The sequence below is a fragment of the Equus asinus genome, chromosome 13 (assembly GCF_041296235.1).
Source record: "Equus asinus isolate D_3611 breed Donkey chromosome 13, EquAss-T2T_v2, whole genome shotgun sequence".
NCBI classification, from domain to species: domain Eukaryota; kingdom Metazoa; phylum Chordata; class Mammalia; order Perissodactyla; family Equidae; genus Equus; species Equus asinus.
In genome coordinates this window covers 29,774,195-29,845,198 of record NC_091802.1, presented here as the reverse complement: position 1 = coordinate 29,845,198, position 71,004 = coordinate 29,774,195, and the positions used below count along the sequence as shown (strand labels likewise).

The 71,004-nt window shown below is 45.0% G+C and overlaps 2 protein-coding genes and 1 long non-coding RNA gene across 6 annotated transcripts in view; 2 read left to right on the top strand and 1 right to left on the bottom strand.

The window, feature by feature from the left end:
* SRSF1 (serine and arginine rich splicing factor 1) overlaps positions 1-4,884 on the bottom strand; it is a 5,899-nt gene extending 1,015 nt beyond the window's left edge. The window contains exons 1-4 of one of the 4 annotated variants that reach the window (XR_011493757.1): positions 2,430-4,884; positions 1,834-2,018; positions 1,303-1,475; positions 423-1,102 (exon numbers count right to left, since the gene is read on the bottom strand). Coding sequence is in view for 2 of the 4 variants with exons in the window: in XM_044745686.2 (XP_044601621.2) it covers positions 908-1,102; positions 1,303-1,475; positions 1,834-2,018; positions 2,430-2,623 (747 nt within the window). In the remaining 2 variants the exon portion in view is untranslated. Of the gene's footprint in view, positions 1,103-1,302; positions 1,476-1,833; positions 2,019-2,429 lie in introns of all 4 variants that reach the window. The other 3 variants (XR_006512648.2, XM_044745686.2, XM_044745687.2) reach the window with 3 other exon arrangements.
* Positions 4,885-43,761: 38,877 nt separating this feature from the next.
* Positions 43,762-51,688, top strand: LOC123276035 (uncharacterized). Its single transcript, XR_006512276.2, has 3 exons — positions 43,762-43,897; positions 45,643-45,704; positions 51,313-51,688. It is a non-coding gene; the product is annotated as an uncharacterized lncRNA (long non-coding RNA).
* Positions 51,689-62,704: 11,016 nt separating this feature from the next.
* On the top strand, positions 62,705-69,978 carry DYNLL2 (dynein light chain LC8-type 2). The gene is made up of 3 exons (XM_044744805.2): positions 62,705-62,980; positions 65,797-65,935; positions 67,908-69,978. The coding sequence occupies exons 2-3, from the start codon at positions 65,804-65,806 to the stop codon at positions 68,043-68,045; spliced, it is 270 nt and encodes an 89-aa protein (XP_044600740.1). The 5' UTR covers positions 62,705-62,980; positions 65,797-65,803; the 3' UTR covers positions 68,046-69,978.
* The last annotated feature ends 1,026 nt before the right edge of the window (positions 69,979-71,004 follow it).

The window sequence follows — 71,004 nt, the reverse complement described above, 5'->3', positions numbered from 1 at the left end:
AAAAAAATGAAATAGCAACGCTATATCAGTCACACAGAGGACATGCAGACTTAGCAGTATTGATATTATACTCTATCTGGTTGGAATTAAAGACACCCTGTACCCACATGTACACCAACAGCAGGTCACACATTAACAGTTGTAACTAAGCACTGTGACAAATTAGCCAGTTCTTCCCACATTAGTCCCTATTAAAACAAAAAAGGGGGGAAGGGAGCAAAATAAATTGTTACAAAATGGGCAATGTAATTCTGCCACAATTGCCAAGGTTTAAAGAACAAAGCAATTGTAGCTAAAGATAACTGCGTAAGATGTTTGCAAGTGTTTTAAGGTAGATGTATATAATCATTTTTAACCCCTGCCTTGTAGTATAAGGTCAATACTGCCAATTTCATCTGTGACAATAGCACTTGGAGTCATACCATTGCCTCCATTATTGATCTGATCCTCCTCAATCCTCCTTTTGACAATCCTAAAATGATTGAAATGTGCTCCACAATCCTTAATCCAAAGCATTCTTAATCCATCTCTTCAGATATGTCTACAGAAAGACACATGAAAAGCAAGATAAACATAAGAACTTCCCCAGGTAAGATAACCACAAACTCCCCCAACATCCCAGTTCACACAAACCAGAGCAGAATAGACATTTACACAATATCACAGTCTGAAGAGCATGGAGAGTTAACTAAATTAAACAATCCTGTCTATGACATCACTTAAAATACAATTTATCAGACATGAGGGGAATGTAGATGTTAGGAGCAAGGGGATATTACACAAGAATGCAATTCAACACTTTAGCCCATTCTGAACAAAACAGTTTGAATTAAAAAATGAAAAGATTGTACTGAGTAAAGGAAAACTGTATACAACATGGGTTCTACAAAAAGTGTCACCAATCATCTTATGTACGAGAGCGAGATCTGCTATGACGGGGAGAATAGCGTGGTGATCCTCTGCTTCTCCTTGGGGAGTAACTGCGACTCCTGCTGTTGCTTCTGCTACGGCTTCTGCTACGACTACGGCTTCGAGATCGAGATCTTCCATAATTTGGACTTCTGGGCCCATCAACTTTAACCCGGATGTAGGCAGTTTCTCCCTATTGAATAGACAGAACTTTCGATTGAAAGATCTAAGCTTTCACCTGTCTTCAGGCATGCTGAATGAATACAATGTAACTACAGCCAGAAATGTGGCACTTTTACTCGGACACCCTTGCCTGAATCTTACCTTCAAATTCCACTGTTAAGACCACTGTATCCAATTCTGGCCAAACAAAAGAATAAGTGTATAACCTACCTCATGAGATCTAAACTTAGTGTTATCCAGTTTTCGAACTGCATAGGTCATATCTTCTTTCCGTACAAACTCCACGACACCAGTGCCATCTCGGTAAACATCAGCATAACATACATCACCTGCTTCACGCATGTGATCCTTCAAGTCCTGCCAGCTTCCACTTGGAGGCAGTCCTAAAAAAGTGTTTTTCAACACCAATTACCCTATCTTTCACATTAAAGTTTACATTAGAACAAAGACTACTTTAAAATTTATGATTATACTTAAGATCCTAGATAAAGAGCTGTTAAGATTCTGGAATCCAGAGTCCAAAGTTATTTACAAAGTAAGAATCTTCATATTCTGGGTACCGCAACCTAATTTGGTCCATCTCCATTACTTAGAGTAATCTTTGTTTACTAAATTCCCCTAAGAAACTAAAGTAACTTAAGACCCAGCATAAAAACTTGCATTTGTCAAATTGGGCATGCAAGTAAAATTTTAAAGTGGCTCTTGTCCCTTCTCATCAACCCACACGAACAAGAAACTCACCAGAGACAACCACTCTGTTTTCAGAACGCCTGGATGGCGGGCCATAGCGGCCTCGGGGAGCCCCGCCACCTCCACCCCCGCCGCCGCCTCGGCCGGTACCACGGCCGCTTCGAGGAAACTCCACCCGCAAACGGTATCCATCGTAATCATAGCCGTCGCGACCGTACACCGCGTCTTCCGCGTCTCTGCGTGATCACAGAAAGCAAAAGGGATGAGAACAAGGGCCGGGAGGGGCAGCCAGCTCGGCCGGGAAGCAGAGGCCCCGCACATGCGCACCCAGTGGGGAAGAGCCCACATGCGCCGCATAATAGGAATGGCCCCTCCCCCACCCAGAAGCACGCCAGGCGCCCGACCACGACACCAGCCCTCCGCGCCTCAGTTTCCCGCTCCGAGCCTGCCAGTCGGCTCTGGGGACGTCCACGGGCCCAGCCACCAGAGAAGCCACACCGATTCGGCTCCTTACTCGACTCCTGCATGGGCGACATTGTCTTGCCCCCACCTAAGAGCCCACCTCCCCATCTCTGTTTAAGGCCTTGGAGCCTTCCCCAACTCCTCCAACCTATCTCCTCAAGGCCACAAGCCCCAGGCCGCCTCACCGCGGGTCTTCGAACTCAACGAAGGCAAAGGGCGGTCCTCCGCGGCGATTCTTGAGATCGATGTCGCGAATAGCACCGTATTTGTAGAACACGTCCTCAATGTCCTTGGTTCGGATGTCTGGAGGTAAGTTACCCACGTAGATGCGACAATCGTTGTTCCCTGCCGGGCCACGAATCACACCACCTCCCGACATGGCGGCGACGAAAAGCGCGGACTCGAGAACAGGCCTTCCCACCAAGCCTAGCGCACCGCAGAGCGAACCCGCAGCGACACCACGTCTTCCGCGGCCCCTCCAAAATGGCGCCTTTATCAGCTCGGCGCACGGATATGGGGGGAGGGAGGAAGAGAAGCGGGAGGAAGCGGCTATTCGATCTCAGTACGCACGCGCAAGAGCGTAACGGGTGCTGCGAAAACTACGTTCGCGCACGCGCGACGTCACCCTCCGCGCGAAGGGGAAAAAAGTTCCCCGCGTTCCCGATTTGGGGAGTCGTTAGCCAATGGAGTGACCCGCCGTTTGGTAAAAATTAAATACAGAGGCCTCGTTAAAGGGGTTACTAATCCCTGTAGAGTCTTAAAGGAGAGCCAGTTTCCCCAGGAATGAGCCTCTTTTAAAGCAACTCGGCGCCTTGAAAGGAGTTGGTGAAACCTAGCCTAGAGCTTTGTCCCACCATGCTCTGCGGTGTTAACGGCCTTTGGCGGGAAAGACTCCCGGGGGCGGGGTCAAAGGGGGAGGGACCGGCCGGTTGCTCCGGAAACGGGGGCATCCTCGTAGAGTGCCCTTAGTCCGGGAGCTGTGTTCCTGGTGATTCAGCCGACAGCCAAGGCGTGCCTCTGTCTTCCCTCCTCTTCTGCGGAAGGCCGTGGACTGCTTAGACACGTCTCTAATTTAGGGGAACCCCGCTTAGATTCCTTAGTAAATATTCTGCGCTCGTACGGTTCCACCTTCGATTCAGAACTTAACTCTGTATAGCTCAATTCAACACTCACTGTACTAGTGGCAGTGGTTCGTGCCCTGATCGACTAGTCACTGGTGGTACCTGCCAAGTAGGACCCAGGCCTCTGCTTCTCTCCTTAATCGCCTGTCACTAGGCGTAGCGCAGAGGAGAGGTCCAGTGAAGGTTTGCAGAGTGGATGGTGTGTGTTATGTCTCCAACCCCTTTCAAAGAACGAGATGAAAGTGCGCGCGCGTGTGTGTTTGCAGAATCCTGAAGTTTGTTCCTTTTTTAAAACTCATTACCGAGCCTCTCAGGTAATATAAATGATCAAAACGAATGTGTGAGAACTGTGACCATTGGAGACCGCAGTCGCTGCTCAGGACTGATCCCGCTTGCATGCTGGCCCAGGGAGATAAGAACTTTTTACATTTTTTCCAGAGACATCTGAAATGTGAATTTTTATGTGAAATGCTGGGATTTTTAAATATTAGAAATGAATTCAATTTTTTTTTAAAAAACCCTGCAATCATAAGTATGCTAAAACAAATCTGCACTCTGAGTTTAAAGGTGATTTTCTTCATGTTATATGTTTATTACAACAATCCCTCTCCCCAAGGCTGTGAAGCAGTTTGCAGAGATACCATAAAACATTATAACTGGATGAAGAAATCAGGAGGAATGGGAAAATGAGGGGGGAGGATTAAGATGAAGTCATGGGTAAGGTTAGAACAGAAAACGCCTGCAGTATTAGCCTGGTGAGTTCCTAGAGATGAACTGCAAGTTTGACTCTGGTCATCCCAGAAGTCGCAGTAAAGAGGGGAACATAAGTATATTTAAAATCCAAAGTGCCTTTGAAATTAAAAAAAAAAGATTGTTTAGGTGAAGGGCATGTTTTCTTAGTTCTAAAAGTTAATTGAATGTATTTTACAAATGTCTTTCAGTGATCGCAAAATACAAATTCAGTTTGGTCCTCAGCAGCTCCATAGAGGATCTTTAGTAGTCCTTGAACTCTCTGTAATAGTTTCCAAAATTATGTTTATATGTGCATGTGCTTTTTTCTGCAAAGAGTATTTGAAATTTTAATCAGATTCTTAAAGGAGTCTATAGATCCCAAAAAGGAAAAGAATCTCTGAAAATTTTAGAGGGAAGGACAGATTGTTTTTCCTTTCGACCATCCTTCAGTAATATTTTTTGAAACTGAGCTTTCAATAAAAAAGGGAAGAACCTGATAATTTTAAAAATGAGAAGCTGACCCAAAAGGATGCTATTTCAACAAATTGATTCAGTTTCTAGCACTGTCCTATTTGGTTAGTTGCAGAAGAGATGGGAGTTGTTAAAAAACTGCAGGCACATAATGTATTGATTCTTTCATTCAATAGTTATTTACTGAACACATCTTCTTTCTGTTCTAACTTTTTACCCATCAACTTAGAATTATTCAGGCTTGTCTTCTGTTGATTAATGTTAAGTCAATGATAAGTGATTTAAACATAGGTGCTTTTAATTTCTAGGCATTTTCATTCCAGAAAAATAAGAAAACCATGAATTTACCTTGATTTATTCTTGTCTGTCCAATTTAATGCAATCATTTCTGATTTTGTTCTGTTCAGAAATTCAAAGTAGAATTTAATATAGAGTAAATAGGGCATTCTTGTTTTTCTATTGGACTCTTTTATTGTATTTGAATGTAACCAAATTATAGGTTCTGGGATTCATGATGAGGTCAGGATATAACAGGAAAGGTCTGGATGGCTATTTATCAAGGTCTCCCAGGATGACAGTTAAGAGTGTGATCTTAATATTATTAGTCTCCCAGAGTTGATTAACATATTTTAGTTCACAATAGTAAAAAACAGGAAAGCAAATAAACCAAGCCATTTGTTCATTTGTTGGCGGCTAAGGCAGATTCATTTTTGATAACCAGGATGCTCAAATTGTATGTGCCAAGATAACTAACTGTTTTGGCAGGTCTGGCAAGCAAATTAGGCAGTTGCTTAGTAAGTGAGGGATCAAAACAAAATGAGGTGAATCATTTTGGGAGATATTTCATTCAGGTTATGGTGGAACCTGATAAATGATCCCTGGCCCACAACAGAGTATACCTCTTCAAAGACAGGAGAATTCATACCTCCTGGGTTTTGTGCCTCTGTTCCCTGGACCGTGCTTGGTAAAGTTTGGTAATTCTCTTTCTGTAGGCTAATCTTCAGGCATACTTTCTCTAAACAGTGTACTAGACAATTGATTAGATTTCTGCTGACCCCATTACAACCACTTCCAATTTTGCCTCCCGAGATTACATCCTCATTTTAATTAGGGGTTTAGAGTGTTCCTAAACTCCTCAGCTACACATTCAATTCACAGGCAGTTTTATGGATTGCTCCCACAACTAGCTAATTTATTGAGTATGGATTTTACCAGTTTAATTTTCAGAAGCTGCCTTATTTTCAACACTATTGCTAGTTATGAAAAGTTACTTCCTCAAAAAGAAACTTTAAATGCTTTCGATTCAAGCCAGTAAGTATATACCAGTGTCAGCTCTAAAAATACTTTACCCTACAAATAATAACTTGGGAGGAAAAAAAGAAAAGGAAAATTCAGAGTTAATCACTGTGAGGCTTGAAATCACAAGACCCAGTTTTTCAGTGATTTGCCGAACATTTAAAACTCTGTACCTGTGGTGATAGTTACACAGCTCTATAAATATACTAAAAATCATTGAATTGTACACTTAAAGCGAGTAAATTGTGTAGGACATAAATTATAGCTCAAAACTGTTTTTAAAAATGACTGGGGAAAAATATCTCCACAATCAACCAAATCACTCTCTAGTACCATTTCTCTAAGGGCATTATTGGGAGTGGGGACTGTTCTAGAGTAATTCGCACTGAAATATGGCTTCCCTAACCTGGAAATTCTGTTTTCAGTATTCATGTGTCCATCCCTGCTGTCTTCCCGGGGCATAACTGTTATTTTTACTAGGTAAAGAGACACAAAGATTAGGAATACTTGATTCCACTGTGTACAGGAGTTACCTCCAGGAACAGTTCACTTGCGTAATTCTCTGTTCCCTTGCTCCACGTGTTTTCGTGGAAGTGGTATAAAAGGAGGCAATAGTATATATCTTTTAATTTCATTTATATTTGTCTCATCTTCCCTAGTAAACTATGTTGAGGACAGATTTCTGCTGCAACTCCTTTTATTACCGGTAAATCCTCTGTTAAGACGAATATTATTGACTATTTACTGACTACTCTTTGAAAAAAGAGACATTAGATGAGCAGAATGTTGTTTCTATGGAAACTTCGTCATGTTGCTGTCAGTGGATAGACACAATGGGTACAAGGATTGTTCTTCATTTCACTGAATAATAAAAGATGGCCACTTTTCAAGCCCAAACAAGTCATCTAATAATATAATCTTAGTAATCTTATTTTAGGACTGGCCTCACTCATTCTTGGATTCTTCGTGTTTTGTTTTTGGCTAATTCTTCCCATCTTTATTGTCCCATGATTGATAACAATAGGATATGATTTTGCCAGAAAACAGCTCTTAAAATGATCTATCACAAAGAGAGAGATTTTCACCCTGCCTTCCTCTTCCTATTATTACTCCCTCGCTCCCTCTTCCTGCTTAATTCTTTCTCTTAAAAATTAAAACTCATAATGTAAATTTTCTAACTGGAGTAAATGGCTCTTTAAAGGAATTATATTAAAATATGGCAGATATGCTTTATTTGCTAAAAATGTTACCTTTTTGGCAATTTAATCTTATAAGGTGAGTCTTACATAAGCGTTAGCTATTATTGTTAGTAGTAATAATGGTACTATATGTTAATAATGCTGCCAAGTATTTTAGAAATAATTCCAATAAAAATTTTTTTATTTGAGCTTTTGAGAGTGTGACTTTTTTTTCTCTTTATTGTTTATTTCTCTTTATTGTCTTAAAAGGTATCCTAGATTAGCTGAAATCTCTCAGAATTACTTTTCTAAATTTGCTTGCAGAGTTGAGAAGTTGCAACATAGACTACATGGCCCACAAGCCTGAAATATTTACTATTTGGCTTTTTACAGAAAAAGTTTGCCAACCTCTGACCAAGAGGAAAATAACCTGCTTTTACAATTTTTGCTTAAATCTAATTTAAAAATTCAATCTTGTCATGTTCTCTCTCTCTTTTAGGTGTTTTGTCATGGGTAATGTATTAAATTGTTAATATTGTAAACATAAGTGATACCCTTTTTCGAGTGATGTATTGTTTACACATGCTTCATCAGCATTACTACAGTTTAGTGATAAGGTATGAAGAGCTGGTGGAAACAAACTCCCCTGCCAGTCTGCCCAGCCTAGAAGATGAGGTGTTGCTCTCCTCCAATTGGTTGCTTTTTTTTTGTAGTCTAGTTGACTCAAAATTGCTCAGTGCAAGAGTGCAGGTTTCTGTAACCATTCTTGCATTGAAGTAATGTTGCATACAAAGAGTTCATAACAGTTTTTTTCATTGAGATAACAGTTTATAACGTTATGTACATTTCAGGTGTACATCATTATAATTTGACTTGTGTGTACACTACATTGTGTTCACCACAAAAAGTCTAGTTTCTATCTGTCACCATACAAATGTGCCCCTTTACCTGTTTTGCCCCCCTTTCAGCTTCTTTCTCCCACCTGGTAACCGCCAATATGTTCTCCATCTGACTTATTCCACTTAGCATAACACCCTCAAGGTCCATCCGTGTTATCACAAATGACAAGATTTCATCTTTTTTTATGGCTGAGTAGTATACCATTAATATGTATACCATGTCTTTATCTATTCATCCATCAGTGGGCACTTAGGTTGCTTCCAAGTCTTGGCTATTGTGAATGATGGTGCAAGGAACACAGAGGTGCATATATCTTTTCAAATTAGTGTTTTCATGTTCTTTGGATAAATACCCAGAAGTGGAATAGCTGGATCATATGATTGTTCTATTTTTAATAGAATTTGAGGAATCTCCGTACTGTTTTCCATAGTGGCCATGCCAGTTTACATTGCTACCAGCAGTATACGAGAGTTCTGTTTTCTCCACATCATCTCCAACATTTGTTATTTCTTGTCTTTTTAATAACAAGCCTTTCTGATGGGCATGAGGTAATGTATCATTGTGCTTTTGATTTGCATTTCCCTAATAAATAGTAATGTTGAACATCTTTTCCATGCCTGTTAGCTATCTGTATATCTTCCCTGGAAAAATGTCTGTTCAGATCCTTTGCTCACTTTTTAATTGGATTGTTTTTTGTTGTTGAGTTGTATAAGTTCTTTATATATTTTGGATATTAACCCCTTATTGGATATATGATTTGTAAATATCTTCCCAATCAGTAGATTGTCTTTTTGTTTTCTTGATGGTTTCCTTTGCTGGCAGAAGCTTTGTAGTTTGATGTAGTCTCATTTGTTTATTTTTGCTTTCATTTTCTTTGACTGAGGAGACATATTCAAAAAGATAGTTTTAAGACCAATGTCATGGGGGCTGGCCTGGTGGCACAGCGGTTAAATGCTCACGTTCCGCTTCCGTGGCCTAGGCTTCGCTGGTTTGGATCCCGGATGCGGACATGGCACTGCTCAGCAAGCCATGCTGTGGCAGGCGTCCCACATATAAAGTGGAGGAAGATGGACACAGATGTTAGCTCAGGGCCAGTCTTCCTCAGCAAAAAGAGAAGGATTGGCAGCAGATGTTAGCTCAGGGCTAATCTTCCTCAAAAAAAAAAAAAAAAAGACCAATGTCAAAGAGCATGCTGCTTCTGTTTTCTTCTAGGAGTTTTATGGTTTCAGGTCTTAGATTCAAGTCTTTAATCCATTTTGAGTTAATTTTTATGTATGGTGTAAGACAGTAGTCTAGTTTCATTCTTTTGCATGTGGCTGTCCAATTTTCCCAACACCATTTACCAAAGAGACTGTCATTTCTCCATTGTATGTTCTTGGCTCCTTTGTCGAGAATTAGCTGTTCATATATGCGTGGGTTTATTTCTGGGCTCTCAATTATGTTCTATTGATCTGTATGTCTTTGTCTGCCAATACCATACTGTTTTGATTACTATAGCTTTGTAGTACACTTTAAAATCAAGGAGTGTGATACCTCCAGCTTTGTTCTTTTTTCCTCAGGATTGCTTTAGCTATTTGGGGTCTTTTGTTCATAACAGGTTTGGTGTAAGTAAATATCTATTGTTGTCATTCACTGTGGAATTTGCAGGTGGAATTTCCAAAATTTGCATATTGTCTTCTACAGTTGTGGGATCTCACCAGCTTTCAGACTGGGTCCTGGTACTACTATGCTGTCCCCAGAGGGCTATTAGATATAGATACCTGTGTGGTCTACAACCTAGACCCATGCCCAAGCCTTTCTTGTCTGGATCCCACCTGCCTTCATGTGGCCTGGAGCCACTCTACCTCACTGGCTGCAAAATTGTTTTTCCCCTTGGCTCAGAGTCTCCATTTCCTGTCTTGGGATCTATGTTTATATAAGATGATTGAGAATGAGAGTGTTTGACTTTATAGGAATTTCCTCTCTTTTCTGCAGGAATATAACCTCTCCCTCTGCTTCCAACAGAATGATTTCATCAGGTCATAATAGGCCAACACTGATATATTTTCTGAAGTGTAGATTGGTCACAATTAACACCACATGTAGGACATTCTCAGTACATAGTCAAGATTGAACTTTGCCAGACAAACATGGTCTATCTAGTACATTTTTCCTTTTCCAGTTCCAGTTCCAGTTCCTAGTAAATGATGAGAAACAAGTCTTCTGGATCTCAGTTTCTGATACAGTGCAAGCACAGCTTAAACAAGAGCGTACACATTCCCGCAAAAACATATCTGCATCATATAGAGATAAATATTTCATCTATACATTCCTAATCCCCTATAATAATTTTGCAGTGGCATAGCACGTCTTCGCCAAAAACATAATTTATATGCCCAAGTAATATATTCAGCTTCTCAATCTAGAATATCTGCATTCAGAAAAAAGCTTTCCTATAGTTTTTCCCAAGATGAATCTGTCTTGTGACTAACTTGATATTGTGGATAGATAGCGTAGTGGAGAAAAAGGTTGAAGTTCTTGTCTAAATTTTTTTTTATTTGTTTGTTTTTGTGAGGAAGATTGCCCCTGAGCTAATATCTGTGCCCATCTTCCTCTATTTTATGTGGGATGCTGCCACAGCGTGGCTTGACGAGCGGTGCTATGTCCATGCCAGGGATCCAAACCTGCGAACCCTGGGTTGCCGAAGCAGACTGCACAACCTTAACTACACCCCGGGCCAGCCTCTGTTTTTATGGTGTTTTTAGAGAGGAGATAGGGCGTATGCTAAAAAAAGAGTTGAGAAATTCCCTCCACGTATCACACAGAGAAATAAAAGTGTCCCTGGCCACACAGGACACAGCCTCTAGTCCACCCAAATATATAACTAGAGGGAATGTGATGGAGCTCTTCTGCCTTTCTACGTTTCTGGAGAATGCCTCCCTTATGGAAAGGCTGGCAGGATGATAAAAACCTCCTGATTAATGTAATGCTTTTCTTTGTTGCTCGGGGCTTATCTATGTGTGTCTTTAACAACCAGCTAGTTGGAAAAACGTCTCAGGTTTCTCCATGCTAGTCCGTTTGATGTGCCGGGCAGCAGCCTATTTTGGAAGAGTACAGACTTTGGAGCTTAGCAGATCTGAATTTGAATCCTGACACCTCCACTTACTAGTTAGTTGTATTATCCTGGTCCTTTATTCATCAATTCATCTGCTCATATATTCATTCTTAGTCAGAACATTTATCGAGCTCTCTCGCTGTGCCAGGCCCTAGGCTGGACCTCAGGGGTACAAAGGTAAAGAAACATGACACCTGCCGAGGACACTTTGCCCTGGGTCTACCACAGTAGCTTAACAAATGTTCCTGACCACTCATGCCATCAATAAAACATTTCTGAGTGCAAACCCCTCATAAATACACATTTTTATATATTATGTACATGACTTCTACACCAGTATATTGTGTACATAATAAGATATTTGATTAAAAAATACATAGTATTGGGGCTGGCCCAGTTGTGTAGTGATTGGGTTTGCATGCTCTGCTTTGGCGGCCCAAGATTCGCTAGTTTGGATCCTGGGTGCAGACCTGTGCACTGCTTATCAAGCCATGCTATGGCAGGCATCCCATGTATAAAGTAGAGGAAGATGGACTCGGATGTTAGCTCAGGGCCAGTCTTCCTCAGCAAAAAGAGGAGGATTGGCAGCAGATGTTATCTCAGGGCTAATCTTCCTCAAAAATAAGAAAAAAATACATACACAGTGTTGTATTACATGCCACCTGGTACATATACCCAATTTTAGAGACTACTGGTTTAGTGGTATGATTTCTGAACTTTGTTTTCCTCATTAAAATTGTGATGATGAAGCCCTTCTCATGGTATTTCTTTTCTATAGAACTATTTTTTATTGAGATATAATTGACATGTAACTGTATTAATTTTAGGTGTACAATATAATAATTCGACATATGTATTTATTGCAGTGATTATCACAGTAAGTTTAGTTAACATCCATCACCCCATGTAGTTACAGATTTTTTTTCTTGTGATGAGAACTTTTCAGATCTACTCTCTTAGCAGCCTTCAGATATACAATACAGTCTTGCTAACTATAGTCACCATGCTGTGCATTACATCCCCAGGACTTATTTAACTTACAGCTGGAAGTTTGTACCTTTGACTACCTTTGCCCAATTCTCATAGTATTGTTGCTCATTCATTCACTTAACAAATTTCACTGATCACTCTCCAATATTAGATTCTGCCTGAGGGACTAGAGATAGAGTGCTAAATGCCACTTGTATTTTTTAATGTCTAAGAGGAGACGTCTGTTAGAGAGGGACACTTTTATACGTATACTTTCATTGATATTCAATATATTAAAATTCTTAAATTTAAAAAATCTAGCTTTTCTTAAATCTTAAAGCTCAACTTAGTCTTGAAAATGATTAATCTAATAGGTTATATAAAGATAAGATCCATTATTTTTACTTGTTCTATGATTAATGTTCAGTTAATACTTAAGTTTAAAAGATTAAGTCCTCAAACATTTAGCATATTGTGTAAGTAGTTCACCAGACTTCGTGAAACATTTAAAGTAATTACACATTTAATATATCTGATTCTCTCAAACACTTCAAATTCCTAACATTAGTCCTACATTCATCAGGGTTCACTGCAGGAAACAGAAACACTCTAGGTGTTTTAAGCAGAAAGGAGTTAGATACAGGAGATTAGGTACGTGCAGAAGAGTTGGAAGCAATGGAGGAGTGAGCTCAAGGCATGCCTCCAGGTGTGACTCCCGGAACATTGCAGGACCCATCTATCAAGAACGTTGTTTCCTCTGCCTCAGTCGGGAAAGTGGAGATCAGGAGGCCAGAACCTGTGTAATTGCTGTCAAAAAATTCCCAGCACCCTGCCTAAGATGCCATTCAGGGATCATAGAGCCAGGATCAGGAAGCTGTAGTGGCCGCTACCATAGTTGCCTCATCACCGAATTGTGCTTTCTGGCTGCCACTACTGCAGTTGCTTCTCAATACCCAAGAAACTAGAGACTGGACACTGGCAACCCCAAATTTCACCAGCACTATACACTGCAAAGTGTCAGGATGATGGACATTGCCACGCTTCTATCTTCTGTTTTATGTGGTCATTGTTGCTCATGTGTACGTTCTGATTCTTCTAAGTGAATTGAAATCTCCTTGAGGAAAGGTGTCATGACTTCTTTTTATTTTTCAGCCTGTAGCACAGGCACACAGAAGTTGCTCAGTAAATATACATTGATGCTTGGGTATTCAACATATTGATAATTGAGACTGTCCTCTTGATGCCTTGGTTTTGATTGAGTATTCTAATCTTCCTTCTCCTTCAGCTCAATTTCCAGTGTGCCAACCATAAGCAACTGAGCATGCACAGTAAGTACTATTGAAGTGGAAAGGAAGACCTGGATCACTTCCACTGGCAATTGGTCAGAGACATCCATTGTAAACAATTCTATGTAGCTATTATGCTGCTGATAATATATGTGTAGTAGTGGTTGTCTGTAACAGACAGTTTTAGAGTTTGTATTAGGGCACCAGTACACCTAATTGGTATAATTTCATTTATCCCTGAGCTCTAGCTGCACAAGTGTATTGGGAATGGTACCTGTATATAGCATACATGGTCATCATGCAAATCTAATATAAAGTAAAATTTCCTAATGTAACACTTCTTCCCAACCCAATAATTATAGATGTCTGTTTAAGAAATTAACTAGGGACCGGCTCTGTGGCCGAGTGGTTAAGTTCACACGCTCTGCTGCGGCGGCCCAGGGTTCGGATCCTGGGAGCGGACAGGGCACCGCTCCTCAGGCCACGTTGAGGCGGCATCCCATATCCTACAACTAGAAGGACGTGCAACTAAGATATACAGCTGTGTACTGGGGGGTTTGGGGAGATAAAGCAGGAAAAAAAAAATATTGGCAGCAGTTGTTAGCCCAGGTGCCAATCTTTGAAAAAAAAAAAGGGAAGATTGGCAACAGTTGTTAGCCCAGGTGCCAATCTTTAAAAAAAAATTAAATTTTATTCAACTTTTAGATTAAAATCACAAATATTAATCAAACTTTCCAAAACAAAAGCATGATTCTAGAAGACTTCTGGTTTTAAGATGACAGAGTAAAGACATTTCTGTCCCATTTTCATCTCAAAAAACACAACAGAAATCAGAAATACAAACTCAATCTTTGATGAAACTATAAGACATCTGAGGCCTTAAACCATGACAGTAAAAAGTAGAAAGTAGAAAAAGTAGAAAATAGAAAGCAGAAGTAGAAAAGACTTGGCAAATTGGCAGAGTCACAGACGAACAAACCTGGATACCCTAAACAACAAGCTGAATTTCCTCACAAAACCCATGAATGGCTCAGAAACAGGTGTTTCAGGTCCCTGGGTAAGTAAGGCTAATGGAGGAGAGAGAATCTCTGGAAAACTTCAATTTGACCAAAAGCAAAAGAAATGTAGCCACCTCTCCCTATGGGGAAGTCCTGCCCGTATATATGATGCTTTCCATCAACTTTATTCATAAATATGAATGGCCAGTCAAGAACTGCCAGATGTTTAAGTAAAGTGTCCAAGAAGAAAGAAAGAGACTGAACCAAATAAATAGGAAAAAAGGAGATCGGACATGTGTGCATGGTGTATATATAAAACAATCAGAATAAGAAAGAAGCCCTCTTGAAAATTCAAAATATGATAGTAAAAATTAAACAAAAACTAAAAAGAAAGGTTGAAAGATAAAATCAAGGAGACTTCTCAGAAATTAGAGCAGAAAAACAGATAAATGACAATAAGGAGAGAAAAATAAGAATGCTAGAGGATTAATTCAAGAAGTTCAAAAACTACTAATGAGTGTTCCAAAAAGGCAGAATGTAGGCAGAATATTATCACAGAAATAATAAAAAATATTTCCCAGAACTAAAGGATATGAGTCTTCAACTTGATAGAGACCACCAAATGCCCAGCACCGTGAACAAAAAGACCCTCACCAAATTACATCCATTTTAGAATACCATAAATAAAGAAAACGTTCTAAAAGAAAAAATAAATAGATCACATACAACCTCCCCCTGCCCCCAGGAATCAGAATATCATTAGATTTCTCAGTAACAACACTGGAAGCTAAAACAACAACAGTGGAGCAATTCCTTGAGTTTTCTGAGTGAAAATTTATTTCAATGTTTCATTCTATACCCAGCGTAACTCTCAGTGAAGTCAAAAATTTCAGCGATGTGTCTTCCATTCACTATTTCTTGGAAAGTTCCTGGAGGATATGTTCCACTAATAGAAAGAAGTAAACCGAGAAAAAAGAAGACATTGGGATGCAGGGAACAGGAGGTTTATATAGAGAGAGATGCAGGAAATTTCCAGGATGATACCAAAGGGCAGACCCAGCAGGGCAATGAAAAACTGCAAGTCTATCTCTAGCAGGGGAAAAAAGTAACATCGTCTGACAAAATTGACCATATAAAACTTGTATTGAAACCTTTCAATGTTGGGAAGTATTGCAAGGTTTAACTTTAAGTTCAAAGAAATTTAAGTGCATGAAAAATGATGTTGGTGTATCCATACAATGGAATATTACTCAGCAATTAAGAGAAATGAGCTATAAAAAGACAAGAATGAATCTTAAATGTGTATTGCTGAGTGAAAGAAGCCAATCTGAAAAAACTACATGCTGTATGATTCCAATTATATAACATTCTGGCAAAGACAAAACTACAGAGATGGTAAACAGATCAGTGGTTGTCAGGGGCTCAGGAGGGGGAGAGTAAAATAAATGAAACACACAGGGTTTTTTTGGGGGGGGTGAAACTATCATACGGTATTGTATGATACTGTACTGGTGAATACAAAACATTAAAAACTCAGAGAACTTTATCAAAACCCCATAGAACTTTACAGCACAAAGAGTATAAAGTTTAATGCATGCAAATTTTAAACATTTATGAAATTAGGGGAACCCAGCATGAGCTGCAGAGTGTGACAAAAGAATCTAAATACACTGCAAATATATGAAGCAACCTCTTTGAAGGGGATGGGAGAATAAAAGTCTGACCTAAGTAACTTTGGAAATGAGTGAAGTCTGTAAAACTAAAGGCAAAAGGAACTGTACATAAGCGCTGTACACTAATTGATAAAAAACTAGTTGCTTCTCTGGTTAACAATTCTGAAATCTTTATACATGTATACTGGAATTGAACAATTGAGTGAGTGGAGCTGATGGTGAGAGCTAGGTTCTCATTATTGGAATGGGAGCTTACAGATAAGCAATGGGAAGAAGCAAGAATGATCCGTGGTAATGGATAATGGTAATGGAATGGAGTTGGAGACAGTATGAACTCATGTTTGTATATATGGATACAGATTTCTACATATAGAAATATTTATAGGTATATGTGTATACACAGGCTAGTATACACACTTATATCTCCTCACTCTGTCAGCTGAGAGGGCCTAGATGCAAGACCCCCAGTAGAAATGAGCACATCTAACAACCAGATCTTAGTTTCTTTTTCTTTCTTTCTTTCTTCCTCCCTCCCTCCCTTCCTTCCTTCTTCCCTCCCCTCTCCCTTCCTTCTTTCTTTCTTCCTTTCTCTCTCTCTCTCTCTTTCTTCCTCTCTCTCTCCCTTCCTTCATTCCTTCCTCCCTTCCTTCTTCCCTCCCCTCCCTTCCCCTTCCTTCCTTCCTTCCTTGAGGAAGATTAGCCCTGAACTACCATCTGTGCCAGTCTTCCTGTCTTAGTCCACTTCACGTGTGGGTTGCCACCACAGCATGGCTGACTAGTGGTGTAGGGCTGTGCCCAGGATCCGAACCCACAAACCCAGGCTGCTGAATCAGAGCACGCCAAACTCAACCACCATGCCACAGGGCCTGCCCTAGATCTTGGTTTCTAATACTATTCTCCAATCAAAGGAACCAGGGCTCCTTGGAGAAATGGCTGATTCTAGGACTGGGGCAGGAAATATACAATATGAGCCTGGAGCATTTTGTAGCGCCAGAAAGTAAGAAAGTGTTAAGAGCAAAGAAAAAACCCCCACAACGATGGGGATACACCAAAGGGGTACAGGAGCCAATTGACAGAACTCCCAATGGCCAAAGTTGGAACAATTTTAGCAATAAACAAAAAACCCCAAAACATTGTATTGGATTATAACTCAAAGTATAAAAAATATATATCCGTGAGTCCATACTGATATAGATAATGACTGAATAAATGAGGAGAATCGACAAATCTCCCATAGAGAAAAATTCCAAATAATTTATGTAGAGCTAACTCCTTACTCATTAAGTGACTCATTAAGCTGAGCATAGTGACTTCCTTCCAAAGAGTACAGTATAGAAATGAGGCGACAAAAGAGTAACTTTATAGTGGCGAAGGCTGGTAAACACTCCCTCAAGCCAGGTGATCAAGGTTAACGCCAACAGTGGTGAGTCATATCAGTAACATGTACTGTTGGTATGATGTGATGAGAATAATAAATTAAATTATCCCAGTCTAATCATGAGAAAAACATCAGACAAGTCCTAATTGAGGGTCATTCTACAAAATACCTAATTAGTAATTCTCAAAACTACCAAAGTCAAAAACAGGGAGAGTCTGGGAAACCGTCAGAACCAAGAGGAGTCTAAGGAGACAGGATCCTGGAAAAAACGACATCAGGGGAAAACTGAGGAAATCCGAATAAAATATTGACTTTAGTTAATAATAATACATCGTTATCGATCCATTAATTGTGACAAACGTACCCCACAAATGTAAGATACTAATAATAAGGGAAACTTGGTGTAGAGTATATGGGATCTCTCTGTTCTATCTTTGCAATAGTTTTGTAAATCTAAAACTTCTAAAATAGAAAAGTTTATTTTGAAACTGAGTCAATTATTCAGAGAAAGACAGATACTGTATGATTTCACTCATATGTGGAAGATAAACAAACACATGGATGAGGAGAATAGATTAGTGGTTACCGGAGGAGAAGGGGTAAGGGGATAAAAGGCGTAAAGGGACACATATGTGTGGTGAGGGATAATAACTGGACTGTTGGTTGTGAACACGATGCAGTCAATACAGAAACTGAAATATAGTGATGTACACTGAAATTTACACAATGTTATAACCCAATATTACCCCAATAAAATAATTTTTTAAAAAAGAAAGAAAACTGAGTCAATTATTAATTTCCAGGAAAACTAAATATGATTACAAGAAATGAAGTAAAATCGGGGCTGGCCCCGTGGCAGAGTGATTAAGTTCGCGCACTCCGCTGCAGGCGGCCCAGTGTTTCATTGGTTCGAATCCTGGGCGCGGACATGGCACTGCTCATCAAACCATGCTGAGGCAGCATCCCACATACCACAGCTAGAAGGACCCACAACGAAGAATATACAACTGTGTACTGGGGGTCTTTGGGGAGAAAAAGGGAAAAAAAATAAAATCTTTTTAAAAAATAATAATAATAATTAAAAAAAAAGAAATGAAGTAAAATCATAGTGTACTATTGGATCAGCATTGAACAATATTTACATAGATATGGTAACTAAATGTGAACTATAGACCCAAGCAAAGATTGTGATGTAATTATATTTGGAAGTTGGATGGGGAATGTAAGAGAGTTAAACACTCTCATATATCACAAGAAGAAGTTATTAGATACCATTTGCAATTCATAAATCAAAAGAGAACAATACACCATAAAAATACAGAGGTAATTACTAGAAGAGCTAAAGAATTGAAAGTGCTTACTACTGGAGTTGACCGGGAACTATTGTTTTTTGGTCACAAGTCTTAAATTATTATTTTACTTATTAAACTATGTTTAAGAACATAGTTTACGTTACAAAACATGGAGTACTTTGATAAAAATTTTAAAATAAGTCTAATGACATTAAATATTAAAATCATAAATTTGATATATATTAAATTCTATAATAGGTTGGGTTTTCTAGAACATTTCAGACATCTATACCTTTATCAGGTGGCAAGATCTCTTATCTAAGAGAAGCCAACCAACTAGACTTACTTTAAGACTGAGGACCACAATATAGTTACAGATTTGAGTTACAGTAAGATATTCTGTACTGAGACACTGGTTCTGAGTTACTACTTCCAAGCTGATTCTACCTAAACTCCAGGTTTTCATGCCAGTTCCTTCTTATAGTCTTTACCACTTTTAGATGCAGGCAAGAGAGGCTCCTGCTCTAGTTTCAGCACATATCACGAATACACATTTATTTTGAAAAACGTAGGTGCCTCTGTCACTCGGGATTCTATGCTCAGCACAGAACCTGCGTGACTTGTCCTAAACGTTTACTCTTGTGGTGAACACTCTTCAGCCCCAGGGCAACACTTCTCCACAACTTGTGCCCAGTGTCTGTGAAACAGAATGAGATGTGCTGCTGCCTGCGCTGGAGACAGAATGCTTTGGATTTGAGTGGCAGAGGGGCTTAGGTAAGAGAAAAGGCAAATTAACTTGTCCAGTCCTCCCTCTGTGAAATCCAGATAGCATAAATGAGATAGAGTCTTGCACAATGAAGTATTTCCCAGTAGGGACAAGCATCCATTTTCTTGCTTCTCTTTATATTCTATTTGTGGTTTGCAGTAATTAGTGTGGTATTTGCAAAAGTTGCACATAGTGACTAAGGAATATGTTGCAATACTAAACAATTCATATTACTGTTAAATGCATATATGTAGGTAATATGTGTGGAGCATGATACAGATTCTTTGTGTTAGTCAGTAGATGGACATAAAATGCTAGATTGAGAACAGTTTTATTTTTATAATAATGATTTAATGAAAATTTCTGAAAAATTAAAGTCTGTTTTATTTAAATTATTTTAATTTAAAATGTTGATATTTGTTTATTATAATTTGAATTTTGTCTTTTAATTTTAATAGATATTTTTTAATTTTTAGAAGAAACTTTTGAAACTCTGAATATGATTTTACATTTTCAATATTTGACTTTTACTTTAAACATTTTTTTTTAAAGATTTTATTTTTCCTTTTTCTCCCGAAGCCCCCTGGTACATAGTTGTGTATTTTTAGTTGTGGGTCCTTCTAGTTGTGCCATGTGGGATGCCGCCTCAACATGGCTTGATGAACGTGCCATGTCCCCGCCCAGGATCTGAACCGGCGAAACCCTGGGCACCGAAGAGGAGCACGTGAACTTAACCACTCGGCCACAGGGCCGGCCCCTACGTTAACCATTCTTGATGAAACATACTTGTATTGTATATATTTTGAATAAAATTACGTTTTGAGTAAAAATTACATTTGAATAAAAATTACATTTTTTTTTCCTTTTTCTCCCCAAAGCCCCCCCGGTATATAGTTGTATATTCTTCGTTGTGGATCCTTCTAGTTGTGGCATGTGGGATGCTGCCTCAGCGTGGTTTGACGAGCAGTGCCATGTCTGCAAACCAACGAAACACTGGGCCGCCTGCAGCGGAGCACGCGAACTTAACCACTCCGCCACGGGGCCAGCCCCTAAAAATTACATTTTTAATCCCTTAAATCGGGGCTTGGCAAGTCTTTTCTGTGAAGAGCCAGATAGTAAATATTTTAGGCTTAGTGGAGCCTCTGATCTCTGTCACAGCTCCTCTGCTGTTGTAGTGTGAAAGCTGCCATAAACAATAAGTGAATGAGTGTGATTGTGTGACAATAAATCTTTGCTTACAAAAACACACAGCAGGATGAATTTATCCAGTGGGCCATAGTTTGCTGACCCTTGCTTTAGATCATTACTATCAAAAGAATGTAAATTATGTGAAAAAATCGAGATTATAACAACATAATTAGTGATTTTGCTGAAATAAAGGCGCGAAAAATAAATTTTATGAAATAAAGATATAATTTATTCATTAAATGTCTTTACTTTATAATTCATCCAAAATTGCCAGACATCAACAGAATGCCTAGAGAAGCAAATAATTATCTTTATGACCTTGGATTAGACAATGGTTTCTTAGCTATGACACCAAAAACACAAGTGACAAGAGAAAAAAATAGGTAAATCAGACTTCATCAAAAATAAAAACATCTCGTGCTTCCAAGGACAACATCAAGAAGGTGAAAAAACCCACAAAATGGGAGAAAATATTTACAAATCATGTCTTTGATAAAGGAACTTGTATCTAGACTGTATAAAGAACTCTTACAATGCAATAATAAAATGACAAATAACCTAATTAAACAATGGGCAAAGGATCTGAATAGACATTTCTCCAGAGAAGATATATAAATAGCCAATAAGCACCTGAAAAGATGCTCAACATTATCAGCCTCAGGGAGATGCAAATTAAAACCATAATGAGATACACTTCACACCTACTAGGATGGCTGTAATCAAAAAGTCAGACAGTAACAAGTGTTGACAGGGATGTGGAGAAGTTAGAACCCTCACATACTGCTGGTTGTTGTCAGCGCCGTCGAGTCGATGTGGGACCCTGTGTACAGCAGAGCAGAACCCTACCTGTTCTTTTTGCACCATCCTCTCATCTTCCCATGCTACATCAGACAAGGCTCCGCTGTTCTTCATAGGGTTTTCAGAAGTGGGTGGCCAGGTCCTTCTTCCTAGTCTGTCTAGTCTGGGAGCGTTGCTAAAATCTGTCCACAATGGGTGACCCTGCTGGTGTTTGAATACTAGTGGCATAACTTTCAGCATCACAGCAGCACAAAGCCACCACAGTATGACAACTGACAGACAGGTAGTGTGGTTCCCTGACCGGGAAACAAACCCAAACCCAGGCTGCAGTGGTGAGAGTGCCAAATCTTAACCCCTAGACTACCAGGGCTGGCTATACTGCTGCCAGGAATGTAAAACGGTGCAGCTACTTTGGAAAACAGTCTGGAAGTTTACCACATGATTAAACATGGGGTACCATATGTCCCAGCACTTATCCTCCTAGGTATATACTCTATGACATAGGGAAACATATGTCCACACAAAAACTTGTACATGAATGTTTATAGCATCATTATTCATAATAGCCAAAAGGTGGAACAACCCACATGTTCATCAGCTGAGGAATAAACAAAATGTATGTCCATATGATGGAACATTATCTAGCTATAAAAAGAAATGAGATACTGTTTCATGCTACAACATGGATGAACCTTGAAAACATTATGCTAATTCAAAAATGCCAGTCACAAAAGACCACATATTGTATAATTAGATTTATATGAAATGTCCAGAATAGACAAAAGAGACAAAGTAGAGTAGGGGTTGGGAAAAAGTAGGGGGGAGGATGTGACTGCTGATGGGTATGGAGTTTCTTTTTTGGGGTAAGGAAAACGTTCTAGAATTAAATAGTAGTGATGGTTGCAAAACTCTGTGAATATACTAAAAACCATTGAATTGTACATTTTAAAAGGTTGAATTGTATGGTATGTGAGTTATATTTCATTAAAATTGCTATTTAAAAAAAAAATGCCGTCTAGCACTGTGCCTGACCCATGGTAGAGGCTGAAATAAAAGTTCTTTTTCTCTTTCCTCTTTCCCAAACTTCCCTATCCAGGACACCCCTGAAAGACTTCCTAGATTTTTCCACCTCTGACAGGATTTTTACCTACCACCATCTTAGTGATCAGGGTTTTCTCTCTCCACACAAATACACACCCTTTAGACCTCCCCATTCCCCTTTCGCTGCCCGCTGGTCACCCTCAAAGTAACTTCCTAGGGTCAGACAGCCTTAGCTAACACTCATTTGATTGCTGAGGGGGCGGTGACATAGACTAGCTTGAAACAGTTTTGTCACTCAGACTCTGCACAGGGTGTTTCTGTGGGCCGTCCTCCTTGTCAGTCACTTCACAGCTATAGTTGGGGCCTTTCATGACTCATGCCTGCCTCACCCGCCCCTCTCTTCTTTCTCTGGTCCAAGCCGGACCATTTCTCTCCCCCAGGTCCCTTAATCAATGACAAAATGCTCCTTCTGTCTGAATATCAGGTCTACCCTTTAGTAAAAATTTACTCAACAACCACAACCAGTAAATATTAGTTTCTTCATAACTCCCTAAACTTGATTGAGCAATATTTCCCTGAGTTTCCCATTTACCACGATCTCCCTGCCTACTGTTGGCTTGATATTACTCTTTGGGCTTTTGTTTGCTTCTCTGTAAACAGAGAGTCCAAGGGTGAATGGAGTCCAGATTCTCTGAGGCTCCTGCAGTTCTTATGTCTCACCTTCACCTACTTTCCTAATGGCCACTCGTAGTAAGTGATCATACTGCTGTCTGTACGTTACTTCTGATTTTTATAGCATTGGTGCTGGAGGGGCGTGCTTTGGTTGAAAGCAAGGAAAGTTGCTTGCAAGGAGATGAGAGCAAGGACTAGAACTTGGGCCTCTGTATTCTCTCTCTGTGTCCTCTTATCACCCAACCCCACTCTTTGGAGCACAAAGTCAGGCGACCATGAGCCCTTGGTAAGGTTATCCGTCCTATTGTACCACTAGGGCCAAGTATAGTGCTAAGAGCTTAACATGAATTATTTAATGCTTGTGATAACCCTATTGTTACTTCCTGTTTTATGGATAATAAACTGAGGCACAGAGAGGTTAAGACTAGCTCATGGTCAATCAGCTAGTAAAGCAGCTGTCTAGGATTTGTAAGGAGAGATACCCAGTCCTTAATGCAAATGCATCTATGAGGATTAATGTCCATCCTGACAATCCTATGTCTATCTGAATGGTGTTCTCAAATGGGCTTATGATCAGGAAGGATAGGTGCTATGACCCTTGATACCCAGAGTGGGACCAAAACAGCCACCCAGTAGCAGATAAGCAGGTAATCCTAACACCTTTTGGCGAGGTTCTTGGAATGTGGATGTCTCCAGCCTTTCCTGAGTGATGAAATTTCAGTCTAATCGGGTTTTGAAAATATCATTGCAGCTAACTCTTTGCCTTTACTCTCCTTTAGAATCCTGTTCTTTTGGCCCCAAATGAACCCAGAGCCTTTTGTGTCCAGTTAAAGCTTGGACAGCAGAACCTTTGAAATACTTAAACCATTTGAAGTAGGGCCTCAAGTCAAGTTATTGCTGTAAAAACACAAATACTAAGACCTAGGAGGTTCTACGGGGAAAAAAAAGACAGGGTTTCCTTTGCTGGTAGAGATGCTCATAAAAGCAAAGTCAGCACCTCTCTGTCCAGGGCCAAAGGAGAAAAAAACGTGTGTGAAGGGTAACAGAAGCGATGTAGTGACAGGTCATCGGATTTAGGTCACTCGGGCCTGGGACTTACCTGAGAGGCAGAGGTTTGCTTAAAAGCAGGGTTAATGGGAGAATCACTGAACTTTGAACTAGGAAAAAAAAGCCTTCAAAATCATCCAGTCTAATAATTTTAGAAGAAAGGAGGCCTAGAGAGTGACAGGGCTTCCTGAAGTTCACCTGTCTGAAGAGTGACAGTGGCAGAGCCAGAGGCGGTGGCCGGGCCTCAGTTTCAGTCCACTGCTAGCAGCTCTACCCCACCTGGCCGAGGCTGGGGGAAGCGTGTGAACAGGTAAGGAGGAAAGTGCAAAGCTTCTTCAGGTCCAGTATGAACAGAGCAGTGCAGCTACAGAAGAAGGCTTGTGTGGAAGAAAAGTGCCCCAGAAGGTTGGAAAGGTAGGCGATTTGAAGCCCTGATCGGGCTTGGGCTAGAGCCCCAAGGTAATGCGGAATCTGGGAGATGCATGTTTGAGGAAGGGGCAAGGTGAAAACGGGGATGGAGCGATATCAATGTAGTGGTGGTGTGCAGGCTGCATGTGAGGAGGGATATCTTAAGGCAGGAAAGCCAGTGAGCACACTATTGGGGAAGGTGTGTGCTAGAAGTCTTGGGTTTTTATATTTTATTTCCTGATGACGCATGTATGAGTGTGTGTGTGTGTGTGAGAGAGAGAGAGCAAGAGAGAAAGGAGGAGACAGAGATTGAGAGAGATCAGCCTGATGCTCAGCTAGAATTCAGATTTGTTGGGACTTGTCTGATGAACAGGTTGTGCTACCTTCCAGAAGCATGGCTTTAAAATCCTTCAGGAATTTCCAGACGGTCCATTTCCATCCTCTCCTGCCCACCCGCGTGCCTCAGCTGAAGTGAGTCTGCTTACCCCGGGCACTGATATGGACAAAGAGACCTATTGATGGTACGTTGTGAACAAAGAAGCAAGCGGCACCAACTGCTCAACACCCCCTCCCACCCGGCCCAGAGTGGAATTCCTCCCATCTGGACAAATGGAGCGGATTCTGTGCTCCTGGCTCCTCCCTGCACCAAGGCTCAGCTTCGTAATTCTCTCTCTCTCTCCTGTCCAGGGAGAGCAGGTGGAGTCTCAGGACTCAGAGCATCCTCAGGATAGACTGGTTTCCACCAGCTGCAGACTGTGACCAGGGCCCGGCCTTGGGTACCGTTCCCCCAGCTCCACCCTGTAGAGGCAGGCCTGCTCCTGATGGCACACTTCCCTCAAGTCCTTAAGTGAGAGTGGAGGCCTGTCTCTCAGTGGCTTATCTCCTCCCAGCAGCACCAGTGTGAGGAGCGGGGTCTATTTATGAACGGCATAGCTGTTTCTAGCTTTCTGAGGAAAGCAGTTTAACAAATCAGTACAATTTTTGAACAACTGTTACATTAAACAAGCACAACTCATGGGATATAATTATAAAGAAACTTTTCTTTCTCCTTAACCCTTTAAATTCATTGGGGCTGGTGCATCTGCTGCATCTGGATAAAAATTCAGGCAGGCCCCGTGACTTCCTTGGTCTTAGTCTATATTCACCCTAAGTCTGAATATCCATGCAACTCAGCGATTAAAATGTTTGTATACTCATGAAAATTCCAAATGTCGTGTAAAATTAGGGCTTTTCTTCTCTCCTTCAGCTCAGGCTGAACACCTACAGTCAGTAACACTTCTGTCCTTCCACTCCCGTCTTTTTAACTTTGGTCTCTGAGGCTTGTAGTGTTGGAATGGGAAGAAGCAGGAAAGTTCCCGCTTGACTGGTCTTGGTGAGGGGATCTGGTGTGGGTGCTCTCTGGACTTGGTAGGTGTTTAAAGCTGACACTTTGGTGGGTATTTTACACCGCCCGCACCCCCCCCACCCCCGCCCCCCGCCACCGCCCCGGTCTTAATCAGTTCGGGCTGCTATAACAAAGTACCATAGACTGGGTGGTTTATAAACAACAGAAGTTTATTTCTCACACTTCTGGAGGCTGGAAGTCTGAGATACGGTGCCAGCAGGGGCGGGTTCTGGTGAGAGCTCCTTTCTGGGTTGCAGACTGCTGACCAGTCTCATTGTATCCTCACACGGCAGCAAGAGAGCGAGCTAGCTCTGTGGCCTCTTTTGTATAAGGACACTAATCCCATTCATGAAGGCTCTACCCTCATGACCTAATCACCTCCCAGAGGCCCTACATCCTAATACCGTCACATTGGGGATTAGGATTTCAATGTATGGATTTGGGGGAGACACAGACATTCAGTCCGTAGCACCTTCATTGCTGGGGACCTCTCACATGCGTTCTCTCAGCCTGGATCATGCACTCTCCTCTAACTCATCGCTTACTCCCTCCATCCTTGGGAATCTGGCCATGACTCCAGCTTCTCTTGGCTGGGACCCCTTTGCCCCTCTAGGCTGCCCTCTTGGATGGGATCTTCAACTATCCCAGGTCAACCCTCTCTCTCACTCATGGCTCTCACCTTTGCCCCAACAACCCTGTGAGTATAGTTACTTCCCAAGTGTAACCCTCTATTGGCTGTGCCACTTGCCATGTTGGTTTCCCAGTCTTGACACTTCTGAAATAGGGGTGGAGTGGAACTCATAGCACAGCTTTCTCCAAAGAAATTCTCATCTAAAATCTTACCCTCAACAACTTTGCACATTAAATATGCTTTACGACTTTCTTTGTAAATCCTGATCTAGCCCTTCATTTTAGAATTTGGTATTTATTATGATTCAGTGGAAACTTCTATTTTAACATCTGATTTCATTTAATTTAAGACACATCTTGAATCAAAATGCTCCTATTATCTGAATCGTGAGCCTTAATATGACACGTACTTTTCTTTTTCAAGCATAAGATACTCTCTACCATTTGGATTTATTTCTCAGGCCCTACCCTTATAGACCCAAATCTGGATTCTGGTGAGAGAGGGGGCTCTAATTAAAGAGAGAGAGGCAGCATTCAACCAAACTCTCTAAGGCCTTGGTGTGTCCCTGTGTGTACGCTAACTCTGGAGGGCAGTTGCAGTCCCTCTCTGCTTTCTAGCATCTCCAGGCTGTGGTGTGAGGTGGTGGAGCAGTGGCAGGAGCAGATTTCTTCAAGAGCAGACTGAGACATTGCTGGAGACTCCTTGTGGAAAGAGGCAAGAGCCAAAGGAACTCAGAAACTTGAGCTGTACTTGACCTTGAGTAAGTTACTTCTCTGAGCCTCGGTTTTCACATCTGTAGAATGACAATAACAATCCCTGTGTTCCTCACAGCCAAGATCCTATGATGTCCTTTCTAAATTGAGAACTGGGTCACAAGTGTCAAGAATAGGCTCTTATAGGTAGACTGTATTTAGTCTCCCATCTCGGACTGTGAGGACCTTGAAATCAGGGCCCATGTCATGTTTCTGTTTCGACATGAGCACAGTTTATTGGATGGAATTATGGTGCTGTTGGCCTGTGTCTGGTTGGCGTGTTTGTGGTATGGATTCACTCTACATTCACTGCATGTTTATTTCACACATGCTCTCCTTCAGGTCAAATCTGGAGAAAGTGGGTGAAGGACCAGTACCACCCCAACTTCATCACATCCCAGAAAACCCAAGCCAAAAGCCCTTTAATAACATATTGATTGCTTAGATTCATTTTCCAAGATATTTTTTGAAATATCTAACACAATTCTTTTTGCTTTTACTTTTGCTGTGACTCAAATTCTTATTCCTGAAAGAGTTTTCTTGCTTCCCCCCTTATTCTTCCAATAATGTCATTTTCATCTTCGCTTGCCTCTAGGTTTTTAGTGTGCCCTGTGGAGTGTATTCACTTTCTCAGACGGGTGTGGAGGAAGCGTAGGCCAGGAAACCCCAGCAACCTCCAGCTAATGCACGGGAGGCTTCAGCTTGGTGATTACTACAATTGTTGCCTAGTGGAACCGTGAGCCATTAGCTGGGTTCTCACCCCTCTATTAGTATCACCCTGTAATTTAATCACAATTAGACTCCCAGAAACATAGGCATCAGAAACAAGTGGGCAAAGGAGGCAGATGGCAGAAAGCAACAGCAGTCAGGGGTTTTAATCAAAGGCAGTGTTTTCAGAAGGTGCAGGGCCAAGAAGGAGGGAGATCAGAGCTTGGAACAGGGTAATTGGGCAATTGATTAGGGGACTTCAAGTTTTACTTTCTGGCATTGAGGCTGGGGTCTGCCAGACGTTAATCTCACGGGCTGGTTGAGCCAGGCTTGTTTAATAGCATTAGGGATTGAAAGAGGTCTTGAGAGGTGACTCCACATTCCCTTCACCTTCTCTCCTTGGGATCTGTGGGAGGAAGGCCTCAGAGAACATTCTCAGAAGAGGTTTTTCTTTGTCTCACCTGGCTTCCTCCCCTCAGGCCCCAAAGTGAGCCCTTGAGTATGTGTTGGAATCAACCTCCTTTCTGAGGGCTCACAGAAGCTTCAGGCCTGGAGATGACCGTTCCACTGGCTCTGTGTCCTACTGAGACGTGTAGGTGTGAGTGGGGCATATGTAACTAGGGCTGGAAGTAGAAGGCGTTGCGAGGTAAAAGAGACTGGAGGAGGGTGTCCTTGGACGCTCACAGGACTGTTGTCCTACTCAAGCTTCAGAAACCTGGGTCGCAGTATAGAAGGGAAGAACCCTAGCATTAGAGTCCCCAATGACAAGGAAACTATTATATCACTCTCCTATATGGAACTGATCCACAAAGAAAAAAACTGAGTACAAAAGTTCAGCCCAGCCCAGTCTCTCTGCATTCTTAATAGCAACAGTCACCTTTGGCCAAAGTCAAGTCGTTAATGGCAGAGTTGGCTGAGGGCACTGTGTGGGTATGGTGAGGAGTGTGGGAGTGGTTGGAGCAAGGCAGGGTGAGCAAGAAGCTGGGAGCCCAAGCAGCTGTGGGCAAAATTATGAAATATGTTGGAGGCCTCCCACTTCCCTTTACTCTCTCTCTACTTCTCCTCTTACCAGCCAGGATCCAACCCTTCTACAAATCCACTAATGTATTTAATAACTGCACACCCTCACCGGTATTAGGAGAAGTTTCTGGCACTCCAGAAGATTCTTGAAGCCCCAGGCTCCTTTTCCGAAAGCCAAAGGCAAGACCTAGCTACATAGGAAATAGGACTTCTCCTTCCTCTGACTCTCTCAGCATCAAATTCTCCACATCTCATAGTAAGTTTGTGATCCCAAGCTGGGGGCTTTCCAGAATAGTGGCAGTTTTAAATATTTTATCCTCATAAGTACTTGTGAGGCCATATGCCCCGATTTTGTTATGGAAATAACCCGTAAGTACGTACAATCCTAGCTCAGAGCATTTCCTGTCCGGCTGAGTCTACATAAATCTCGCCCTTCCCTGGCACCAAGGCATAGAGGCATTTGGAAGATTTGTTGGAATCCCAGCTAAGGAAAAGGTCGGTGTAGGAGCGGAGGATAGGTGACCTCTTGCGTTTTGAAGCTTGATTCTGAAGGCTTCCAAAAACTTAGGCAAAAACCCATTCTCCTGATGGCCAGAGATTCAGACTTGTTTCTACCTTTAGGCCTCAAATGTGGCTATATGGCTTCAGCTTTTCAGAATTCTCTCTCCCCCTAGCTCCCTGATAAAAACCCCTTTAACAGGAAACAGAGCCTTTTACTCTACAGTGACAGATGAGAGTTAACTGGCCTCTTCCTCCTGGGGCACTGTTTTTTATACTGGAGATCTGAACCCACTCTTGGGTCATGAAAACAATTTAGTGGGTCCTGACCTTTGGTGAAATTTCAAAACTATATATACATACATATACATATGTCTCCCACGGGGAGGAGCCTGACCAAGGGAGTGAGAAAAACAGTGTGAGAAGGAGAGAGGAAAGGGCCTGTGCAAAAGCCCACTCGCCACCACCTCCAAAATAGCATCACAATGCTCAGAGTGCCAACAGTACACCAGGCACTCTGCCAAGTGCCTTAAATGAGTTAGTCCTTTCAAGTCTCACCACACCCCATGAGGAAGATGAATACTATTATTACTGTCCCCATTTTATAGATGAGCAAACTGAGGCTAAGGAGGTTAAATAACTTGCCTGAGGTCACACAGCTTGTACATTGCCTGACACAAATGGTCTCACACGCAGGTGTGCCCGATTTTTCAGCCCATGCTGTCATGCAATCACAGTAACCAGTTCCTCTCTGGCCTAAGGAACAGGGTTTGGTGTTGGCCCAGTATCAAGGATCAAGGTTGGCCAGCCATGGGCCTTGCCTGTGGGCATAGGGCAGGCAGGGCCAGGAAGCGAAGGAGCCCAGGTTTTGGAGGCCAGTATCAGGGGCTGGTGGCTGCGAGGGTGGCAGCCCTCCCCCAGCCCTGCTCCTGCTTGCTGCAGGCTGCAGCTTTGCCATCGCTGAATGCGCTGCTAATTATAACCAAACAATGAGCAATCACAGCCCGCTGGCGGTTTAGCTCTCGTTAGAGGTCTGGCAGGCTTTTCATTAGAACTTCCCTGCCGCCTGAAGGCGGCGGCAGGAGCTCTGGGCTCCAGCTCCCTCCTCCCCATCCTGCTCCTTCTCCTCTAAGCCTAGTCCACCCAGTTGAGTCAGGTGCTTAGCTCCTCCGGTGTGCAGGGTCTGTGTTCAGTGCTGCAGGGGGGACACACAAACCTCTCTCCTCTCTGCCAGGCTCAAATGGGCTGGCTTTTTAAATTCTAATCAAGAGACTGCTGGAGGATGGGGCGAGCTCACTGGGCTGCCTGCAGCGGAGTGTGCGAACTTAACCACTGGGCCGTGGGGCCAGCCCCGGGGACTTTCAGTTTTAAAACCAGACAAGGGGCTGGCCCTGTGGCCGAGTGGTCATGTTCGCGCACTCTGCTGCAGACGCTCCAGTGTTTCATTGGTTCGAATCCTGGGTGCGGACATGGCACTGGCTCATCAAGCCACGCTGAGACAGCGTCCCACATGCCACAACCAGAAGGACCCACAACGAAGAATATACAACTATGTACCGGGGGGCTTTGGGGAGAAAAAGGAAAAAAAAAATAAATAAAACAACAGACAAATTGTTCACTGTATGAGGGGCACGTGGCCAGAGTAAGCAGATAAGAGGTGTCGCTCAGACTTTGTTCACCAGAAAGATGGGAAGAACCAGACAGAGGCCTGTGGGAAGGTGGTTCTTAAAAGAAGAAATAGATGTGGCCAATAAACACATTAAAAAACGTTCAGACTTACTGGTAACATCAAAATACAAACTAAAGCAATTTTTACCTATGCATCAAAGGTTTTAAAATATATGAATATCCTGGGAAACCAGCACTCTCCTTCACTGCTGGCAGAAATATAACTGTTTTGATCTTTCTGGAGGACAATTTGGTACCAGGTAAGAAATATCTTTAAGATATCCAGGCCCTTTGACCAAATAATTCCATTTCTTAGAATCTGTTCTTAAGGAAATAGTTAGAGATGTGTTCAAAGTTTTGGGTACAAGAATGCTTATTTGTTCACGACAGCTTCATAGTAAAGTCAAATTGGAGGCAACCTAAAATTTCCTTTTAGGAGGCCAAATGAAAAAAACAAATTCCTCTTGATTTTTTTTGGGGGGGGCCCAGGTGAGGGGGAGCTTAGCCCTGAGCTAACATCTGCTGCCAATTCTTCTCTTTTTTGCTGAGGAAGATTGGCCCTGAGCTAACATCTGTGCCCATCTTCCTCTACTTTATATGTGGGATGCCTGCCACAGCATGGCTTGATAAGCGGTGCATAGGTCTGTGCCTGGGATGGGGACCAGTGAACCCTGGGCCGCTGAAGCAGAGGGTGAGAACTTCACCGCTACTTAACTGCTACAGCAAGGACAGGCCCTTCCTCTTGATTTTTAAGTGAAGCAATTCAATTCTCCTTTTGTTCTGCCCTCAACTTTCAGCTTATGCCTGAAAGCCTATTTTTTTAGACTCAAACAATTCTCTCCCAAAGAAGAATTTTGCCATTGGCCCTTAAAATACTTTTTCCAGCCACTTATAGCTTGCACCACTCATATAGGCTATTCTGCCCCTTGTATAGTTACTCTGGTCAGAGCACTTTTGGTTGTAAATAACAGAAACCAACTCAGACTATCTCAGGAAGGAGAAAAAACGGTAGCAGGGAGAGTTTGCCTAAAATTCTCTGGCTAGGCTGCTCCTTCCATAAATTGGCTCTTTCTCTCATTTAACGCAATTCTGAGTTTGAGTCCCTGACTCTGGCCCTTACTAGCTGTATGCCTGTAGGCAAGTTACTTAACCTCTCTGTACCTCAGTGGCTTCATCTGTAACAAGGGACTATTAATACCTTATACAGCACTTCCTATGTGCCAAACTGTGGTATAATACAAAAAACATATTTGGTCTTTGTCCCTGGTTCTGGCACAGAGCTCCTAAAACCCATGGAATTTCCTGAGTGATAGTAGTGTCTTTTGTTACTCATAACGAGCCCTTTTTGACCATGTCTGAGTATGCTAATGAGATGACTCAGGGTGGGGCCCCTAGATAACTTCAGGATGGAGGCTGGCCACCAGAAAGACCTAACAGGTGAAATGAGAGGATAAGAACTTTCAGCCCCTCTCCCCAATTTCCGGAGAGGGAGGAGGACTGGAGATTGTTTGAGATAAAAATTCTTGAACAGCTAGATTCAAAGAGCTTCTGAATTGGTGAATGCATGCACCTGCACCTGCAGGAAGGGTGGTGCACCCCAACTCCATGGCGACTGAGGCTCTTGTATCTACACCTTCCCAGACCCATCCTATGTACCTCTTCATCTGGTTGTCCTTTTTTTTTTTTTTACTGAGGAAGATTTGCCCTGACCTAACATCTGTGCCAATCTTCCTCTTTTTTGTATGTGGGTCACTGCCATAGCATGCCTGCCGACAAGTAGTGTAGGTCTGCACCAGGTAGCGAACCTGGGCCGCCGAAGTAGAGCACGCTGAACTTCACCACTAGGCCATGAGGCCAGCCCCTCGTTTGTCTTCTTTATAATGAACTAATAAATGTAAGAAAAGTATTATCCTGAGAACTGTGAGTCATTCTAGCAAATTATTGAACCTGAGAGGGGTTGTGGGAACCCCCCAATTTTTTCTGCCCAGTCATCTGGGCAGAAGTGTGGGAAGTCTGGGCATCCCATTCACGTCTGGCGTCTGAAGTGGGGGCAGCCTTGTGAGAATCAGCCCTTTCACCTTTGGGATCTGATAATAACTCCAGGTAGATAGTGACAGAATTGAATTGAATCGTTGGACATCCAGTTGCTGTCAGAGAATTGGCTTGTGTCAGAAAACACCCCACACAGTCACTGTTTGAGCACTAAGTATTAGCTCAGTCCGTCCTGTTAACAACCTATGAAATACACACTGTTATCATCTGGCTGTGTGTGTGAGTGTGAGTATGTGCATGCTCAGATCCTCTGCTCCTCCTCGTCCTTTTCTCTCTAACAAGCTTTCTCAGAACCTTTGTTTCCTCCTAATGTGGCTGTGCACGTGGCTCCTTAGTGGTCACTCCAATACTAACACTACCACCCTCCCCCAAGACTCACAGACTAGAACCTAGAATGTCCTTTGTGTCCCACTTGCTGTCAGGTTCTGTCCCCTGCTACCCCTCCCTGTGGCAATTGTCTACTCTCTTCCCCATCACTCCCCCATTCGTTAAAGACCTTACACCTGGCTCACTGTCTTTCTTTCCATCACTACACTCAGCATCATTACTGACCCCTTCAATGTGTCTTAGATGATCTTTCCAACACTCTATTCTCCCTTAATCTCCTCACCACCAGTGGTCTTTCTGTTCCCTCCCATCTCTGTCATCTACTCTCATCATCTTATTGTATATCGTGTCACCACCATCAATTGTGGCATGTCCAAAAATATCCATTTTGAGTAGCTCTCTGACCACTACCTCATATCTGTTCAATTTGCTTCCCACTCCTACATTCCTTCACACCCTCAGAGACCTCTGTTCCATTCTAGGTTCTCCAGTCCATTCATTCATCCCTCTAGGCCATCACCTCCTTCCCTTCTCAGCGTAGAGTCTGTGGTCTGTCACAATAAACACATTTGTATTCACCTTGTCGTTTATAATGATGTTAAAATATCTGTAAGTTCTTTGACAGTTGCATTAGTCTTCTTGGGCTGCCATAACAAAATATAGACTGGGTTGCTTAAACAACAGAAATTTATTTTCTTGCCTTTCTGGAGGCTACAAGTCTAAGATCAAGGTTCTGGCCAATTCCACTTCTGGTAAAGGCTCTCCTCTGGGCTTGCAGATGGTCTCCTTCTTGCATGTCCTAACATGGCCTTTCATCCTTTTGTGTGCATGGAGAGAGAGCAAGGGAGCTCTTTGTGTCTCTTCTTATGAGGCACTAATCCTATTGCATCAGGCCTCACTTTCATGAACTCATTTAACCTTAAGAACTTCTTTAGAGGCCCCATCTCCAAAAACAGCCATATTGGGGATTAGAGCTTCAACATATGAATTTGGGGAGGGGGGACACAAACATTCAGTCCATAGCAAAACTTGTCCTTTCAAAATGTGGAGTCTAATTGCACTTCCCTTGAACATGGGCTGGACTTGGTGACTTGCTTCTAAAGAATAGAATGCAGCAAAAGTAATGCAATGTGACCCAAGTCTAGGTCATAAAAGGATAGCTTCTGCTTAGTTCTCCCTCTTGGATTGCTAGCTCTGGGAGAGGCCATATGTTGTATTGTGAGGACACTCATGCAGCCTGTGGAGAGGGTCACATGGAGAGGAACTGAGTCTATTTGCCAACAATCACCTCTGGCTTGACAGTCATGTGGTGCACCATCTTGGAAGCAGATTCTCCAGCCCAGTCAAGCTTTCAGATGACTGCAGCCTCATGACAGATGCCAAGTCAGAACCGCCCAGCCAAGCTGCTTCCAAATTCCAAACTCTATCTCACAGAAACTGTGAGATAATAAATGTCTATTGTTTCAAGCCACTAAATGTTGGGATAATTTGTTTAACAGCAATAGATAACTAATGCAACCATCTTGACCTTCTTTCCTCCCAACCTATGGGCCTAGCAAAACCCCAACACTGGTCAAATTTATCTTTTGCCTATTCCATGCCTGCACTCCAGCTGCTGAATGTGGTCACAAAAAAACACATGACTATGCTGAAAGGTCTCCTTTTAGTTCATGACCTTTAACCTCAGGAGGACCATACTGCTACCCAGCAATCCTACAATCCCTTCCTCAGGCAAGTCACTTTCTTACTCCTTGTGATAACTGTATCACAATCCTCTCTTCTCAGGCCTTTGCAGAACTCTCCCTGCTTCTCACTTTCAGCCAATGATATCACTTTTTTCCCACTTAGAACATAGAAATCAGAAAAAAAAATCCTTATCTTCCCACTACCAAAAATACCACCCTCTAGTATTCATGCTCTCATACTCTGCCTTCCCTCCTCTTATGATGAATGGACCATCTATGTGTCTATCTGAGGCGAGGCACCCCCCTTGTGCTCTAGATTCCTTCTTTACTTGCTTGCTAAAAAGCATAGCTCCAGCATTTATCTGCTCTCTCATCTACATTGTCAAATTTTCTCTCTCTATTGAACCATTCCCATCAGCATACTAATGAGACGTAACTCTCATCTTTAAAAAAGAAAATCCTTGACCCTACCTTCCCCTCTAGTTACTTCACCGTTTGTCTGCTACCAGTTCGTAGTAAAACTTAAAAAAATCGTCTATGCTGTTTCTATTTCCTCACCTCCTATTCTCTGTCACATACGCTCCAAGCAGGTTTGCACCCCTACCATGACAGTGAAACCACCTTCATCAAGGTTTCCAATGACTTCTATGCTGACAAATTCAATAGTCAGTTCTTCCTTCTTATTTGACCCATCAGCAGCCATTTAAGTCATTTGGTCACTTACTTCATGAAACTCTTTCTTTTTCTTCAGTTGCTTCCAGACACCAAAGTCTACCAATCTTCCTCCTACTTCACCAGCTGTTCCTTTTCCATTTTCTTTTCTGGATTCACTTTTCCCCTTTTCACAGGCTCTAAGATTGAAATGCCCTAGGGCTTAGTTCTTGGATAGCCAATCCTCTCCTCTCTTTCCTGCCCTCCCCCTCTCCTCTCCTTTTTATCCTTCCCGCTGGGTGCCTTAGGTAGTCCCATAGCTTTAAACACCATCCATATGCTGCAAGACCTCCTATTTATATCTCTAATCCAGAGCCTCTCCCCTGAGGCCAGAATGAATAAAGGCAAAGTGTGTCTTCAGCTTCCTGCCTTTTTGGCACATTTCTCCCCACCTCTTTGTGGTTTCTCTTTCTTCTCCTGATATCCAGTTTATTCATACTCAAGGGTAATTGATGGGATTAAAACATTAACTAGTGCTCAGCACAGTGCCTTGCACATAATGGAAATATTAATCAAACATAACTAAATTACTCCTTTCAGGGGAACAATATTTACATTTGGCCTAAAGGCAAAGTTATGCCTCTCTACTGATGAAATTTCAGATATAGGCAGATATGGTTTCATCCTAATCAGGCCTGGGATGGAAATGAGGGATGTGTGTGGATTTTTGAGGGTGAGAGGCTTTTCCAGAATCACTCAAATCACGTTGATCACTCACTCAGTCTGTGTGTAGGATGTACTTGGTGTTTCTCTCTCTTTTGGTCTTGTTGTGGTCAGAATAAGGTAGCCTGGCTGGGCAGCTCAGCAAAGCCCCACCCTGGATTTTAGTTCTTCCTGCCTGGTTGTGGTTGTCCTGTGGTTAGATCACGGCAGTGACAAGCTGTGGATTCATTTTCCACTCAGTTTTTCAGAGAGACCCTGTTCTTCAGCCACTGACTAAACCCTTAACTTGGCCAAAAATAGTGGATAGCCCAGCCCAACGATGCAAGTTAGACCTTGACATTTGACTCAATCATTTTTGAAAGTCTCATGTGTCAGAACCTCCATAAATAAGAGTGCAATCCTCCCTCCCTCTCCTCTCTACTTTACAATGATAAGATGAGACTCAACGAGTGACAATGCTGTGGAAGTCAGAGGCACTGAATCACTCTGGGTCATGTCACCCAGGTAGTGAGGAGAGTTGGGTGAAGGATGTAAACTCTTTTTACAGGGTTCAGGGAAGCAACAAGGGTGGAGGAAGTGAGGGAAGGTGGTAAAGAGTCCCAGGGATCAGCAACAACAGGGACTTGTTACCACCTCAAGGCTAAAGGGGCAAGTTGGGAGTAGTGACCAGATCCCAGGGGCAGCTGCAGATAGGAGAGGGGCTGGGATGGGAGCTTTGGCCAACCATCAGTGCAGCAGAGTGGGAGCTGGCAGAATAAACATCCTGACCTCCTTCTCCTTATTATCTCTTGTCAATGCTTCCCGATGGTCAAACCTAACTAGAAACCAGAGGGGAAGGGAGCCTCTTGGTATAGACCACACAGGTCAGCCTCCTGGATCTCAGAGCAGGGTGGAGAATGGAGAGTGGGGCTGGAGGAGACAATGGAGAATATTCTGCAGACTTGTTCTGAATAACAACTCCAGGACTCGAAGCTATTAGAAGGTAATGCTGTTAAGGTGGATTGTTCATGACCCTCTGTTCCCACTAGCAAAAATAACTAAAGCTGGGTGCTGGTCCCATGGCCTAGTGGTTAAGTTTTGCATGCTTTGCTTTGGTGGCCCAGGTTTGGTTCCCAGGTGCAGACCTGCACCACTTGTAGGCAGCCATGTTGTGGCTGTGAACCACATTCAAAATAGAGGAAGATTGGCACAGATGTTAGCTCCGGGAGAATCTTCCTCAAGCAAAGAGAGGAAGATTGGCAACAGATACCAGTTCAGGGTGCATCTTCCTCGGAAAAAAACCAACACAAAACGAGACAAACAAAAAATAACTAAAGCTGATGTTCTACTTCAAGATGCAGTATGTGATGGTTAATTTTATCTGTCAATTTCATTGGGCTAAGGATGGCCAGATAGCTGGTAAAACATTATTTCTGGGTGTGCCTGTGAGGTTGTTTCAACGATTAGCATTTGAATCAGTAGACTGAGTAAAGAAGATCTACCTTCACCAACGTGGGCGAGCATCATCAAATCCACTGAGGGCCTGAATAGAACAAAGTGGTGGAGGAAGGGCAAATTCTCTCTCTTTCTTCTTGAGTTGGGAAGTCCATTTTCTCCTGCCCTTGGAATAGGAACTTCTAGTTCTCAGGCCTTTGAACTCCAGGACTTATACCAGTGGCTTTGCAGGTTCTTAGGTCATCGGACTTGGACTGAATTATACCACCAGCTTTCTTGGTTCTCTAGTTTGCAGATGGCAGATCATGGGACTTCTTGGCCTCCATAACCGTGTGAGCCAATTTCTATAATAAATCTCATCTATATCTATATCTGTATATGTCCTATTCATTCTGTTTCTCTGGAGAACCCTGACTAATACATAGTATTAGAATAATCTATATGTATATGAGACTGGAAGTCTGTTCACCCATGATGCTTATGTGACAGGGTTACGATTTATTGAAGTGTGAGTATTTTAAGAAGAGTTCTGGCTTAATAACTTTGAAATAGCCTGATCTTGTGGAATGTAGAATTGGGAGAATGAGTGGGAAGAGAAACTGGAGGAAAAGGGAAAGTACCTGATACAAGAGACTAAATCACTCCCCGTAATACAGAGCTCAGAAAGAGGGGAGACATTTGGGTGCTGGAGAGAGTATGGGAGCTTTTGACATGTAAAAGGCCCTTGGGTAGCTATGGACGTGAGAGAATTAGGGAGGAGAAAAAAGGGCTTTAGAAAAACTTTGCAAAGTATGCATATCTCTTCAAAAGACACAAATGAATAATTGGAGTTCCTTTTAAAATGACTATCAGTTGCTGAACCATGTTTCCTTATGTGAGCCTCCAAGCAGAAGCAGGGCCACAGAAGACCTGTATTTTTATTGGAGTTGCAGTAAAAAACCTTCGGGATGGTCTTGGCAATTGAGGGCTGGCCAGAAACCTCTCCACACACCGTACACTCTGTCCTCTGCACAGTAGGCACAAGCCCAGAATCTTCTGAGGACTCAGTTTCCTTCCAAGCTGTCATACCTTACACAGGATCACTGTAAAATGGAAGGGATGACCCTTTTACTCTTTTTGTACAGAGGCCAGAGAGGATAAATAAGTCATGATCACCCAGCAGGCTGTCTAAAGGAGAAAGGAGGCGTATTCCCTGTGTGGCCTGCATTCCACTCTGCTGACTGGCTGCAGATTCAGTTTCCTTCCCTTTCTAGAAAGTGAAAATCCATCTGCCTTTCCCTTCTAAGAAGTTTCAGGCTTTTGCCAAGAGACTGTGTAGGACAAGATCAGAGCCTGAGCATTTACAGAATCATTTCTTTTGACTCCTTAATTCCTTTCTTACTCAGGGGTGGGAGGCTAAGCCCGAGGATGGGACTTGGGGGTTTGAGCATTGAGGGCTGAATTTCCCAGCCATGCAGCACTCCAGCATCAGAGGCTCTGATCAAGATGGGTTGTTTCCCAATGTGGGCTAATGAAATGTGGGGAGAAATTGACTGAGGGCTTCTGGAAGAAGCTTCCACTTTCTTTCATGGGAACTGTCAAAAAAGCAGTTTGTTCTCTCTCCCAAGACGGAATGAAGGTGCATACAGCTTTGGTTCCTGCTGGCGACCACATTGCAACCTTAAAGGCTGAGAGTCTTAGGATGACATTGACACCATGGAGGAGGGTGGAGAGACAAAAAGAAACAAGGCAGAACAGATGGATCAGACCCTGCAGAAAGCCCACCCACCTCGAAATTTTTTACTGTCACAGACCAATAGACAACTTTTGTTGTTTAAGCCAGTTTGAGCTATGTTTTCTGCTATAGCAATAAAGACCATCCATCCTCCTGATACCTTCTGGCAGCTCAGATTCCCTGTATCCCAGGCTCAGGAACAGGGAGGCACAGCCTGGTCTGAGAAGATTCCATCCTGACGCAGGTGATGTGTCGATGCTTCACTGGGTTTTAACCTTCTTTCTTGGGGAGGGAGGGAAGATCAGGCACGTTCGTCTCACAGCTTGGGGTGAGGGGGTGATGAGCTCAGTCACTCAGCAAAGGAATGGCTGAAAGGATGCCTCATGTGCTTGAACGTGACCCTTGGGGAGCTCAGAGGGCTTGGGCCGCCAGAAACAGGTGCGGCAAGTATTCTTTGCCTGGAGTTCCTGGACTCCTAGGAGGTCCATGGAAAGGCATCAGAAAGTCCATGAAACCCTAAAACTGTGTGAGGAATTGTGTGTGTACATTTTCACCGGATTTTCAAAAGGCAAGAATCACTGTTCTGTGTTTAAATGGTATAAAGCTCTCTAAACCCACTTGCCTGGGTTTCCCTCGTCATTAAACAGGAATGACTACTCTTCCTTCTTACTCCCCAGAAAGGATGAACATCTGAGAGATCATAGATGGTAGACAAATCCATTAGATAGAAAAATCTTTTTAAAATTATCAGGGCCTGTGCCAAGCTATTGGGAGAGGAAAGGAGGGAGCATGTCCCGAAGTGAGAAAGTCCGTCTGGAAGGGGAGACAGTCACAAACTTAGGTGAAGGAGAATGATGAAGATCAGACCTGGTCTTTCTATAGGGAATCCAAGTTATGTGGATACACATGAACATGTACCCACATGTGCCTTAAGCCGCGCGTGTGTGTGTGTATATGGGATAGCAATGAACATTTGCATTGTCTGATGGTTTTCAAAGGGTATTTCCATAACATTGCCTCCTCACAGGGGCCATGAGAGCTAGGTCTAACATGTTTCCCCCTGGTTCAGAGAGTGCAGTGCCCAGCGTCCCTCAATAAATGGGCATGCTCTGACCCAAGTTCAAGTGTTCTGTTTCCTCTCCTGGTGCTTTATCTTCTGCATCAGTGGTTTCTAAACCTGACTGATCATCAGCATCACCTGGATGCTTTCCTACAATGCAGAATCTTGGGCTTGGCTCCAGCCCTAGACACTCTGATTCAGTATGTCTGGGGCAAGGCCTGGGTATCTGCATTTTTGGAAGCATCCCAGGTGAATCTGAACACCATTTAGGTTTTTGGGAACAACTGCTCTCTATAAAGAGCACTGTGTGTGTGTGTACACATGTGTGTGCATGTGCCTGCACACACATGTCCTCCTACAGGCAAGGCTAGCAAACCTGTAAAATAAGTAATAGATCTTGGATGCCTCTCATCTCCTCTTTTAGGGGTCTTCTACCCTTTGGCCCTCCTTCCTGATGCCTCATGGTTCTTTTGCTCACCCCTCATCAGATGATAGCTTAGTCCCTTTTAGGGGTTGGCTCATTGTCACAGTAGACTCTTAGGGATGGATAATCATTCAAGTTCAAAAGTAGTAAATCTCTAGTGGTAGAATTTCAAGCTTTGGGACAAGCAAATGGATGTGGGAGACGTTTTAGGGAGGGGAGACATCTTATCATGCTGTGTGTGGTTGTGTATTTCCCATGACAGCTCTCCAGCACAGAACTCCCACGTGTATATCATATGTTTGCATATATACCATAAAAATAAAATAACCACAAAACTCTCAGAATGAAAAGCAAACACATATACTGAGCAGGTGGATTTTTAGAGTGTGCAACCTTTTTTAGGGGAAAAAATTATGAAAGCATTTTCAGTGTCAAGTCTCACCACAAGGCATGCTCTTGAAGCTGGAAGAGAGGCATCCAGAAATACGAGTTTGTCATGGAAACGCTGACAGGGCTTCAGCTGAGGGATGCTCACAGGTGCAGCCCAGAATGGCGCAGCCTCTTGCCGCTTATTTACATCCCGGCCCACTGAATGAATTCTCTTTTCCTGTTTCCTGGCCCCTGGAAACTCAGCTGGCCTTCCGGGGACCTGAGGGTTCCTATCAGGAAGGTCTCTGGTGGTGGTTTTCAGATTTCTGGGGCAGGAAATAGAGGGGGGTCTTAGGATCAGTTTCATTTCTGGAAGAAGAGCTCCTGGAGGGAGTACAGAAAGGAATGAGGGGAGGAGGGAAGGAATGAACGAAGGAAGGGAGCAAGGGAGGGAAACCCTGATTCTAAGTGTCAGGCACAACCCTAGAAGCACATAGCCATCATATTCAAGTCTTCATCACCATCAGCTGTAACCCAGTGAGTTATCAAAGCTTATTTCTATGTTACAGAGAAGGAAAGAGGCTGGCAGATCCAGAGTGGGAGCTTACAACCACATCCTTGGGTAGGCTAGGTGGCTGGGTGGTGTAAGGATTGGGAGTTTCCCCTGACCCACCAGTTTTGCTGATGCCGAAAGCCCTCAAGCATGGCACAAAGGCCTTCCCTTGACAAGCAGTGAGAAAGATGGAAAGGTAATTCCTCCTGGGACCATCCTTGGTCCTGTCAAGGGGTAGAATGACCACAGACCTTGTGCTGGGGATAGGCCTTGCTCCGGGGGATACTTGGTCCCTGAGGATATGGGTTCTCTCTTCTTCCCAACTGGGGCCCAGGAGTCCTGGCAGGAGCAAGAGAAGGGCATCAGCTGCTTTAGGAGCCAATAGGCAGGGCCTGAGAGGCTGGGGGAAATGGTTGGGAAAAGGAAAAAGTGGTTTCTGTCTGAGGGAAGTTTCCATCTAGCGGGGAAAGTGTGGTCCTTTAGGGGCTCCCAATCCAATCTGACAAGGGAGGCAGGAGCTCTGAACACAAGGAGTCCAAGAAGGATAAAAGAAAGAAAGAAAGCACAGTCCATGCATTCCAGGGGCTCAGTGTCTGGAGAGAGAAAGACCTGTTTCTTCAACACTGGCCGTAGACTGCCCCACCCCTGACCAAGCATCTCAGGAATCAAAGCCACCAACCCCGCCCTGGACTGTGTCAAGAGCTGGGGTGAGACAGACAGCCCAGCTCTCTCCTATGTGCCTGCCTGTCCTCCGAGCATCCTCCTGCAGCCCTTTCTGTCAGCTGCCCGCTCTGTGGAGGCCTGCAGCTTTGGCCAGGCGCAGCGGCTCTGCTGGGAGGCTGGTTTGCACTCAGGGCTGCTCTGATCGGGCCCACCTTTCCTTCCCCAGCAGGAGCCTTGGGAGCTTGGGAGACATTCCAGGACTGGCTCTGACACGAATTTGCTGTTCAGTGCGCCAGGCGATCAGAGCTGACTCCTCTCCCTTTTCCCTTGGAGGTGTTGATAGTAACAGCAGAGAGGAGCTGCCAAGTTGGCAGGAGAACAGAGCGACTGTGCACTGCGGATTGCGGTGGGGGTGGGGGTGCAGCAAGCTGGCGGAGGGCTGGGCCGGAGCCACAGTTTGTTTACCCTGAGATGGAAAGGGTCCCTGCAGTCTGGCAGCCAGCATCTTGCCCAGGAGGGGAGATTAGAGAGGAAGGCGGAGGCCCCGGGGGAGCCCTAGGGCAGTGGTGTGGGGTGAGGCATCTGGGAGGTTCCCAGGTCTGGGTGCTGCCAGAGTCGGTGGGAGGGGCCTTCTGGCTGGGCCTGAAGCCACCAGGCAGCCTGGCCCCGAGAGGCATGCCGGGCCTCAGAGGCAGGACAGAGATCCACCTTTGTTCCTGCTGTCCATGAAGCAGCTTTGGAGTTTCCAAACAGGAATGGACCTGGGGTGGGGAGCAGGCGAGTTCTGTAGCTTCTTCCTCCACAGAGGACCTTAGAAGGCACCCATGCTGTCAATCAAATAGACCTGGGACCTTGAGCAAGTCATTCAACTTCTTTGAGCCTCAGAGACGAATATCTACTTCAGAGCTTTGTGTGAGGATTCAACAAAGTAGTAACAGCAAAAACTTATCTATTGCTTACTACAAGGCAGACACTCTTCTAAGAGCTTTACATACGTGAAGGCACTTAATCTTCAAACGACTTTATCAGGTGGGTGCTATTATTATTCCCACTTTATTAATGAAGTAACTAAGGCACAGAAAGGGTAAGTAATTATCCAAGGTCACAGAGCTAGTGAGTAGCAAGGTTGGGTTTGAACTCAGTCGTGTGTCACTTAGGCCATGTTCCCAGCCCTTACACAAACTGCCCTCACAGTGCAAAAGAGTTCTTAGCACAGTGCTTGGCACAGAGCAAGCATTTAATAAACATTGGCTCTCACCATGACTCCCTGAAAGCAGTTCCAGCAGGGGACCCAGGCTCCTGACATCCTCCCCAGGGACCCCACGGGGCCCTAGGGCTGATTCTCTTCCATCTTTGGTTCACACTACCTCGCTTCTCCTGGGAGCTGGAGCAGTTCCTCCACGGGAGCGAGAGCCACTGGTCTCCCCTGCTCCTTGCTCCTCGGTCCCCTCCTCCCACCTAAGGCAGAGCAGAGCGGAGCAGAGGAATTCTCAGCTTCCTCTAGTTACCATCAGCCTGCAAAGAAAACATAGTCTGCTGCGTCTGCTGCCAGTTCCTCTCTGGTGACAGCCACAACCCATTTGCTCAGCGCCATTCCCAGCCTGTGCTGTTGGTAGAGCTGGGAGCCTAGGGGTGGACCCCAGTGTGCTGCACGAGACCCTGGGCCAGTCACTTCAAGGCTCTGGTTTGAGGGTTGCTCAAAGGGGCAGGCCTGGGCCAAATAATTTCTTGGCTCTAAGGGTTAAGACTGAAGGTTGGTGTGCTGCATTCATAGCCTCTTCTTAGGGTAGGAAGTCCATTGTATGGACATGTTCCCCATATTTGGGGGAGTTCATTAATGCAGTCTGGCAAATTAGTAAGCGGCATTACAAGTCCCCTAAACTGTGCTACTGGCCACCTTTGCCTCTTAGGAGGTTCCAGGGAATGAATCCGTTGCCACTTTCTGGGCAGCCAGAGCTACCTCCTATCAGCTGTGAGACAGCAAACCAGAGCCAGGAGCCTGGATTACCGACTGCTTCCCAGGTCTGAGTTCCTCCCTGGGACAATTAAACCCCAATTATTAGTGCTGGGTGAAAGGAATTGCAGTGTAGATGTCTTAAAACAACACTGTTGTGCTGATATGTGCTAGGAAGCATTGTTGGTATGTTGGCTACAGATTCACCCTCCTAATTGGTTCTTTCAAGTAATGACTGATGGCAGGAGGAGACCAGGTGGGGTTGAGAAGCTGGGGCTGAAATTCTGCCATGGATGACTCAGAAGGAGATGGAATATTCTAAATTTTATACTTAGAACAGAGAAAGCAGGGATATAGTATCTTGTAGTCAGAAACCTTTAATTAAAGGAGTTTTCAGCCCCCAGGGATCAACTGGAGCATGGTGGTCAATAATTACGAATACAGAGGGCTGTCACAACCAGATGACTCCTTTCTCCATGCTAACTACCCAAGCAGCGCTTAAGAATCCTTAGCCATGGGAGTGTTCTCTGTCTGGGCCAGGGAAGCGGAGGGGAAACCGAGGCATCAAACAGAGGAGAGGTCCTGAGGTGTTTCAAGGAACCCAGAAGGCTGACGCCCATCACCACACAGGGCTGACCACCCTCTTGGTCTTTGGATTCCAAAATATTGAACTTCCTTGTTGGAGATTTCCTTTTTCCCACGAGAAGAACATCTCCAGTGATGTAATAGAAGGCAGAGAGAGGAAGGATTGCCTTGCAGTCAACTTACTGGCACGTATCTGTTCTGTAAAGTTACAAGGGTCTTTGTCCATTGCTTCCAGAAATGCATACTCTGTCAGATCCCAAGGGGCCCATTTACAATTGATGACAAGAAGTCGGAGGGGTGAGTATGGAGAGGAGACTCCAGAGGAGTGGGGAGTGACTCCCTTCCTCCTGCTGCTGATCCTGTTTGGTGCCAAGCAATAGTCAGAAATCAGGAGTGGTGAGAAGCAAATGGCCCGGGTGGAAAGGAGAGGGGGAGTTCACCAGGAGCAAGAGAATGAAGGTGAGCAAGAACTCACAGTGAGAGCCCCAGGGGACTGGGAGAAGGGAGTCTGCCAGGAGAGGGCAGGCCTTCCTGGGTAGGGGTGGCAAGCAGACCTCCTTGGATGGGGTACATGGCAGGCCAGCCCAGAGGCAGGGGGATGCTCAGGATGACCTGTAAGATTCCTTCCCTCTGGAGGCCTCTGTAGAAATCCAGAATGGGTGAGCAGAAGTGGCTCGAGGTTCGATTTTCCTGAAGATGCCCTGAGCTGGAGGAGACAGGCTGCGTTGACTCTTCATTTATTTATGAGGCTATCGATTATAATGCAGCTTTTCCACAGGATCCTGAAGTAGCTGTAGTTGGGAGAAGAAACCTCTTACCAGTTAGCTTCCTTTGCCCCGGAGAAGTCGGGCACTCGGAGAGGCTGTCCCCCTCCCTCCCCGCGTTCTCCTCTACCCATCACTTTTGCAGCCCTCACCCCTGAGCACCCTGAGGGTTGGGAGCTTGGACAGCCCTCTACTTTCCTCTTTTTAAAAAATTTTTTATTTTTCCTTCTTCTCCCCAAAGCCCCCGAGTACAACATAGTTGTATATTTTAGTTGTGGGTCCTTCTGGTTGTGCCATGTGGGACACCGCCTCATCATGGCCTGATGAGTGGTGCAAAGTTTGTGCCCAGGATCCGAACTGGTGAAACCCTGGGCCAGCGAAGCAGTGCACGTGAACTTAATCACTCGGCCAGGGGGCCAGCCCCTCTACTTTCCTCTTTTCTCAGGTCTGGCTCTTCTGGTTTCTCCCAATATTTAGGACACACTTCAGCACCCCCAATCCTAACAGCAGGGCATTGCTTAACTCATGTGCAGACATTAAATTTCTGAGCTGGGGAAGACCTCCGAGATCTTCGCAGCAAAACCCTTTTGTTTTACTGAGAAGAAACAGTGGCCAAGGGGAAGTGATTTCCCCAAAGTTGCACAAAGCCAGAGTCACAACCTGGACAAGAATGGAGGCTTCCTGATCCCCCCAGGCGAGGACCCTTTGCACTGTACCACGTTGCCTCCATATCTGACCCTTCAACCCAGGGTTGGGGATGCCCCTGAACTAGGAATCACTCTCTGGGACCCTTGCCCCCTTTTACAGTCTCCCTGTAGGGCCTCTTCTTAGTTGTGTGTTGTTTTTTTTTCCCCTCCCCAAAGCCCCAGTATATCCTAGTTGTAAGTCCTTCTAGTTCTTCTACGTGAGCTGCCGCCACAACATGGCAACCGACAGATGAGTGATATGGTTCTGTGACGGGTAAGCAAACCCAGGCCACCGAAGCAGTGAGAGTGCTGACCTTTAACCACTAGGCTGTCAGAGCTGGCTCTCTCTTTTGTGTTTTGCACTTGATGAAATCTTTGCTCTCAGTCTGCCCCAGTCCAAAATAGGATTGAGGAGGGTTTGTATAGCCCCAAAGAAAAATAGAGGCTAGTGATAACGACTACAAACCTGATCGGACTCACCTGGCCTTATCCACCCTCCATTCCCACCTACCCCCCATTGGCCACCTTTCCTGAGGCCTCCCCCAGCCTCTATGTCCCAACATCAACCTTCAGGTGGGCAGAGATGCCCATGTCTAGTCCTTGTGAAAGAAGTTGGCTCTTCTCCCTTGGCCCTCATTCTGGGGCTCAGTCTTCCAGATCATTGGGAATAGGCCTTTTCATGTGGGCAGAATCCAGGAGACAGGCCAACATTACACCAAGCCCCAAGGGCTGGCTCCCCCTCTTTGGAGACCCTGAAGTTTGGCCCAACTGAATGTGGCTCTAAAGATGAGGACCACTGCCTAGGGTAAGTGGGCCCTCTGCCCTATCAAGGTTGTCTACGTCGTTATACTCCTTAAATTCCTTTTGGCATTCAGTGTTTCAGAATTTAACCCTAACCCAATTTACTGGCCTCACTCTCCTCTTTCTTCCCTTCTCATAGGCTATATACTGTAGCCAAAAGGAATTCCATGTGAGCACCATATTTTCTTCCTGTGCCCCTATTGTTCTAGAATGCCCTACCCTCCTGCTCCACATGTGCAGAAAACCCATGTTCTATGCCACTTTCCCTGATTACGGCAGCTGACATTCATTGAGTATCTACTATGTGCTGGACTCTGTACTCTATCCTCATAAGAACCTCCAAATTCTCCCCATTTCTCTGTAGGATTACACAGTAAGTAGCAAAGTCAGGATCTGAACCCAGGCCTGTGGTCTCCAGAGTCCATACTCTTAGCCACTATAGTATATTGCCTCAAGAAATAGCTAACCTTTCCAAAATTATCTTTCTCTTGTCTAGGATTTTATCTGCACTTTCTGTATCACACATCACCTTTTGATTTTTTACTGTAACTACTTATATCATATACCCTAACTTCCTCACTAGACTGTGAGCTCTTGAAAAGTAGGAGCTGGGTCACATTTCGTGCTAGCACATGGCAGGGGGCCATTAAATGTGTTTGGGATGAAGGAATGAACACATGACTGAATGGATTTGAATCATAGCGAGGTCTAATGTCTGCCCAGGGTGGATAGGGAGTTGGAACTCCCTTTTCTGAAGAGCCCTAAGCTTCACATTTCCTTTTTAAAGGCACCATGGGAAACGAAGGGAAGGGAAGCGTTTCATAGATGAGTGAGAATAGGAACGCAAACCCCTGCATGTCTGTAATTACAGAGCCTCTTCGTGCTGGCTGCTGCTGGCAGCATGCTGGGGAATGTGTTTTCAATTCTCCAGGTTGGGAACTGCAGGTACTACCGATTGCTTTGTGTGGTCTGACATGGCTGTAAAGGGATGAGAGAGAAGAGGATAATAAAAGCCGTGAGCAATGGCTTTGCCAGGTGCAGGGTCTGCCCCAGAGCAAAGGCCTCCAGCATGCATCCCACCTTCAAGACCCACTTTGGGAAGGCAGAAGGGAGTCCAGCTACCCTTTCTGTGCCGGACTCTTTTGGGATCAGGGACTCCACACAGAGCAGCACATGGCAGGGAGGTCTCTGGCTGGGTTAAGGGCAGCGTCAATCCACTGGGAGTCCTTTCAAGTTGAGAAGGGGCAACCACAGGCTCTAAGGTGCAAGGCACTAGGCAGAGGACATGGAGTGTAGGCATCCTCTACGGAGGGTGTGTGTTGGTGTGTGCGTGTGTGTTCATGCTTGTCTGAGCGTGTCAGAAGCAGTGAGGGGGCCCGTAAGGGGACTGTGTTTCTTTCGGGGCCCTGAGATTCCCTGCTGGGCCCACTTTCTCCGAGGCTCTGTTCAAGACTCAGCTTTTCTGGTCCAAGTTTAGAACGGGCAGATCACGCTACTGGGCCATGGCTGGGAGGATGATTTCCAGCTCTGCCTTTATGTAAACCCACTTGTATTGAGAGACGGTGGGCTCCCACCCACCACTCCCAGCCTCATTCCTACAGTGTATCTTCATCTCCTGTCCAAACAGAGCGGCCTAAAAACCTTGCCTTTGCATGGTACTTTTATTCTGATACTTATATTTTCAAAGCCCATTTACAACTACTATTGCCTTCCATTCTTACAATAGCTCCTCCAGAGGTGAAGAAAGCTGATTCTTTTGATTATAGATGAGCAATTGAGGCCCACAGAGGCTCTGTGACTTGTATCGGGTCACACAGCAAGTTTGGGACCCGCTCTCTGCCTTCCTGACTCCAAGTTATTTCCTGTCTTTAGCTCTGGGTCCCCATCCCCCCATCTCCTTCACCTCCTGTGTCCTGAAAGGAAATCTTCACAAAGAGGCTTGCACTTCGTTAGCAACATGCACATGAGTGCTCCTGGTGGTGGGTAGACAGCAATTCAAGACAGGCACCCTCCTTATCTCCTTCCCCCATTCCTACCCACCTAACCCTGACTGCCCCCCCCCCCCCAGGAGGAAGCTCAACTCCGGCAAGAATCCTCAATATAGCTCTTCCTGAAAAATTGGGGCACATGCCAGGGAGCTTTCCTGGGAGGAGAGTTGGTGCTGTTTGCCCTTCTTGGGAAGGAGGGAGAGACAGTGCTGGCTGGGTCTCCGTACACGGGCCTGTGCGGGGCCTGGAGCAGGCCTGAAGACAGGGCGATGTGTTACAAGTTTCCCTTTGCCTCATCTCCCAAACTGGGAACCTAATGGTCACTGGGTGGCCATTTCTTTGAGACTTAGAAGTCATCTAGTCTGGCTCTACCCTCCATCTGAAACTTTGTTTATCTGGCTTTGGGGTGAGTCATTCATTGATTCATTCATTGATTCAGCAAATACTTGTTGACTACTGACCACGTGCTAGCCTTTGCTCTAGATGCTGGGGATACCACAGTGAACAAGACAGGCAAGAATCCGATCAGTCTGGAAAAGGACGCAGTTAGTTGGCACACTGTTATTTGGAGGTGGGGTTGGGTGAGGTCAGGATAGAGAAATAATAGGAGCTCAGAGAAGCAGGGTAGCTGGGAAGCCTCCTGGGGAAGAGGCATGTCTAAGCTGAAGCTGGAAAGATGAGTGGAGCATTAAGCCACCCAAGAGGGGGAAGAGTGTTCTAGGCACGGGGAATAGCCTGTGTGAAGGCCCAGAAGCTAGAGAGCACCTGGTACATTTCAGGAACTGAAAGAAGTGCAGAGGGCTGGAGTGTAGCATGCAAAGGGCAGGCAGATGGAGGAGGTAGTAAGAGGTGAGGCTGGGGCCGGGTCATGAGGGACTCGAAAACCACATTGAGTGGAATGAACTTTATCCTAAAGACAACGATAAACCCCTGAAAGGTTTAAGATGTGTGATATATTCAGATTTGTATTTTAAAAAGATCCTTTTTGCTTTCTGTGGAGTGGCGCTGTTCAATAGAAATATAGTGAGAGCCACAAATGTGAGCCACATTTGTATTTTAAAATTTTCTAGTAGCCACATTAAAAATGTAAAAATAAGCAGGTGAAATTAATTTTCTTTTTTTTGAGGAAGATTAGCCCTGAGCTAACTGCTGCCAATGCTCCTCTTTTTGCTGAGGAAGATTGGCCCTGAGCTAACATCTGTGCCCATCTTCCTCTGCTTTATATGTGGGACGCCTATTACAGCATGGCTTGTCAAGTGGTGCCATGTCCTAACCCGGGATCCGAACCTGTGGACCCTGGGCCGCTGAAGCGGAACGTGTGAACTTAACTGCTGTGCCACCGGGCCGGCCCCGTGAAATTAATTTTAAAGAATGTATTTTATTTAATTAAATATATCAAAATTATCATTTAACATATAATCAATAGAGAAATCTTAATAAGATATTTTACTTTTTCTTTATATTAAACCTTCAAAATTCAGTGTGTAATTTACACTTACAGTGCATCTCAATTTGGACTAGCTGCCTGTTTTTTTTTTTTGAGGAAGATTAGCCTTGAGCTAACATCTGCTGCCAATCCTCCTCTTTTTGCTGAGGAAGGCTGGCCCTGAGCTAACATCCATGCCCATCTTCCTCTACTTTTTTATATGTGGGACGCCTACCACAGCATGGCTTGCCAAGTGATGCCACGTCCGCACCTGGGATCCAAACCGGCGAACCCCGGGGCGCCAAAGCAGATTGTGCACACTTAACCGCTGTGCCACCAGGCCGGCCCCTGGACTGGCCACCTTTTGAGTGCTCAACAGCCGTATGTGTTTAGTGGCTACCGTGTTGGATTGTGTAGATGAAGAGACTGCATTTGAGAGGAACAAGAATGGCAAAGCTGTTGCAGTTGACCTGGAAGAGTACAGCGGCCTGGGAATAGTGACAAAAGGACAGATTTCAGAGATGTGATTCCCAGGTTGTCATACTGGGTCTGGACTTAACACCTCTGGATTCCTTTTATGTGAAGGAGAAATAAACTCCTACTTTGTTTGGGCTATTTTACTTGGGATTTTCCTTCTACTCACAGCTGAACCTAGTTTTAAGGAATCTATCACCTAAATGGAAATGTCCAATTGACAGATCTGATGGGTTTAAATAAGGAGACAGGTCTGAGAAAGCTACATATAGATTTGGGAGTTCTCAATCCATAGTTGGTCTTTGAAGCCATGGCAACCTATGAGATCTCTAGGGAGAATGGTCTAGTGAGAAGAGAAAAGGATCTAGAACAGAACTCTGAGGAACACCAACACTGGATGGGCAGAGGAAGAGAATCCTGCTAAGGACACCGAGAAGGAGCCGCCAGGCAGGTAAGAGGGAACCAGGGAAGTGCTGCTCCACAGAAGCTTATGGAGGAGAGAATCCCAGGGAGGGGGTGATCAGCAGTGGTAAAGGCAGCTGTCTCTGTGGCTTATGCTTGTGAATGGCATCATAGAGCCTGAATAAACCAACTTCGGCTTCTGTCGCAGCCCCAAATTCCACCAAAGGCTGGTCATGTCATCCTCCTGCTCAGTGCCCTTCACTGGGCTCCCAGTTTCTTAAAAAGTTCTAGCACATCCTTTAGGCCCCTCCAAAGTCTGGTCCTAGTTTTTCTGTCCAGCCTGTTCCCTTCCCCAGCACACTCTGTCCCTGCAGGCCTGGTTTCCTACCATTCCTTGCCTTGGCTTGTGTGCTTCTCTCTGACTAAAGAACCCTCCCTCCCTCCCTTTTCTTTTATCCCCCAAATCCTACCATGTTTTAAGACTTAGCTCAAATGCCAACTCTTCTGTTCCTTGATTCTTCCAGACTGACTAAGTTCCCCCCAACCCCATGCCCCCCATGAGTACTTTGCTCACTCTTGATCACAGCCCCCAGTTTAGTCTAGCCTGTGTTAAAGTGAGCTGCATACACGTGAGTAGAAGGCAAGCTTGGAGAAGTGTGAGGCTGCTTCTGGCTACTCATCCCTGTTCCTTTTGGTGCCTTCCACAGAGCTTGAGAAGATGTTTAAGAAATGTTTACGGATTCAATGGAATTGTTTTCCCTCATAGCCCCCAAGTAATAATGTGGTCTCAGTCTTCTTTGTCATGTCACTACAGGGGTTGCGGGGATGAGCGAGTCACTAAAATAGAGAGAAACTTGGTTTAGAGGGAAATAGACAGGAGTTGAGTTTGAATACAGCTTCTCAAAGAAATAGTCCCAGTCTGAGCTTCCTCTGACCTAAGCAGCTTACATCATCTGAGTGCTCAAGAACCACCTTATTGGGGCTGGCCCTGTGGTTGAGTGGTTAAGTTTGTGTACTCCGCTTCAGCGTCCCAGGGTTTTGCCAGTTAGGATCCAGGTGCGGACATGGCACCGCTCATCAGGCCACGTTGAGGCGGCGTCCCACATGCCACAACTAGAAGGACCCATAACTAAAATATACAACTATGTACTGGGGGGATTTGGGGAGAAAAAGCAGAACCCCCCCCCCAAAAAAAGATTGACAATGGTTGTTAGCTCAGGTGCCAATCGTTATATATATATAAAAAGCACTACCTTATTAATAGAAAAGCAGTAGAAAAAATTAATGAAATTAAAATTGTTTCTTTGAAGAGATGAACAAAATTGACAATCTTTAGCTAGACTGATCAAGGAAAAAAAGAAGACGCAAGTTACTAAAATCGGGAATGAAAGAAGGGACATTACTACAGACCTTAAAGAAATAAAAAAGATTATAAAGGAATAATAAGAACAACTATATGCCATCAAATTAGATAATCTAGATAAAATGGACAAATTTTTAGAAAGACACAAACTACTGAAACTATTTCAAAAAAATCTAAATAAACCTAAAAGAAGTAAAGAGATTGCACTAGTACAGTCATGTGCTGCATGACAATGTTTCACTCAACGACAGACTGCATATACAATGGTGGTCCCATAAGATTAGTACCATATAGTCTAGGTGTGTAGTAGGCTATACCACCTAGGTTGTGTAAGTGCACTCTATGATGTCTGCACAATGACGACGTCGCCTAATGACACATTTCTCAGAATATATCCCTGTCATTAAGGGACACGTGACTGATTTTTAAAACTTCCCACAAAGAAAATTCCAGGGCTAGATGGATTCACTGGTGAATTGTACCCAATGTTTAAAGAATTAATGCCAATCCTTCATACTCTTCCAAAAAATAAAACAGGAGGGAACACTTTCCAACTCATTCCACGAATCCAGTCTTACCGAGATATCAAAACCAACAAAGACTTCACATGAAAACTATATATCAACATTGCTTATGAATATAGATGCAAAAATCCTTAACAAAGCAAAACGGACACAGCAACATATAAAAAAGATTATACATCATGACCAAGTGGGATTTATCACAGGAATGCAAGATTGATTTACTATTTGAAAATCAAAGTAATACATCATATTAATAAAATAAAGGACCAAAACCACATGACCATCTCAATAGATGCAGAACAAGTATTTGGAAAAAATTCAATACCCTTTCACGATAAAAATTCTCAACAAACTAGGAATAGAAATGAACTTCTTCAACTTGATAGAGAACATCTACAAAAACCTCACATCTAACACTAGACTTAGTGGTGAAAGACTGAAAGTTTTCCCCCTACGATCAGGAAAAAGACAAAAATATCTGTTCTCACCAATTCTATTCAACACCATACTGAAAATTCTAGCCAGGAAAATTAGGCAAGAGAAAGGATTAAAGGGCACTGAGATTGGACAGGAAGAGGTCAAACTATCTCTATTCGTAGATGATATGATCTTGTACACAGAAAATTGTAAAGAATATATACACACTACTAGGGATTAATGAATGAGATCAGCCAAGTCGCATAATACAATATACAAAAATCAATCGTATTTCTATCTACTAGCAATGAACAATCTGAATATGAAATTAAGGAAACAATTCAATTTACAATAGCATCAAAAAGAATGAACTACTTAGGAATATATTTACCAAAAGAAGTGCAAGACGTGTACTGAAAATTATAACACATTATTGAAAGAAATTAGAGGAGATCTAAATAAATGGAAAGAAATCCTATGTTTATGGATCAGAAAACTTAAAAGTTGTTAAGATGGTAATACTGCCCAAGTTGATCTGCAATTTGACACAATCTCTCAAAATCCCAGCTGGCTTTTCTACAGAAATTGGTAAACTGGTCCTAAAAGTCATAAGGAAATGCAAGGGACCTAGGGTAGGCAAAGAATCTCGAAAAAGAAGAGCAAAGTTGGAGGACTCACATTCCAGATTTCACAACTTACTACTAAGCTACGGTAATGAAGACAGTGTGGTACAGGCACAAGGATATATATCAATGGAATAGAATTGACAGTCCAGAAATAAGCTCTTATATTTATGGTCAATTGATCTTTGATAAGGGTTTCAAAACAATGCAGTGGTGAAAGAATAGTCTTTTCAAACTAAAGATGTGGGACAATTGGATATGTATCTACATGCAAAACAATTAAGTTAGACCCCCACCTCACCTCATACACAAAAGTTAAACAAAATGGGTCATTTAGCAAGAACTAAAACTCTTAGAAGAACATAGAAGTAAATCTTTATGATCTTGGGTTAAGCATCGATTTCTTGGATATGACATCAAAAGCACAAGTGACAAAAGGAAAAATAGACAAATTGGTCTTCAGGAAAATTAAAAATGTTTGTGCTTCAGAGGTCACCACCAAGAAAGTGAAAATACAATCTGCAGAATGGGAGCAAATATTTGTCAACCATATCTCTGATGACGGTCTAGAATCCAGAGTAGATAAAGAACTATTACAACTCAATAATAGAAAGAAAAATAACCTAACTAAAACATGGGCAAAGGATCCGAGTAGACATTTCTCCAAAGAAAATATACAAACTGCCAATAAACACATGAAAAGATGCTCAGCCACCAAGGACATGCAAATAAAAACCACAATGAGATACCAATTCACATCCGCTAGGATGGTTATAACCAAAAAGACAGATAATTACAGGTGTTGGTGAGGATATGGAGAAATTGCAACCCTCATACACTGCTGGCAGGAATCTAAAACGGTGCAGCTGCCTTGGAAAACAGTCTGACCATTCCTCAAAAGTTTAAGCATAGAGTTACCATAAAACCCAGCAATTCCACACCTTGGTGTCTATCCAAGAGAACTGAAAGCATATATCCACACAAAAACTAGTCCATGAACATTTATAGAGGCATTATTGATAATAGCTAAAAAGTAGAAATAACCCAAATGTCCATCAACTGATGAATGGATAAACAAAATGTAGTATGCTCAAACAACAGAATATTAACCAGCCATAAAAAGAAATGAAGTACAGATTCATGCTATAACATGATTGAATCTTGAAAACATTATACAAAAGACCATATATTTTATGATTCCATTTATATGAAATGTCCAGAATAAGCAAATTCATAGCGACAGAAAGTAGATTAGTGGAGATTGCGGAGAAATAGGGGAGTGACTGCCAATGAGTACGGGGTTTCTCGTTGGGATGATGCAAATGTTCTAAAATTACATAGTGATGACGGTTGTACAACTCTGTGAATATACTAAAAACCACTGAAATGTACACTTTAAAAAGGTGAATTTGATGGTATGTGATATACCTGTGGTATATACAGATATATGTGGGATATCTCCATAAAGCTGTTATACATATAAAAAGAGAATTACCTTATCACATTGAAGTAAGGTGGGCCTCCATTTCCTAGTGGAAAGATAAAAAAAAGTTCTCGCCAACTGGAATATACCACAATATGCCTGACAAGGCAAAGTTTTCCTCGAAAATTGTCCTCAAAAAAGAAGGCAAAGTAGTGCAGACCTCAATTTTTAGGGCTCTGCTCACCATTCCTCACCTCCCTCTCCAGGATTGAGGGTGAGAGAGCATAGTGTATGTTTTTATGACAATAGAGACAAGGATCTCCCTCGTAAATAATCTTGCCTCCCACTCTTGAGGCTGTCCAAGAATAGACATCTGTGGTTTCTGCCTGCCCACCACCCATTCTCTTGTTTCTTGTAACTGCTTGTGGATTGTCCTACTGTCAGCTATTACTTCCTTAATCTCAAAAGGTCTGGCAGACGGCCCTTCAATTCTATGGCCAAAAGGTGGACTTGTGACCCAATCTGTCCAATTAAACACCTTTCTTTGGGAATTTGAATTAATAATGGGGCGACTCAAAGAAACCTGGTGATTTGCCCCACTCAGATGCCCAGAGGAAACTGTTCTACGGTTCCTGCTCCGTGGTAAAGGGAGCTATTCGGGTCCCGTTTTTTTCTTCAGGTATTTTTTGCACCCAAAAACCCTAACTTGGTCTTTTGTATGTTCAAGGACTGACAAATTCCATATCATTGTCTTGGTTCTCCCATGGAAAAGGCAGGGTTCCTCAGGATTGTCCGGACAATGAAGGAGGAAGGCTCCTAAATTATGAGCAGTCATGACCTAGAATCCACTACTGCCATTGGAACATCTTCTCTTTGGTTCTTTCTTGGTGACCATTTGCTCTTATTTATTTATTTATTTTTTTGAGGAAGATTAGCCCTGAGCTAACATTTGCTGTCAATCCTCCTCTTTTTGCTGAGAAAGACCGGCCCTGAGATAACATTCATGCCCATCCTCCTCTACTTTATATGTGGGACGCCTACCACAGCATGGCGTGCTAAGCAGTGCCATGTCCACACCCGGGATCCGAACCGGCGAGCCCCAGGCCGCTGAAGGGGAACGTGCGCACTTAACCTCTGCACCACCGGGCCGGCCCCGTGCTCTAATTTTTCAATTGAAGCTCTAAACATTCACTGAATCTTAACTACATCAAGACATTTGTTAGTTGAGGGAGTACAATGATGAACAAAATGACATCCAACTTTGGTGGGTGCTGGGAACGTACAGACACGCTCTCTGAATTCTGACTCCGTGGACCAGAGAGAAGGAGCAGAAAAGGAGGACATTTAAGCTTGGCTAGAGGTACAGGCTCCCGGTCTGAGAAATTTCTCTGACCTACAGGGAAGGTAACCTTTCTGATGGGGTATTGAAATCAAGGAATCATAGACTTTAGGGCTGACAATGACCTTATAGATTATCCAGTCCTACGTTTTCCAGATGAAGAAATCCAGATTCTGAGAGGTCGAAATGACTTACTAGAGCCAACTGGGCTTAGGACTTCTCTGACTCGCAGTTCAGTGCTTATCTCACTAGCTCTGGTCACACGGTTGACCTTGGCTGGCTCTTCTAGGTTTCAGGGGACTTGGGAAGGAGGAGCGGCAATACTGGGGGCTTGGTAAATGGTTGCCTAGGGAAGCATGTCTTGCACAGCCACCAAAGAAATCAGCAAGGAATTGTGGCAGATTCCAGTAGTTCGAGTCACGTTACTTTCTTCCTTAGGTTTTCACACTAGACACTTAGCAGAGGGGACTGACACCAGGGTTTGCACTGCAACGAGAGTGTCAGTGTGTGTTTTTCCCACCCTTCTCCATCCTCCTGGAGCCCTTTAAGCAAGTCAACTGCTAAAGGGCTTGGTGAAATGACCTTTGTCACCGCCATGCTCTCTTTCCTCTGAGTGACCCAGTCAGCAGCGAGGGCGAGCTCTTGATTGTCTTTACCTGTAATGTGTCAGGATATCAGTCAAATATCCAGAGAGTGTGTGAGGAAGCAATCAATTCAGAAATCAGGTTTGGACTTTCCCCAGGGCTGACAATGATTTACCTCAGCTAGCAACTTGCTCTGAGCAGAAGGGCCCAGTGCAAATAGCACACATTGCTGGTTCTAGAGAGAGAGACAGGAAAGCCCAGAAATGGTTCTCTGGGTGGAGGAAGAGATAGAGTGTCCTTCCAAGCTGTATTTTTCAGCCATCAATGGGCACGATCAGTTTAACTAATACTTACAGAGAACTTCCCATGTCCCGGGAACTGTGCTAGGTCCTGCAGCCCACACCTAAATAAGACATGACCCCCTGTCTGCAAGGAACTACAGACAAACATCAGACTGACAAGTTTGATAGAATGCGGTCAGTGATGAGCCCTGGACGTTACCGAAGCACAGAAGAGGGAGATGCATCCTACCTGGGACTCAGGGAAGGCTTCAGAGAGGACCCCCAAACAAAGGAGTTAGCCAGGAAAGAAAGCTGTAAGCCTCACAGGCAAGAGAACCACATGAACAAAGGTGTGGAATCTGGATTTGGGGAAAACGGATGGTGTTACTAGAGCAGGAGGAGTGAGATGGGAAGTGTGGGCAGATAAGGCAGACAAGGCAGACAGGGTAAATTACTGGAAAGAGCATGGTCTTTTTTCTGAGCAGGGAAGAGGGAAGTGCCCGGAAGTTCTGCATTTTAGATAGATCACTGCAGTGTGGATTTGGGGAGGAGGAGCCAAGAATGGGGGCAGGGAACCAGCTGGAAGAGATGATGAGTACCTGATGCAGGGTATTCATAATGAAAATGAGGCGCTCAGGGCTGGCCCAGTGGCGCAGCGGTAAAGTTTGCACATTCTGCTTCTCGGCGGCCCGGGGTCCACTGGCCCAGATCCCAGGTGCGGACATGGCACCGCTTGGCAAAAGCCATGCTGTGGTAGGCATCCCACGTATAAAGTAGAGGAAGATGGGCACGGATGTTAGCTCAGGGCCAGTCTTCCTCAGCAAAAAGAGGAGGATTGGCAGTAGTTAGCTCAGGGCTAATCCTCCTTAAAAAAAAGAAAATGAGGCGCTCATAATGAAGGAGGTATGGACTGGACAAATAGCCAGGAGGTGGGTGATGGTGGAAACGATGTGGGTAAGGGAGAGACACAAATCTAGGAAGCCTCGCAGGGTTGACTTGGTACCTGGGTGGATAAAGAGGCCATGGACTGAGATAAAAAATACAGGGAAGAGAAAGAAGTCTGGAAGAGAGCTGTTAATGATAGCTAACATTTATTACTCACTTCTATGGACCGGCATTGTGCCAAGAGTTTCTCATGCATATTCTCATAACTCTATGAAGTAGATATTATTCTCCATTTTCAGATGAGGAAAATGAAACTTTGAGATACTGAATAGCTTAGCCAGATCTGCACAGCTGGTGGAGGGTGGAAAGAGATTAGAATCCAGGCATTCTGGCTCCAGGGCGAATGCTCTTAACCACCAAGCTTTATATGTGTGTACGTGACGAGTCTGAAGAGCCTGTGGGACACCACAGTGGAGAGGTCCAGGACTTAGGGGAGCCCCCAGGGCCCAGATCATGGTAAAAATCACAAATATGGATGTAACTACCCAAGTTGAGCAGAGACCGGAAGCACAGAGCCCTGGGGAACCCTGATGTTACAGGAAGTAGCCAGAGGGTAAGGGGCCCACAGATGAGAGAAAAACAAAAGTCCCCTCGGATTTTTGTCTGAAGACATGGCTCTGCTATCTGGGCAATCAGGAATGGTGTGGTGGCATCAAATAAAAATGTCCACCAAGTTAAGCCGACATATTAATCATAACAGTTGCTATGTTGCATAGTAATTATCTTAAACGGTAAGCATTTCACATAAATAGCAGTAATTAGTATAGCACAAGTTTCCCAAACTGTGTCCTGTGGAATAGAAGTTCCTGGAGATGTTAATAAATGTTTGGGAAAAAAAGGGCTTTGGAGTCAGATAAGCTTAGGAAACGTTGGTATAATCTAGACAGAGCGCTGAACCCCTGGTTTACACTTTTTCTGTCTTTTCTCTGTTAGGAGGCAGGATAGTAGAATGGCTAAGAGGACAGCCACAGGAAACAGACAGCCTGGGGTTGAATCCTGCTGCTGACAAGCTGGGTGATCTTGGGCAAGTTACTGAACTTCTCTAAGCAGTAGTTTCCTCATCTATGTAGGGGGATAGTAATATGCTCACTGAGATTGATCCAGAGAGTAAATGCAATAATACATTTAAAACACTTAGAAGAGAACGTGGCACAGAGTGAGGGCTCCATAAATATCAATTATTTTCTATAAACCATACTATAATATTAAGTCTCCCTTGATATCCTATAGTGTTTAGTCCTTGGCACACACATTTCACACACACACACTGATAACACCCATATTTCTTAAAAGTCAAAAGTCTTGGTTCTGCTCCTGGTAGCTGAAGTTCTCTGTGCCCCTACCTCCACTCCACCACAGCCCAGGACTGGGAATGACCCAACTCTTGCCCTACTCTACTCTAGGGAAGGGGGCAGGGAAAGGGAGGATTTATATCCTGACAGCATGGCCTTGGAAGGACCACTGCTAGTGCACACTCGAAAAGGGTATACACCTTCTGGGTGGACACTGGTCTGAACCAGGGCGCAGGGCTTAGCAAGTGGAGTGCAGGCTGTATTCTGCATGCCCTCACCTGCTCCCTAGGCTGAACGCCATTGTACAATGAACAACCTGCACAACCATACATGGCAGTTCTGACCTTCAGGCCATAGCAGGGGCTGGAAGCTAATGACCATCAGAGAAAGAGGGTCCAAGTTCTCCTCCCAGTAGTCCATGAGATTAGCTCTCCACAAGCCCTAAGTGGATAAAGCATCCTTCTTCTCTTCCCTCCCTCCCCACTTGTGCCCCACCCCCCATTCATTCACAGAGAGCCTGACCTCAGAATACCCTTGGTGTGAGGGGTACCTCAGGCTTTGCCTATTTTTCTGAAATCCACTGTTTGAGGTTGGGAGATGACAGAGCTGTGGAAAGCAGAAGCGGGAGGGGATGATTTTCTAGGTTTCCCCTGACACATAATGAATACTAAATTATGATGCTTCAAACCACAGCAGGTCAGGGCCAGACCAAGTCTGACTTCCTGACCAACGTTTGGGACAGTGAAGGGAAAACGATGGGAATGGGAACTTCTTCATCCTCACTGTGTGGCCCAAATGTTTGGCTCCCAATGAAGACTCACCACCCCTAAAGGTCAACACTTCCTTTGTGAGACAGAGGGGAATCAAAAGGCAGAGTTTCCTGTTCTCTGGAGGTGGGTAGGGTGGAGTGGAGGGCAGGCACACTCCCACAGCCTCTTCAGCCACTGGAGAGGCTGGGCTACTGCCTAGAAGCACCGCTGTTCAGCCTAGATGCCAAGTCCAGGCCCGACCTGTGGTGATCTGGCAAGGGCTTTCCCCGTTCTGCATCTTGGTTCTCTCCTTTACAAAGGGAGGAACATGAACGGGCCGAATTTTAAGGCTCCTTACAGCTCTGACATGCGATGGTTCGCACTTCTAGGGGGTTCTATTCACTTCCCCTCTAGTCCTGTCTAGACAGGTGGGGGCAGACTGACCAGATACGGCTTACTCTCACCATCCCAGGGGCCTGTGTACCGAAGACGAACCTCCTTTCTCACAATTGTGCTTAGGGTCTGCCTCCATCGCTCTTGAAGACGAATAGCAGCTGGGGCCCCAGCTGGGAGTTTAGGTCGCATGTCCTTGAGACTCTGGAACAAAGACTGAGCTGGATGGGGAAGGGACCTTCCATGAATGTGAGGGGAGGGGAGCCCTGGGGCTCTTTATGCCTTTACCTCTCAGTACGGCTGGCAGTTCCTTTCCTTCCCACAGATTTGAGGGGAGGGAAGGGGTCTTGTCTTTTCCTCTGAGGCTGATGACTTCAGCTCCTTCCCCTTCCCTCACTAAGGTTAGGATCTCTACCCCTTCCTCATCTGCTCCCTGGGTCTGAAATCTCCATCCCCCTCTCCTCCTTTATTCTCCTTGGTCTTGGGGTCCTTACGCCCCTCCCTCTCTCCTTCTCTCTGAGCCTCGCCTCTTTATTCCTTTTTAGGCCTGGCCTCTCCAGCCCTGGACGGAGGGGTCCGCATTCTTCTTTTCTCTCTTAAGGCCACAGTTCCCTCCCCCAACCCTTTCCAGCTCCCCCTCCCCACCCCCTCCCTCCGCCCCGAGGCATTGTGGGAGGAAACAAGATGTGGTGCGAGAGCGGCGCGGGGAGAAGCCCGCAGTGCGGGGCCGGGCGGGCGCAGCCAATGGGCAGCGCGGACGGCGGCGCGCGCGGCGGGGGGGCGGGGCGGGGCGCTATTTCAGCGGGGGCCGCGCGTCGGCCGCGCTCAGCGGCGGAGAGGAGCGGAGCGGAGCTGTGAGGCGCCAGTGCGGAGCGGGCGTGCGGGCCGGCGGACGCGAGGCGGAGCGCGGGCGGCCGGGGAAGCTCGGAGGGCGGACAGCGGCGGCGGCGGCGAGCGCTCGGCCTCGGGCTGCGGGAGCCGGACACCGCGGCCGCGGCGGCTGCTGCAGGAGGAGCCGAGGGGACACCGCCCCTGCCCGCGCCCTGCCTCAGGCCATCGCTGCTCCCCCGGGGCCCCGCGCGGACTCGCCTCCGTGAAGGTGAGCGCTGGCTGGGGGCGGCCCGCGCCCGGGTCTTCGCCGCAGGGCCCGTGCGGCCTCCTCGCCCCGCGCGGGACCCGGAGCAGGGCTGGCCCCGGGGTGGCCGCCCGGCGCCCCTCCTCCCAGGGCTGCGCCACCCAGTGCCCTAGCGACCCCCGGGGCGCGGCTGGAGGCCCCGGGCTGCGGAGGGGCCGCTCCCGCCCCCGCCCCCCCGGGGAGTCCCCCTGCGCTGCGTGGAGGCCTCCGGTGTTCGGGCCGATGGAGAGGGGGTGGAGAGGGCTCGGGCGTGACGCGGCTGCTCCTGCCGCCGCCGCCACCCTCTGGGGCGTCCTTCCTGCGGTGAGGACGCCCAGTCACTCCGGCGCTGCTCCAGGCCGGCCGGGCGGGGGAGGGCGGATGACCGGCCGGGGCTGCGGCCTGGCCGGGCGGCGAGGGTGGAGGCGGGGAGGAGGATGCTTGCTCATTCCCCGGGCGCTGGCCTGCGGGACCGCAGCTCTCTGGAGGATGGGAGGGTGGAGGGATGCGGCCCCCTTGGAGGAACGAAGGGAGAAAATCACGCGTTCGTGGGGTTTGGGGGTTGGGGAGGGCGGTCCATGTCATCCGGAGCCTTAACCTTTTTTGTCGCAAAACCGGGGCTAGAGGACGGGGAGCTGTCCTGGAGTGCCCTCCTGCTTTTCAGAGGAGCCCCTGGCTCGTGACTGAGGCAGCTGGCTTGGGACCCCTCTGGTCATCCTTCTCTCCGGAGGCCCAGGTCCCTCGCTTTTTTCCCAGGAAGGAGGGGCTAGGCTGGCGCCTCCCTCTCCTTTTCTCACCGGCACCTTGGACAGGGGAGGCTGCGGCTGGGCCTCACCTCTCCGACGCCTGGGGGGCCAGGGGTGAAGAATCGTGGCATTGTAGTCACAAGACCGGCGTTATGTAACCGCAGGCTCTCTCCCGGAGAGGAGGGTGGCTTTTAATTACTGTGGCAGAGTTGTTCCTTTGGACTTTGGGGATGAGGCAGTGGAGGAGTAGGTGAGCTCGCTGGGAAAACCGGTGCCAATTTCGTGCTTTAACTTCGCCGTCTGTAACGGGGCCCCACCCCCACCCTTGGATTTGTAAACAGTGCCCCCTTCTGAGTGGTAACCTGGAATAGGCCACCGGGTGACACTGGTTTTCTTCACATAGAGCCTTATAATGTCAGAACATTCTTCCTGTGCTAGTCAGGCCTTGAAGAGTGTTCTCCTGACCCTTCCTCAGCACCAGGCGGTGCCCACGGACTCCTCTAGACGCTTTGACTTTGCCCCTCGGGGGCATCGGGGCAGAGGGTCCTGGTCCACTAACCCTTTCCTCTGCCAGCCTTTGTGAAGTGGAATCAGCCCTGCCTAGTTTGACGGTCAGACAAGGTGCCTTGGATGCGGTCAGGGGCTGCCTGGGTGGCAGCTGGCATGCGTAGTTCTTTGCAGTTGGGGCAGGCTGAGGGAGTAACCATGAGTTCTGCTTCCCCTTTCAGCCCACAGGCTAGTGTGGACTCAGAGCAGGGAGGCCTGGAATGGTACCAGGCGTCTCTCCTTGAGCAGGCAGGCCTGTGTGTAGCCTTGTATCAGACAGGGCTGGAACAACAGCATCTTTTGTCCACTGGGCTGGGCCACAGAGTGGTGCTTTGGGGAGTGGGACGGGGTGGTGGTGGGATGTTGCTGCTCTGTGTGACGGGACTGTGGTCAAGGACAGAGGATAGGATTTTGCAGCTCCTCTCCTCTGTTCTTGCAAAGCACCTCACACGCTATAGACTGCCAGGCAGATCCTGGCCATCCCTCTTGGGATTTCTGTCATTCTAGGAAGGGACCATACGATGTCTACCATGGACTTCTGGTTGCTATAGCATGAATGCCATGGCTTAGATAGCAGGGATATGAAACAGGGCTGTTAAAATAATAATAATACTTGACCTTTGTTGTCTCTGTCACCATTGGGCATTGGTAGCCTAGGGGTTGGCAACATATTTCTGTGAAGGGCCATATAGTAAAAATTCAGCCTTTACAGGCCATTCAGTTTCTTGCAACTACTCAACTATGCTATTGTAGCGTGCTGCTATAAACTTTTAGTTACAAAAATAGGTGACAGGCTGCATCTAGCCAATGAGACAGACCCCTGCATAGACTATCTTTGTTTGCAGATGTTCTCATATAATCTTAATTAATCCTTATAACAACCCCTGGTAGAGAGCTATTCTCTTTGTTAAAATGGAAGTAATCAAATGTGGAAAGGCTAAATGACTTGTCCAAGACCATAAGAGTTCATAGTCGGGACCAGAAGTCAGGCCTGCTGATTCCTAGTTCATCTTCTTTGCACTGTGATACCAATGATGTAATGTTATTAAATCAAGGGGCTTATTGTGTTCAGGTGTTATGCCACCTGATTTACCCCCAGGAATACTCTGCAGTCCTTATTTTAAAATAATGTCCTGAAAGGACAAAGATTAACTTGCCCAACAACACAGCTAGTAGGTGGTATATTGTAATATCTTGGCTACTGGTGCTATTTAAAGTATTGGAAACAGATAAACTTAGAGTTGGAAAAACCTCAGGTGATAAAAACTGATGACTACTTATGGTTGGTTGGTTGGTTGGTTTGTTTTTTACTATTTATCTTGTATTTCCCAGGCTTGGGGACTACGTTTCTGCTAAAAGCTTAGGAGCTCCCTCTTCTAATGCCTCATGTCTGTGTTTTCTGTTGCCCTCACTGTGCTCAGCTCTCCCACTCAGGCCCCACACCCAGCTGCTAATGCCCATTGCCCAGAGCATGGAGTGTTCAGCCTCACCTCTCTGCTTCTTCTGCAGTGTCACGATGTCTGACCGGAAGGCAGTGATCAAGAATGCAGACATGTCTGAGGACATGCAACAGGATGCTGTTGACTGCGCCACGCAGGCTATGGAGAAGTACAACATAGAGAAGGACATTGCTGCCTATATCAAGAAGGTGTGCCAGGAGAGCTGTGGCTGGTCGTCAGGGGTGGGGATGGGCAGCTGAGCTGTGCCCCAGGGAGGGTTGGAGCTGGGGACATAGCTTAGCAGATAGATCCCATCTCCTAGAAAATGAAACCCTAGGAACTTACAAAGCAGACAAATTATGGAGTGATTCTTAGTGCCTAAGCGTTTACCTTAGGAGTTCTTAATAGGAACTCTGCTGATTTGTGTGTTTATAAATATTTATGTGACTGCAAGGCATTGGAGAGAGAAGCTTCAGGATTAACTATGATTGGCCAAATTCAGAACTATTGGAAATGAAGATCAGGGATATCTAAATGGGATAATATAAGATCATATACAAATTTTCAGGGTCCTGCGTCACATAAAGTGGAATATCCCTATAATGATTTTCATCATCTAAGAGGTTTCCTTTTCTTTCTCTCAAAAAGCACTCAGTTACTGCATCATCCCTTTTCCCCTACCTTCTTATGAAAAAGGTGGGCTTGAATATATAATTTTTTAAAAATAGTTGAGCAATATTGGAATAATAGGTTTAGACTCTGAAAAATTCCTGAGTGTATGGATATGATTAACACGGTGAGGAAGCAGCTGAGCCAGAAGTGAGAAGTGGTACCCTAGGGCCCCTGATTCCCAGTCAGGATCCAGGTCCATTGATGGTGTAGTTCCAGTCTTTGATATTCTTAGTTCTGGTATACCAAGAAGGATGCCAAAGAGTAGTGGCATTCTGGTCCATAGACGTGGTAGGGTGTCCTTGAGGGTGTCTAGAGTTTTACAGAACTCTGCTTTCCTACCCAGATGGGTGGGATGAGAAGAGGAAACCCTGGAGTCCTGAGAGACTGTCCTTGTGTGGAGCAAGGCAGTGCAGAGCCAGTAAGGCTGCTGGGGGTGCCAGCTCCTTGTTGAGTGATGGCCTTTCTGTTCTGTCCTGTCCAGGGAGAGAATCCAGAATCATGGACTCTGAGAGCCGTGAAAATTCTTAGATTATGTCTGACCCAGGTTTTTTGTTTTGCTGATGGGGAAAATGAGACCCAGGGAAGTGAGTATGGCTCTCCCATGTTACAGAGTCTTGAGTCAGGATTAAAGCTAGGTTTAGTGACCTGTGCCCTTTTCACTGTTCCCTCATACCTCTTGGAGTCATGTGGAATGGGGGCTGAGGAGGCCCAACAAGTTTTGTATGTTGGGCACCTGGGGGACAGAGCCCCATGGTTGGCAGCATTCCTGGCCCAGGGTGGAGGGCTGCTGCCCTTTTATGGCCATGGCAGAATGCATTTAGAACTGAGCCATCTGTTTTCTGCTGCTTCCATGGGGCAGCAGGGAGTTGCCTGTCTGATTAGGTCACAAGGATTTCCTAGGTGGTTTTGATGCTCAACTTGTGCCTCTGAGAGAAGTGAGGGAATTGCCCTAATCTCATGGGTGAGGTCCTTGTTCTGGTGCTTACAGCCCACACAGTGTCTGGCACACAGGAGTGCCTTTGATGACTTACACAGAACTGCTTCCTGGTACTCCTGACATTTGGTCCCTGTTTTGCTGTAGTGTCTTGGTTTTTGGCATTTGGAAATGCCAGTTTAGGAATGTGGGAGGCAGCAGGAGGCAAGTCCAGGAGGCTTGCTCCTCTGTTTTACTCCTGCTGTGTGACACTGGATTGGTCTTTTATGCTAATGGCTTATCTGGTGAAGAATCACAGGGTGGGCTGTGGAGTTAGGGTAGCTGGAGAGAGGAGAGATGATCCAGGTGTAAAGTGCTAGAGAGAAATAATGGAGCCTTTGTGGTGTTACATTATTAATGAGGGAAGGAGTGTTTTAGTCAGCCTTAGAACCTGAGCTCCTGTGGTTCAGGGAGCTGGGGCCATGGGCAGGAGGTTGGGTGGGGGTGATAACTGAACTAATCAGACTCCTATTCTGATTTCTCATCCTCCAGCTGTCCTAATCACCTTTCTTCTCTCCCTTTTATTCTTCTTTTAGGAATTTGACAAGAAATATAACCCTACCTGGCATTGTATCGTGGGCCGAAATTTTGGCAGCTATGTTACACACGAGACAAAGCACTTCATCTATTTTTACTTGGGTCAAGTTGCAATCCTCCTCTTCAAGTCAGGCTAGGTGGCCACAGTGAAGGTGTCAGTGGCGGCAGCAGCGATGGCAAGCAGGCGGCATTGCTGGGACTGTTTTGCACTGGGGCCAGCATCAGGATGTCCTCTCCAATGGCTGTGCTACTGCATGGACTGTGTACTCGATTTCATGTGTATGTCACAGTAAACAAAACCAAACTTCTTTCTGTTTAGTTGCCTGGGGAAGAAGGCTGCTTTATGTTTATTTTTCAAAACTTAAAAATTTTTTTGGTTGTATTGCACTAGGAAATCTCTCCCACCCCTCCCTTTTCTCTTTCTCTCCTTATACAAAATCAAAAGCCGTCAACAAATCCTGTAAGACTAGACGGGCTGGGGGAAGGAAATAGATTTCTGGAGATGGAACTAAAAGTGTGCAGCTGCCTCTTCCTGGTGGTAGATGCTGCTTTGGGAGAGCCAGGGAGGCTGTGGGGGACAGTGTTAGGAATGGCAAGGAGAGAAGGATAGGAAGGAGGGTAGGGGGATTGATCTAGTACCAGGGAGAATATTCCACTGAACTGTGATTCCACGGCTTGGGGCAGAGGGTGGGGTGGGGTAGGGGGGATGGATTCTTTAAGGGGCCCTGAGATGTGTTTGTCTGTGGTTGTGGGAGTGGGGAGCAGACTTGTCTTGCTGTCTTTGTCAGAAGAGTTTCTAAGTAAGGGCTGTGTCTTTGTGGATTACCTTCTATTCTTCCTGCCAGAGCTCATGCTGGGAGGATGTTGGGGGTCGGATTAGCTTGATTATTTTTCTTTTCATTCTTCCTTCTCTCCTTCTGTCTGCTCCCTGCTTAGCCCTCAGTTTTCTCATTCCTCTGGAGTTCTCTTAGAGCAGCCCCTGTTAGTTGGCCGGCAAGGGAATTTCCAGTGACTGTAGTTCCTTAGTTAGGTCTTAGCAGTCAAACCAAATTAATGTCTCCCTTGAGTCTCCTCTGTGTATATGTGTATGTATGTGTGTGTGTGTCTTGGTTTGGGGTAGAGGGGAGGGAGGGGCAGGACTGTGGAATCTCTAGGGTATATTGGTAGATAATGGTGCACAGTTAGTTGTAAGTGGGCCTTTATGTTATAAACCTCTGGGGGTGACTGGTTTGGGGGTGAAGATAGGTGTCACCCCCACTCAGCCATCTGGCCCAGACACTCTGCTTGCCCTAAGGCCGTCTGCTCCCAGAAAGGCTTTAGGAGGACAGCCCATGATGAGATGGCCATGCTGCCATCTGCCCTGGAGCTGGGTCTCAGTAGAGAGGGAAAATGACTTTGGATGATTGCAGCCTCTTGTGGGAGGTATGGATGGAAGTGATAAGGGGCTGTGAGGGGCTTTAGGGGAACTTTGGAGGAGGTTAGTCTTGCAGTGATGAAGCCCCAGTATCAGGAGATGGAGCAGGGCCACTAATGGGAGGAGATTCCAAGGAGAATGCTGGGGAAATCTTGTAAACAAATAAACAGGGATGGGGTGGGGGTAGGGGTGAGGGGTGTCATTGCTGATTGAGCTGCTGATTCTTGTAAATCACATTCAAAACTCTCATGTGTAGGATTGATGCCATGGGGTTTGGGATCCAGCTCATTTTTTTTTTTCCAAATCCATTCTTGGGGCTGGTGGGGAGGCAGGAGAATGCCCCCTCCCCAAGCCTTTAGTGTGTGCTGAGCTTTCTTTTTGATGCTGACGGGGGAGGGTGGGGACTGGGATGGTGAGTGAGTTCCCTCTGTCAGACTCTTTGGTGGGCACAAGATTGAGTGTTTTACTTTAGGTTTTTTTTCTTTTATGAGTGTCCAAATCTGTTTCCCCCTACCCTCCCTGACTTGTGTGGCCAGTTGGAAATGTCTGGTTTGTGTTCATCTCTCCTTCATTTCTGGAGCAGGAGCTGAGATCCTGCCACATCTCCTATGCTCTGCATCCACGCCTCTTTTGGACATTAAAGATCGATTGATGCACTTCTGAGCTGTTTGGGTTTCTTTGGGTAAAAGGTTTGCTCTGGTGGCAGTGATGGGGGGTGGAAGGTATCTAGGGTGGAATATAATGGAGGCTAAAGAGATAAGACCTGGCAGGGAGAGATAGTGATTGGCCTGAATCAGGTCTTAGTTGTAGGGCCTAGGCTCGGGCCCTTTAAGTGGAGAAAAACTAACCAGCAGCACTCACCTGTAAGGTTTCTTGGGTCCCTTGGAGATAGGGGAGCCACTTTTTGGGTCTTTGGTATACTAGATGCGGCTTCCTGGTGTCCAGCTTCTAGGTCCAGGAGGAGTTTGGCTTCTTAGAACATTTGGCCAAAGCTCATAGCCCTCCTGGTTCCCATTCTAGGCTTCCCTGAGACCTGGAGACTGTGTCTATTAGCTAAGTCCTATTCCAACCACTCATAAATGGAAAAACTGGGGGGTCTTCAGAAAGATGGAAACTTTTTTCGTGGAACCTGAGTGACTCTCTTGACTCCTGGCTTATCCTGGTTATCCCACTTGGGGGCTCCTGCCCCCACACACCTGGAGAAATCAGCAGTATCGAGACGCTTCTGAGACTGCCCACCCTTGCCCCTAAGCCGCCGGTTTCTGGGCTTATGGCTACAACCCTTCTAGAGGTGTTAGAGAGCATAGGTGCTTTGTACTCAGGTCTGTTAACAATTATTCACTCAAAGACACTGAGTTCTTGTGTGCTTGGGCCTAGAATACTGTTCACACAGGAGAGCAAGACAGGCAAGTTCAGTGCTTCCATGGCATGTACATTCTAATGGGTAGAGCAGACATACGCATTGATAAACTGTTTCCAATAGTGGTAAATGTACTATCAAGGAAATAAATCAGGCAATGAGCTATTGATTGTTGGAGGTAGGCAGATGGGGTTCCTTTACATAGAAAGTTGCTGGGCTGGATCTTGGGGAGAAGGCTCTACCTCTGAGGCAGTGAGGTCCTAAGGGAGTAAGACAAAGGGCTCTCTAGAACTCCGACTTCTGTCCTTGCCTTTGCTGGTAT

What these genes read in the sequence shown, in the direction of transcription:
- DYNLL2 (XM_044744805.2), top strand. Translation starts at nt 65,804, where the DNA reads ATGTCTGACCGGAAGGCAGTGATCAAGAATGCAGACATGTCTGAGGAC. An exon ending in TTGCTGCCTATATCAAGAAG is followed by an intron (nt 65,936 to 67,907) that starts GTGTGCCAGGAG and finishes TTCTTCTTTTAG; the next exon opens with GAATTTGACAAGAAATATAA.